The sequence below is a fragment of the Podarcis pityusensis genome (genome assembly GCF_964106645.2).
Source record: "Podarcis pityusensis genome assembly, chromosome: 4".
Lineage (NCBI taxonomy): Eukaryota > Metazoa > Chordata > Lepidosauria > Squamata > Lacertidae > Podarcis > Podarcis pityusensis.
The window spans coordinates 23,178,213-23,250,301 of record NC_138027.1 but is presented as its reverse complement, the minus strand read 5'-3'; the positions used below and the strand labels follow the sequence as shown (position 1 = coordinate 23,250,301).

General features: G+C 43.5%; 1 long non-coding RNA gene across 2 annotated transcripts; it reads right to left on the bottom strand.

The window, feature by feature from the left end:
- Positions 1 to 54,427: 54,427 nt before the first annotated feature.
- Positions 54,428 to 71,341, bottom strand: LOC308475408. 2 transcript variants are annotated; one of them, XR_013985156.1, is made up of 5 exons: positions 70,640 to 71,341; positions 69,672 to 69,749; positions 61,803 to 61,887; positions 60,761 to 60,933; positions 54,428 to 54,632 (listed from the first exon to the last, which is right to left on the bottom strand). It is a non-coding gene; the product is annotated as an uncharacterized lncRNA (long non-coding RNA). The 2 variants fall into 2 exon arrangements; XR_013985157.1 differs by lacking the exon at positions 70,640 to 71,341 and adding an exon at positions 70,340 to 70,586.
- Between the last annotated feature and the right edge of the window lie 748 nt (positions 71,342 to 72,089).

Genomic DNA, 72,089 nt, shown 5'->3' with positions numbered 1-72,089 from the left:
TCAAAACACAGTAAACCATCAACCATTAAAAACTTCCCTATACTGCACAGGGCTGCCTTCAGATGTCTTCTAAAAAGTCAATTACAGTAGTTCTTTATTTCCAGGACATCTGATGAGAGGGTGTTCCATAGGGCGGGCACCACTGCCGAGAAGGCCCTCTGCCTAGTTCCCTGTAACTGTCGCAAGACATAACTACATTCCACCAAGTAAAGAATAATCAAACAACAAATAAAATGAGATAAATCGGTTTGTTCAGTAGTTCCACATTCCTGCTTGGCCACCCTAGCAGATGGAATGTTAGACAGCATAGGCCTTTGGTGCTCTCTTTTAATAGCATAAGAAGAGCTGTTCTGGATCAGGCGGAAGGCCCCGTCTACTCCAGAATCCCTCCTTCACAGTGGCCAGTTTGCTGTGGGGACCCACCAATCAGGATCTGACCCTTAGGACACTTTTTACGTTTGCACCTTTATCTTGCCCCTCCTCACCTTATGATTTCTTAATAAAGGAAACTGCAGCGACACTAACTTGTCTCTCTTCAATCTTGTTTGACAAGCGCAGCCTCTTGATCAATACAAAATGCGTTAAACTGCAAATGCTAATATAGTCTGTGACCTTTGCATAAATGAGAATGCTCTCACCTTCAACACCTCACTAATGAATAGAGATCTGGTGGCGATGCCATTGCTCATACATTGCCAGTTCCCGACACTTTCTCGGATGCATAAATGCAGCACATATTGCAAGGACCATTGTGAGAACTGGTTTCCACGCATGCCCTTCCCTCAAATCCCTTCGTGTGTTCTTTCAACGTGTGGGTGTCTGAAGCCCTTGAAGTATTGGTCCAGGGAAATTTACAGTTGGGCTGTTTCTGACCTGGAGATGTTGCAACTGACACATCAGCCTAAACTGGCGGGAAAGTGCTCTAGTCATTTGAATCTCCAGTGGCAACACTGGATCTCATAGTACAGTGATACCTCGCGTTAAGAACTTAATTCGTTCTGGAGGTCTGTTCTTAACCTGAAACTGTTCTTAACCTGAAGCACCACTTTAGCTAATGGGGCCTCCTGCTGCCGCTGTGCCACCGCTGCACGATTTCTGTTCTCATCCTGAAGCAAAGCTCTTAACCCGAGGTAATATTTCTGGGTTAGCGGAGTTTGTAACCTGAAGCGTAGGTACCACTGTACTTATCGTATGACTCTCTCTTTCTGAACAAAAGGGAGGCGGAATTCTGGGCCGAGCTGAGAATTGGATGTCTAGACTTTCGTGGCTCAGCTGGATTGGATCTTCTGTAAGCAGAAGAGACAGGTCAAGGGGTGAAATCCTTGGCAGTTCCGCAGTTAGTGACACATACCACACTGAAATGGACGGGTTGTGCGCAGCAGCACAACCACACTCCTGCACAAGTTGTGGTTCCCCTTACATATTTCTGTAGCAGCTGAAACTTTGTTCCATTTTATATGTGCAGGTGGCATTCCCAGTAGTTTATCATGTTAGGATTGCTCTAATATTTATATTAATTTAGCATTATCATAATTTATGCATTGTTGCAAATGATAAAAATATATACTAGTACTACTGCTACTACTAGCCGTGGTAAAGACCTGTACTAAAGTTCCCTGACACTTGGATTTCACGATACTCTATCATGAGTTTTATATCTAGTACTTTACTGTACACCTGTATGCAGACATTGGCTTATATGGAATATGGTTGGGCCATAGGTATAGGAGGATTACCTAAAAATATGCTTTTAATAATAAAAAACCCATGGAATCCATTCTAATAACCTTTTGGTTTTAATTGGTATAGAGAGATTGTAAACAAACGAAAGCAAATAAAGAGATGCATTCATAAGCGTATAGCTAAATGTTAATTATTTAAATTGGGAACTGAAGCTTTGCCTTGAGTGCTGGAGTTCAGACTACAGTGGTACCTCAGGTTATAGATGCTTCAGGTTGCAGACTCCACTAACCCAGAAATAGTACCTCGGGTTAAAAACTTTGCTTCAGGATGAGAACAGAAATTGCGCAGCAGCGGCGTGGCAGCAGTGGGAGGCCCCATTAGCTAAAGTGGTACCTCAGGTTAAGAACAGTTTCAGGTTAAGAACGGACCTCCGGAACGAATTAAGTTCTTAACCTGAGGTACTGCTGTACTTACCCTGGCATAACTATTCCACATTTAATCCTTTATTTGCATGGATTAAAGAAGTGGGGAGTGTGCCCTACAGCTGTGCATTCCAGGGAAGACTGGTAGTGGTCAAGACTGGGTGGGTGCGCTCAGTGGCGTAGCGTGGGGGGATGACGACACAGGGACGTTTGCCCCAGGTGCAAAATTGTTAGGGGCACAACATTTCAACAGTGCTGCCTCAATACAGTTGTACACTTCCGTTGCTGGGCTCCATTGAAAATGGCTTCTCCATGCAAACCAGGAAGTGACCTCTCCAGACAACAGAATGACTCTTCTTTTCTTACCTTTGTGGCTGGAATTTCCTGAGTGACGTGGATGACATTAGGTAGTTGAATATGCATGCCTGCTCCATCCATTTCCCTCCCTCCCTCTCACCACTCCACTTGGCCCTGGGCATTAGCAACCCACTCTATACCACTGGATGTGCTCTCTTTCAAAGGCTATCCTGACCATTAGCTGATCCTTATCATCACCCCCCTGGTAAATTATTGCAGCATCCCAGGGTTCACACACACAGTTTGAAAGCAAGAGTTTGAAAGCCTAAGTATGAAAGAGGCAGCTGCATTCTATGCCAAATGTCTTCCATTAATAAGTCTTCTTAGACCCTATATTTGGAAACAGGGAGCAGGTGTTCTCAGTAGAGAGCTCTCTATCCTGTTGTTGTTTTCATTCGCAAGACACCCGGTTTCACAATTTACAGGACAAGGTTTTAATATTCCGCAATATTTGCCCAGATGTTTGATCGGAAAGGTCAGCTGTGAAGCAAAGTCACATTTCAAAGAGTTAATTGGGTTATTGGCTAGGGACGCTGCAGTGACATTCTGGAAATAGCAACTTCTATTTTAGGAAGTGGGTTGAGATGCTGCCAATTTCTTGCAAATATGCTAACGCGCATTGTGTTTTCCCAAAACACAAACGTTGCTGGAATTTGTGCCATTAAATGAGCGATAAAGTAGGTAGGTTAAAAAATGTACCAGTCACAATTCAGCACAAACTGCTCCACAGAAATCTGCTGCTGCAGTGCTGCTTAGGCAGAGTTCCATTTGTGCATTCCTTTTAAAATCATACACCAAGCATCACAAACTGGGGACCCTGTTGCTAAGATCCAGAGGCATTCCAGTCTATCATGGTGGCTTGCCAACTGAAGCAGCTACTGGTTTCCTTCTTAACTGCCACCATTGTGAAGAGAGAGAGGGAGGGAGGGAGAGAGGGAGGGAGGGAGATGGAGAGAGGAGGGATTGGGAAAAAATCATTACGGGGAAGAAATCATTTTTCTTTCTTTCTTGCATTTCAGTGAAAATCTACCCAATCCACACTTCTGGAACGAATACGTTTTGAAATCCATACTTCTCTGAATTTTGTTACCTCGGGTTAAGTACTTAATTCGTTCCGGAGGTCCGTACTTAACCTGAAACTGTTCTTAACCTGAAGCACCACTTTAGCTAATGGGGCCTCCTGCTGCCACTGCACCGCTGGAGCCCAATTTCTGTTCTCATCCTGAAGCAAAGTTCTTAACCTGAAGCACTATTTCTGGGTTAGCGGAGTGTGTAACCTGAAGCATATGTAACCTGAAGCGTATGTAATCCGAGGTACCAATGTATTCGTGAATATAGCATATGGAAATGAATCATATTAGCAAGAAATTGCTTGCAAAAATTGTGTATTAATCAAAACTTCATACAAAATGTGTATGTTAAGAGCAATTTGCCTTAAAATGCTGTTGGTGATTTTTTAAAAAACAAACAAACTGCAAATTGCTGCAGAAATGTGGAGAACTGAATTTAACTTTGGAAAAATGAGAAAACACCCATCTCTGAAAGAGAGATTACATCATCGTTTTTGTTGTGTTAGCAGCACTGAAGTGATGACTCCAGGGTGCAAGAATGGGCAGTTTATATGGAGGTCCTGGGCTGCCCAGATGACAAGACTCAGCCTCACTGGTGTGGTCCAAAGGAAAGCAGAGCAATACATTTGGCACCAGCTTGGCTGCGGAAGTTGCCGGAAGGAGGTGTACAAGATGCCATCCATCCATCTTAGGGACTCCACTCCAGATTTGTGTAGGGTTTACTCCTTAGCCTTTTCTTTTCCTGAAGATGTTCAACAAGGCAGCGGGTTTTCATTTTTCCTTAGGGTTTACTCCCAAAGACTTTCTCATGAATGAGCATAGCAACAAGACAGTGGACATTTAGGATTAGAGTTTTCATTCTCCTTGATGGGCTTCCTTCTTAGGTTGACAAGTCCCATCTGCCCCTCACTTCCCTCTGCAGCATGCACAGAAACCATTGGCTCACCTCACCTGGTTTAGCCAGCCAGTCAAAGCTGTTTTCCCCAGGTGTGGCCACAGGTGAAAGTTGAGTGCAAGGTGAGGACCAAAGAAGAAGAAGAAGAAGAAGAGTTGGATTTGATATCCCACTTTATCACTACTCTAAGGCGTCTCAAAGCGGTTAACATTCTCCTTTCCCTTCCTCCCCCACAGCAAACACTCTGTGAGGTGAGTGGGGCTGAGAGACTTAAGAGAAGTGTGACTAGCCCAAGGTCACCCAACAGCTGCATGTGGAGGAGCGGAGACACGAACCTGGTTCACCAGATTACAAGACTACTGCTCTTAACCACTACACCACACTGGTGGACAAACTACTCCAGAAGGAGCATGGCGTGTCCTCCCACCAGAGATATTAGCCTGCCACCTCCCCAATCCTTTTTCATGTTATGTCTTTTTAGACCATAATGAGAAGGATGTCTGGAGAGGCCCTGTCTCTGGTTTCTTAATAAGAACATAGGAAGAGCCTGGAGGAGCCTGGAGCATCCTGTTCTCAGTGTGCAACCAGATGTGTAAGGGAAACCCACAAGTAGGACATGAGCACAACAGCACTCTCCTCTTCTGCTGTTCTCTTGTATTCAAAAACATACTGCCTCCATGAAGACATTGTGGCCATTGATAGCCTTGTTCTCCATGAATGTATCTAACCCTCTTCTAAAGCCATTCAAGTATAAGGAGTGCCATGAGTACATCCTTATTTTCTTCAGTGAAAAGTTGGAAGTTATGGGACAGAGGGACAGATCTCTCCCTGCTCAGACAAAGTTGTTTCATTCGTATGTAGGTCACCGTCAGACTGCTCAGGGAAAATGAAAACATACCTGCGCTGTGTTATCTTTATTTATTTCCAACATTTATTTCCAACTTTGCGGTCAGTGAATTCAAATGTATTTGCACAGAATGAAAGCAGCCATGCTGGTGTTGATTCAGTCACAATGTTTAGACAGGAGCAATGGAGCCATGTTTGCCTGTATTAACATGGCCAACAGATAATCCAGGAAAGGGCTAGACTTCTGGCCCGCTGCTGTGTTTTGACACTTGAGTAGCTTCTTCCACAACTCCTTTACAGTTCAGGTGTCTTCATTTCAACATTAAACACCTTGCTAAACTTAACTTACAACTGGGGGGGGGTCCTAGGCCAGCCTTTCACTACCTGTTGCTCTCCAGATGTTTTGAACGATGTCTCTCATCAGCCCCAGTCCGCATTGGCTCAGACTCATGGGAGCTGTAGTCTAGAACATCTGGAAGACACCAGGTTGAATAAGCCTGGTTTCACCTATACTGATGGAAGGGCACAAGAGCTACAGTGTTTATTGTATATATTCACTGCTGCTCAATGAAGATCATTCACTCCATCACCAACAATCCATTTACAAGCAAAACTGAATTATAATTATGAGCCAGAGATTAGGATGTCCTCATACAAAATTAGCTGCAAATGCATACAATAGTTTTCTAAGAGGAGATCAGTGGCTGAGGACATGTTTTGTATGCAGAGGGTACAAGGCTCAAACCTTTTCATTCGCAGTTAAAAAAAGATCAGAAGCAGTAAGACATCTTCTGCCTGGACCCTGGAGAGCCATTGCAAGGCAAAGCAGACAGATGAGGCCAATTAGTCCCACTCAGCATAAAGCAGACTTGTACGCTAGAGAGAACTCATTAAAGAAGACAAAGTAGGGCCATGGTTGGCTATGGTGGTCAAAGTCATTTATTTTGTCTTGCACTATTTTTTTAAGCACTACAAAAACCTGAACAGGTCATGTATGGAGACAATCATAGCATGAGTATGCACACTGTGAGCAACAATGCATTTGTTGCATAACTACAGATTCCTACGGGGAAATTATATCTCCAGATTTAGCTGGAAAAAATGTGTCTCAAAGTGCTCCTCTAAGCAAAGGTGGTGGTGGTGATAGGAATGCCCTCAGCGCTCCAGTCCTGTACCTTATTTCATAGGTGGCTTGGTAAGCCCCTTGTTCCTACTTAACTGCAGAATCCTAACCATGTCTTCTTAGTCCTATTGATCTCCAGTCTTGGCTCAAACCACTAGATCCTTCAACACAGAAAAAGTTTCCAGCTGGTTTCCTTCATGGCTCCTGACAACCTTCCTCTGAAAACAGTAGTGCGAGAGAGGTAGCTAGCATCCCTGTTCCTCCATACAAAAGGCCCCAGGTCCAATCCCAGGCATTTCTAGGTGGGGCTGGAAAAGAATCCCTGGGTGAAACCCCTCAAAGCTTCTGCCAGCCAGTGCAGACATTGTTGAGCTAAATGGATCCATAGTCTTATTTGGTATTCCTTTAGTCCGTCTTGGCTGTGAGTCCTGGAAGACCTGCCCCCTGCCTTGCAGGCTTTCCCCCACCTGGCGTGGAACTGACTCCAGCTACAAAAGCTGAGGCTGCTGAACAGACTCTTGGGCTGGGCTATTGTTTAGCAGTTTTTGTAGCTGCTTTAAAAAAATAATATTTATTTTGTATCATGATTTATATGGAAATTATTCAATTTGGTTGAGTACTTTTTGATGTCTTGTTTATTGTTTTTTACTACTTTTGCAATGTTTTTAGTAATGCAATTTTTAATAAGTTGCAAGTTTTGCCTTCAGCATGGTTTGAACTGGGAAAGGTGGCATACAAATAAAATGATTGATTGATTGATTGAGTGCTCTTCCCCTGGCCATATTGTGCCCTTCCCCAAAACTGGCACGGGAAGCGAGAGTGTCCTGAGTAGCCATATGTCACCCAGTGTCACTTCCTGCCTGTCTGTGTTTACATCTGGTCAGGCTGGTTCCGGTGTGCGGAATCTGGCTGCAGCCACTGCTGGCCTCTCACATGCTTTACTCAACTATTTATTGCCATGTTATTTCATGTTGATGGCTCATTATTCTGGTTTTACTGTATCCCACCCAGTCCCCTGGGATCACTTGGCAAGGCAGGAAGTACTAAAAGTATTCTTCAATGTACAGTTATAAATAAATGTAAAAATATATTGTCACATACCTATGAGAGCAACGAGCTACAGCAATATTATTGGCATATAGACCAGAAGCAGATACTTGGTGGTTGCCTAACAACTGAAGACAAATATTAGGGCCACACCCAATGCGAAAAAATGGAGCAAAAATGCCAAGCCAATGGGTGCACCAATGTACTAAGCAAGTTCCCAGTCTATTTTGGCATTACTTTTGTTAGGGGCATAAATGCTACCTTCCTTTTATCCTTTTGGACAAGAGGAACTTAACTTGGCAATACAGCTCCTCTTGCGAAATGGGAGGAAGCAATGATGTGTCTTATTCTTTGTCTCAGTTAGTTTGATTGCAACTTGATGGTACCCTGGGAAGCTGTTGACATTTTTGCATAAATAAAATTAATAAAGAATGAACAGGCCTAAGTAAAGATTGCACAGGAGGATTCCCCATGCACTGGTAAATATGTTGTAATGTTGAGAACAATTTAAAATTACTTCGTGTGTGCGTGCATCTATTGACCTGTTTTGGGTTCGTTTGTTGTCGAACAACTAACTCGTGAAGCCACCATCTCAAGTGCTTCCTGCTATTCTCCCTTGCAAATGGCAAGGTGGCTGCAGGACCGGCCCTATCATTAGGCCAGGTGAAGCAGCCACCTCAAGCAGCAAGTGTTGAGGACAGCAGCAGCAACTCCCAGATTTTCCTCTGTTGCTGCATGATTTCTGCTTGCCTCCTTGTTTTGTCCTACTGCCTCAGATGCTGTGAAGGATGCTATCTCATGGCTGGGATTGAAGTAAGAGCCAGCTGGCTTTTGTAGGTATAATGGGGGCATCATCTTGTCTTTTGCCTCAGGCAGCAAAATGTGTTGGGCCAGCACTGGGTCACTTGGCTGGCTTGAGAATGTTGAGCCCAACTGGTTATGCTTTCCCAGGCACTTCCCCACACTTAGTAGCAAATATGTCTCATTATATGTTCTGGCTGATGCGAAAGCAGGTGGTGGGAGCATAGCTGGTGGAAACAGTCGCCCCCTGATGGCAAACACAGCCACTCTCTCCTCTCCTTGTACCACTTTCCTCCTCCTCCTCCTCCTCCTCCTCCTCCTCCTCCTCCTCTTCTTCTTCTTCTTCTTCTTCTTCTTCTTCTTCTTCGTAAATTCCCTCCTCCAATCACACAGACATGTTTTGTTCATCAACAGCAAACACAGGGTTGGGAATGTCCTGTTTGCTGCCAACCACATAATTCCAGTCTCAGTGGAGGTACCAAGAGGCATTCATGACTTGGGAAGCCATATTTTTTTAAAAATGTCTTTCCCCCCTTGCACTGTGTATCACAATAGGAAGACTTTAATCTATTTAATTGTGGACTGTTGAGATTAAAATCTTTCTTGTACACTTCCACCAAGGAATTCTGATTAGAAGCATACCATGTTTACCTTTTAAACACATTAATTTTCAATTATAGTGGCATTAGGAGTCCTGTTGGATGGAAGATTGAAATGCTGTCAAGGGCCGTGAGGCGCTGCTGGGAAACACATCGTTTACATTCGCTGTGCTTGCAATCCATTTGTACAAATTAAATAACAGTGTCTATAACACAATACAGTCACAGTGTTGGTCATTGGTGGAGGGAGCAAACCCCTCTGCAAATGTTCTCCAGCTCATTTTCTTCAAGAGCTTTCAGAAAAGTTTTGAGAGAGCTAGCATAGCATGGTAATTAAGGTACTGAGCTGCAAAATAGGATACCCCTAGATCAAATATTGGCTTATATGATTCTTTAGGCGGCCTTTGACCAGCTACTTATCTTTTCAGTCTCATCCAACCCTGCCCCAGCTTTAATATAAGGACAATGTCACTGAGCCATTGAGCCATGAACATGGCGGGCCCTACCATTAGGCAGAGTGAGGCAACCACCTCAGGCAGCGGATTTTACAGGGTAGGGAACAGTAAGAAGATGGTAGAGGGCGGAGCGACTTGTGCCACATGACCTACCCTGCCCTGTCTAAGCTAGCCTGTGGTTTTTGGGTGCTCAAGTCTCTGTCCTATTGCCAGTAGGGATGTTGAAGAATTCCAACAAAAACAGAAAAAGGAAGCAGAAATTGCTGCTGCATGTTACTATCTGGTGTGTGAAAGGAGAAGGGAATTTGCAAAGATGGGGGCTCTCATGTTTCAACAGTGACTGCATTCCACTGCACTAGGGTTACCCATGAAAAAGGCAGCTTCTGTGTTATCACATGCCAGCAGTCATTAATTAGGTTGTGACAACTTCCATTTGTTTAGACCCTCTTATTCCTCTCACAATTCCATTCTCTTTTCTCTGCTACCTTAATTTCAGTTTATGATGCTAGGCCCCTACGTGTGGTTTGAATATACACTGAGCAGAGTTTAAAGCCCTGTCCTTAACAGAAAAATGGAAAGCATATAGAAATAGGCTGTGAAGCTTTCTTTTAATCAAATCCAGCTGTGAAGCAAGCTGGCTCCTCCTCTTCTTATCCCACTTAGCAAAGACAACAGACTGAGAAGTAAGTTTAAGGTATTATTTACTTACTTGTAGTCTTGCCTTCATTCTCAACAACAACAGCAGTAAAGTAAATGCAAGCAAAAGTTACATTTACAATATAAGCAGCCTCAGGCATGTGCCTAAGACTGGAGCAGTTGGATATACCTCTGCTCCCATCACTTGTCAAAGAGAAAGAGGGGCAGGGAAGGAACAGGAGCTGCTTCCTTGATTATTCCCGGTCATGAGAGGAGGGGAAATGACATCACATAGAACCCTCTCTACCACTTATATTTCTATGGCCTGAGTCTCTGCCTATCAGCAATAAAATGCTGTTGTCTTAACCCATGGGTAGGCAAACTATGGCCTGGGGGCCGGATCCGGCCCAATCGCCTTCTAAATCCAGCCCATGGACGGTCCAGGAATCAGTGTGTTTTCACATGAGTAGAATGTGTCCTTTTATTTAAAATGCACCTCTGGGTTATTTGTGGGGCATAGGGATTCATTCATTTCCCCTCCAAAAAATATAGTCCACCCCCCCAAGGTCTGCGGGGCAGTGGACTGGCCCCCTGTTGAAAAAGTTTGCTGACCCCTGTTAACCCTTTAGATTTGGCTACTAATTTCCCACACTACCATTCCTCAAAATCTATTTCCTGCACTTCCCTACAAATTGTTCCTTTATCAGCTTCCCAGTCAACAGGCAAGTGTTGAACAGAGGCTCTCCATCACTCCATTAGAGTTTGTCTCTACTTGATAGTAGTATAGGGAGCGGACTTAAAAGAGACAAATTAATTGCTGTTTATTCACCAAAGCAAATCCATGGGTCAACTCCGCATTGCATGCTCCACTAACTTGCTTGATCTGCTCTGCATTGCAGGCCAAGTTCCTGGTTGGAAGCACAATTGGCCCCCACATGTTCTTGCACTAATGGTATCCACATCTGTGTCGTATCAGATGTGTTCCTGGCACTGGGTTGTCCTTTTGTCCATTGTTCCTCTCTAAACAGGTATACTGTGCAAAAGAGTAACTGTGCTGTAATCTAAACACACTTGCACTGAACACAGTGGGCCTTACCAATGAATAAGCATGCATAGAATTGCACAGTTACTCTAGTAGCACTGCCAATGTAGCAGTAAGTGAATGCTGTATCATCATCATTATTATTATATTATCATCATTATTTTATTTTTTATATATTGTGCCCCCTTCACCAGAAGTTCCCATGGCAGGTTGGATAATTAATAATAATAATAATAATAATAATAATAATAATAATTTATTATTTATACCCCGCCCATCTTGCTGAGTTTCCCCAGCCACTCTGAGCGGCTTCCAATCAAGTGTTAAAAACAATACAGCATTAATGTAAAATGCAGCCTTGAAAACAGTTTAAAACAAATTACAACCACAACTAGATTGCATCCCAAAGATCTCTCTCTCAAGTGTTAAAAGCCAGAGTAAAGAGGTCCACCTTCAGCATATAATGAGAAGCTATATAGGGTAGGCACCAAATGCACCTCTCTGTGGAGGGAATTCCACAACTCAGGAGCTGCCACAGAGAGGGGGTCCCCCTTGGTCACCCCTGCAAATGTCTGTGGCCAAAGGAAGTACAAAGAGGGCCCCCACTGCTGGTTGCAACACCCAAGAGAGTCTGTAGGGAAGGAGGAGAGGCTTTCAGATATTTGGAGCCTAAATCACTTATAGCTTTAAGCACAAGCCTGAAAACCTTGAACTGGACTCAGAAATGAGCTGGCAAATGATGTGCCCAACACACACATACACACATCAAATAATGGAATTTCTCCTATATGTACAGGTACAGACAGACATAGAGAAAGAAAGGGAATCTAATAATGGGGTGTTTCTTGGGGCTGGTTCATATGTTATCCTGCCCTGATTGTACCAAATGGGGGCAAGAGATTAAACTAGGCAAATTCACATTAGAGCTATGTAGTCTAACTTGCGGAATGCGAACAATAAATACTTGAATTTATGAAGGATAGCGAGCGACTTTCTGGTTCATCTGAAGAGATTATTTGGCTTGATGCAGGAATTAGTGAGCAAAATTTTATGGCCTGCATTTTTCACAAATTCAGACCAGATGATTGCCATTTGGCTTTCTATGGTTTCAAAGTATGACAGCTCCATGTTTCTTTCCTAGCCTCTTATTTAGACAATATATCAGCTTTGCCTTTGCTCTGGAATTTCCACCCGTTGTTCACTCACATTTTGTGAAGCATTGGACGACGTTATTGTCAAATCACCACAGCCTAGCATTTTTCGTGCTTTTCTCCCATGTTTTTTCAGACCTGGTTTTTGTGGTGCAGAATAAAAGGCAATTTCAGCACCAGCCTGTCCAATATGGACAGGCAAAATGCTGCCTCTTTAAGAGTTTCTGCTGCTCATCTTCCAGGCTGCTTGTGGTCTCTGCCTACTCCACAATAGGACACACATGATTTTCATCGTTTTATGTGCCATCTTAAAACTCACAGCACATTGTCATATCCTGGGCTCTGACTCCCTATGTTTATGGACTCAAAGGACGGATCTGAGTTGGAGACAGAATTGCCTTCAGTGTGAGCCTCTGGCAACCCCCTCTTGCAAAAAGCCCCTCTCACTCCCTAGCCTAAGAACGTTATACTACTGTCTCCCGCCAAAAAGAGCAATGGTTTTCTGCAGGTGGTTTCTTTAATTGGAAGGGGCTAAGCACTCAAAATATGCTGAAGTTCTATGTACATCTAAGGGTTTATCCATTTTTACCTTTCCAGGGAGGGACGCAGGTGGCGCTGTGGGTTAAACCACAGAACCTAGGACTTGCCGATCAGAAGGTCGGCGGTTCAAATCCCCACGATGGGGTGAACTCCTGTTGCTTGGTCCCTGCTCCTGCCAACCTAGCAGTTCAAAAGCATGTCAAAGTGCAAGTAGATAAATAGGTACCGCTCCAGCGGGAAGGTAAATGGCATTTCCGTGCACTGCTCTGGTTCGCCAGAAGCGGCTTAGTCATGCTGGCCACATGACCCAGAAGCTGTACACCGGCTCCCTCGGCCAGTAAAGTGAGATGCGCGCCGCAACCCCAGAGTCATCCGCGACTGGACCTAATGGTCAGGGGTCCCTTTACCTTTACCTACCTTTCCAGGGATAGTCTATGCTTTAAAGTTCTATGCCCAAGCGCTCTCTCTTTCTCTCGCTCTCTCTCACTCTCGCTCTCTTGCTCTTTACAGCTGAATTGGAGCAAATGGCAATCCACAGAAAATTTGTTGCGCTGCAGCTTTAAAAAGCAGGTTTTAGTGGGAAAAGGTGCGGGGGGGGGGGGAGAGCACTAGGACATGGAACTTTAAAGCACAGACCTTTGCTTGGAAAGTGCAGGATAAGTCCTTAGTTTGGGATTGTTTGCTGCCGACGCAATGTTTGAGCCTGCTTGTATGAATCTCTATCTGGGGTCCACATGGAGCTATCCAGGGAGCTTTGTGGAACCTGAACTTTGCCATGCCTTACTAGAAACTAATGGAGGCAGTGAGAGATTTTACATTCTTCGGCTCCATGATCACTGCAGATGGTGACAGCAGCCATGAAATTAAAAGACGCTTGCTTCTTGGGAGAAAAGCATCTTAAAAAGCAGAGACATCACCTTGCCAACAAAGGTCCGTATAGTTAAAGCTATGGTTTCCCCAGTAGTGATGTATGGAAGTGAGAGCTGGACCATAAAGAAGGCTGATCGCCGAAGAATTGATGCTTTTGAATTATGGTGCTGGAGGAGACTCTTGAGAGTCCCATGGGCTGCAAGAAGATCAAACGTATCCATTCTTAAGGAAATCAGCCCTGAGTGCTCACTGGAAGGACAGATCCTGAAGCTGAGGCTCCAATACTTTGGCCATCTCATGAGAAGAGAAAAGACCCTGATGTTGGGAAAGATTGAGGGCACAAGGAGAAGGGGACAACAGAGGACAAGATGGTTGGATAGTGTTCTCAAAGCTACCAGCATGAGTTTGACCAAACTGCGGGAGGCAGTGGAAGACAGGAATGCCTGGAGTGCTCTGGTCCATGGGGTCACGAAGAGTCGGACACAACTAAACGACTAAACAACAACAACACTGGAAACTAAGCTTTGCCTTGCTTTGTTTTGCCTTACTGGAAACAGCCAATTGCCTTGTTTTGCTTGCCTAACTTGTTTTGCTGCAACTTGCCAAGAAGCCCCCACTTTGACTGAGGACACCACCTGGGATGGAACACATAGAGACAACTTCCATATCACCTAATAACATGCTTTTCAATTTACACATTCACCTGCAAGTTATCAAGCACTGAGAGATCAAGTAAAGGTACAAACACAAGAATTAACCCTCTGCTTGCTGGGTCCATGAGCTGAGAGGAAACCTGAGGGCAGCGGCACCTGTTGCTCACTTCAGAGTGATGTCACTGATAAAGCACAAAGGGCAATTCCTATCACTAATTCAATAGCCAACTCCACTTATTAAATATATAAACAACCAAGGCTGCAATTATCTAGAAAAATGTAGAAAGCATTACATTACTGTAATTCAAGCTAGGTTTCTTCCAATGAGACATAGTTAAGTTTACATCATTCAAACCAAATAAGAAATTCCTCACAGCTGATGTCAGCAAGAGACTTAGCAGTAATTCTAGGAAACAGACATTCATGAGTTGTGCAAATATATCTTTTATTAAGCTTATGATTAGGACTAAGATAAGGAGACAGTGACTTAAAGGAAGGATAACATTTCAGATATCTGGAATGCAATCCAAACGCTGATCTAAATAAACACATTTGATGAAAAACTCTCTCTGGTTGGAACACTTAATGCGTTTATAAAAATAGGGCTACAGTGACATTGCTGTTGCTGCCTCTGTTTTGAAGAATGTGGATAGTAGTGAAACAGGGACAAATGTTTTTACACTTTGGCTTTGCCATCTCTTGAAACGGAAGGCCATCTTAGTTTGAGTGTTAGACTAGGACATAGACAGCCAGCGTCCACATCCCTACTCAGGCATTAAGCTCACTGTGTGACCTTGGGCCAGGCACAGTCTTTTAGCCAAACTTAACTCACAGGTTGTTGTGAAGGTAAAATGGTGAGGGGGGGAACCACCTAGAGCTCCTTGGAGGAAAGGTGGATAGTGCAGAAAGAAGAAACACCATAGTATACCTGCATCAGCACAACCGAACCCATTTATCTGCCCCAGCTGCAACAAAACATGTCTCTCCCATATCGGTTGCTACAGCCACAGCAGGCGCTGTAACCTTCCAACAGTTCAACTTTGCTCCAAAAGGTGCATTTCTCCATTGTCTCCCAAGGCAGATGGATGCCAACCAAATGAATGTTAATAAATTTAGAGACAAGTGAAGTCAGCATAAGTAATCTTCTTTATATATTTCTCCCCCTACCTTTCCACAACTAGTAAGTGAGGGCAGTGCCGCATGTTTCAGATGCTGCAGGAAAGGTAACTGTTACACTAGTGCTGTTTGCAGCAAATGGATAGTGCGTGGAAATAAATTAGGTGTACATGTGCATCTTTAAACAGCCATGCACATGTGTCTGGGTGCTTAAAGATATGTGCATGCGCACACATTTTACTTTCACACTGCACACTTTTGCTGCAGTGAAGCACCCGCATCTTCTGCAACAATTGCAATGTGGTCAGTTGCCATCTTTGCAAGTCTCCCAGTTCCAGCTTTCTTTGTGAGGCTCATTCCAAACTAGAATCCCCAGTGTTTTTTTTCTGGGAGGTGGGGACGCATACCCCTAAACATTTTAGGAATCTAAGTTTGGCCTTATTGAGGGGCAGCATTTCAATATGAGTAGGAAAATGAGAGTACCCCTAAACCATTTTTTAAAGAAAAAAAAGCACTGAGAATCCCACAAGAGTTGCTGTGATACCACAGTGGTGTGGGGCTCGCCTATGCCGTTTTGCAAAGGACCTCTTCTGGCACGTGAAACAGTCAAGTTCAATCTCAGTCAAACGTTAGCGTCATGACTTAAGGTGAATGTCATAACCATGATAAATTGTTAATCAAAGCTGGGGGGGGGGGCTTTCTTTTTGTTGATAACGAACAATAATTCTCTGTCAGGAAGGAAACTGCGGATGAGTGATCACATTTATTTTATTTTATTTTTCATTTATTACATTGCAAATTGACCATTTGGCATTTCCAGCAGAGAGAGCTCATTCCTTATGCCAGAAAAAAATATCTCCAGAAACAGCCATTATATGCTTCATGCATCTACCAAAAGATGGTTAACTACAGTACTGAATAAAATAGGTCAGAACTTGATTTTGGCTGCTTCCACAGTGGGAATTTATTGTGGAATAGGGTTTGATCATTATTTTGGGGGTGTCTGCACCACATTCTGAACAAATTGCCCTCCATCTTCAGAGCCAGTGCCCTCATGAGAGCCAGTGTGGTGTAGTGGTTAAGAGCGGTAGTCTCGTAATCTGGGGAACCGGGTTCGCGTCTCCGCTCCTCCACATGCAGCTGCTGGGTGACCTTGGGCCAGTCACACTTCTCTGAAGTCTCTCAGCCCCACTCACCTCACAGAATGTTTGTTGTGGGGACTTCCGGTCGGCGCCATCGGTTAATGGCGGATTTCCCTCCGAGCTCCGGAGGGGGTCTGCTTTACAAGTTCGGGTCCTGTCGCTACGGCGAAGCGGGGACCCTCAAAAATTACAGGCGCGGAAGCCTGTGAACAAGGAGGCTCGGTGGGCACCATCGCGCCCCCCCGAAATCGCAAGGGAGCCTTTTTAAAGGCTCCGGAACGGCAGCGGGGGGAGAAGCGGTGCTGAGAGCCGCTACCCAGCTTGTAAAGCGAAGCCGCATCGCCATAGCCGGAGAGCGCCGATTCCTTCCTGAAAATTGGATTACAAAGTAAAACCAGTGAGTAAGACTGACTTAATTGGGATTTACAATTATCTTTTTGAAATTTGGCTGAAAACGGGACTGGTTAAAGTAAGGAAGTCAGCCTTTCCCGGACTGCATAAGGATAAAGCAAAGAAGGATTAAAAGCTGCAACCATTGAGAGATCGCAAAGAGTGAAGAGAACCAGACATAAACTGTGAATTTTCCCCCCTTTGGTAGGCAGGAGCAAAAGGGGGAGGAATTTGGAATTAGAACCTGCCAGAAAAAGATTTTAAAACTTTTTATCGCTGTGTCAAATACCCCTGAAACGGACTGCCGGGGCAAAGGAACCTGGAGAGAGAGAACTGTCAGTGAGCTGTCATTTAGATTATTACATTGTTTCAAACTACTCAGCTCAGGAGAGACATTAAATTACTGGTTTGTTGAACTCTGAAAATATAAGAACTGTTACAATTGACTATTGGGAAACCTCAGGGGAATTTTGGACTGTAAGACATTTTGTGTAGCTTTGGAAACTTTGTTCCCCTAGAGGACACTTTGATAACTGTTGCAAATTGGGCTGTAACTATTAAGGCAGTGGAAATTTCCCTTGAAAAACAACTAACAGCTGCGAGAGTGACCTTGGCTAGGCATGAGTGGTGCATCAGAAGAGACAACAACCAGGTCTGGGAGACAATACAAAACAAAATCTTCACAGCGAAGAATTTCAGTCCCAGGCATCCCAGTGGCACCAGCTGCAACTGGTCAGACAAGAACAACAATGTCATCAGATCCTGTAACACAAGCTTTGGTTAAAATAAATGAGTCTTTAGAATCTTTGACAAAGCAGGGGGCGGAAAATAGTAGAAAATTGACAGAACTCTCAATCAAACTTGATCAGAATACACAAAGTGTGAATGAATTAGGGAAAAGGGTGACATCTAATACAGAATCTATTAATAAAATATTAGAGGACTCTGCTAATATACGTAAAATCGCAGAAGAAGCCAAAGTCTCTGCTGATGAGGCTAAAGTCTCGGCGGATGCTACACAGGAAAAAATTGTACCAGTTTGCAAAAAGCTAGAAGATCATACATTGGCCCTGTCTATGCTTGAATTGGAGAGGAGAAGTAGAAACTTAAGACTACGAGCGGTGCCTGAAAGTGAAGGAGACAACTTGGCGAACTTCCTTTCTAAAGAATTTTCGGATTTTTGGCAACAGGAGTTAGAGAAGGAAGAAATTAAAATAGTCACTGCTTTTAGACTGGGAAGAGCACAAGGCAGGAAGAAGCCAAGGGATTGCCTAATAACATTAAGATCAAGAGAGGAAAGAGAAAAAATATTGAGCCTGCATTTTCAAAGAACACTCGAGATTGAAAAGTCTTTTGTGGAGATCTTTAAAGATATCCCAAAGGAAATTCTAGACGCAAGAACATACTATAAAGAATTGGTCGGATTGCTGAAGAAGAACGAAGTACCTTTCAGGTGGGAATTCCCGCAAGGCCTATCTTTCAAATTCAAAGGTAGGAAAATAAGGATAAGATCAGTAGAAGATCGAGATCAATTTTTAAATCACTACAGGGAAGACCTTCTGAAAGGAACAGTCGGAGAGGAAATAACATCAGAAACGAAAGACGCAACAGACATTTTAAACCTGACGTTTGGACTGAAATCACCGACAGAAGAAGAACAACTACTCGGAGCGACAGGAGGTAAATAGCTTCAGGATGGCCCTGCAACTTCTAAGCTGGAATTGTAATGGACTCAATCTTCCGCGAAGGAGGAAAAACATATTCCATTTATTGAAAAAAGAGCAGTTGGACATAATTTGTTTACAGGAAACTCATATAACAAGATTGCATAGGAAATTACTCGTCAATAAGAGATTAGGCCAAGAATTTATTTCATCGGATAAAGTTAAGAAAAGAGGAGTGGTAATCTATGCAAAAGAAAAATTTTCCCCAAAGTTTATATTTAAAGATGAACAAGGAAGATATTTGGCAATTGAAGTGCAAATTCAAGGTGAAAAATTTTTGATACTAGGGATCTATGCACCTAATGAAGGGAAGTCAGAATTTTTTAAGAAGCTGCATGAGACATTGTTGGACTATTTGGATTACAAATTAATTATGATGGGAGATATGAACGGAGTGGTATCTACAAATATGGATAAAGCACAAAGACAGGTAATTACCAGAGATGGGAGACTACCAAAGACTTTCTTTGAAATGACTGAAAATATGGACTTGATTGATATATGGAGAACAAGGAACCCTCTCGAGAGAGAGGGAACCTTCTTCTCTGAAGCAATGATGACCTGGACCAGAATCGATCAAATTTGGATTACTAGTGGGTTGGCTCCAAAGATTAAGAAAGTGGAAATCTGTCCAAAGACTTGCTCCGACCATAACGCCGTGAAGATGGAGATGAAATTTACAGTAACTGGTCAATTTAGATGGAGGATGAATGACAACCTATTTCGAGACGAGGAGATCCATAGAAAGGCCCAAAAAACTTTAAAGGACTATTTTGAAATAAATCTAAAAACTGATGTAGAAAAAAGAGTGATATGGGACGCAAGCAAAGCAGTGATGCGAGGATTTTTAATTCAACAAAATTCAGTAAAAAAGAGAAAGCAAAATGAGAAGAAGGATAAGATCTTGGAAAAGATAAAAGAAGGAGAGAAGAAATTGAGATCAAAACCAAAGTCCCAGGAGATTTTGAGAGAGATTAAGTTATACCAGACACAATATATGGAATTGATGAATCAAGAGATTGAATGGAAGATAAAACAAATGAGACAAAAGACTTTTGAATCAGCAGATAAATGTGGTAAGCTTCTGGCTTGGCAACTGAAGAAAAGACAGAAACTAAATACAGTTACAAGTCTAGAAGTCGATGGAAAGAATATTTCTAAACCTAACGAGATAAGAAACTGTTTTTTGAGTTATTTTAAAAAGCTATATTCACAAGGACCGCAGAAGGAAGAAGATATAGACGAATTCCTTAAAAAGTATGGACTACAAAAAATCTCCTACCAAAGTAAGGTGGATCTAAACCAGAGAATAACAGATCAAGAGATAGAGAGTGCCATTCAAAATATGCAACTGGGCAAATCTCCAGGACCAGATGGACTGACTTCCAGATACTATAAAGCTTTGAAGGAGTGGTTAGTACAACCATTAAAGGAAGTCTGTAATGAGATTTTGGAGGGGAAAAGGGCACCAGAATCGTGGAAAGAAGCGTATATTACACTCATACCAAAGACAGAGACTGAAAAAACTCAACTTAAGAACTACCGCCCAATATCATTACTTAATGTGGATTATAAAATTTTTGCAGACATTCTGGCAAAAAGATTGAAAAGAGTGTTGATGGAGAAGATTCATAAGGACCAAGCAGGCTTTCTCCCAAAAAGGCATTTATCAGATAATGTGAGGAACATAATAGACATTCTGGAATTATTAGAGGTGAATATAAACACTAAAGCAGTTCTGATCTTTGTGGACGCGGAGAAAGCCTTTGACAATATTTCTTGGAGTTTTATGAAAAAGAATCTTCATGGGATGGGGGTAGGCCAAGGATTTGAGAATGGTATGGGTGCCATATACGCTGAACAAAAGGCTAAGTTGATTGTAAATAATGTGATAACTGAAGAATTTAAAATAGAAAAAGGGACACGACAGGGGTGCCCAATTTCCCCTTTACTTTTTATTTCTGTTCTGGAGGTGTTGCTTAATATGATTAGAGATGACCAGCAGGTTAAAGGTGTACAGGTCGGAGCCAAACATTACAAGTTAAGGGCCTTTGCAGATGATTTAGTACTTACTTTACAAGAGCCAGACACTAGTACAAAAAGGGTGTTGGAGCTAATTCAAGAATTTGGTCAGGTGGCCGGATTTAAATTGAATAAACAAAAGACTAAAGTTTTGGAAAAAAATTTGACAGTCATGGAAAGGGAGAAGTTCCAGAATGAAACAGGTTTGACAGTGGTAAAGAAGGTGAAATACCTAGGGGTCTATTTGACATCTAAGAATTCGAACTTGTATAAAGACAATTATGAAAAATGTTGGTCGGAAATTAAAAAAGATCTAGAAATATGGTCAAATTTGAGATTGTCAATGTTAGGCCGAATTGCAGCTATTAAGATGAATGTATTGCCTAGAATGTTATTTTTGTTCCAAACATTACAAATTCTGGACAAGATAGATTGTTTCAAGAGGTGGCAGAAGGATATCTCGAAATTTGTCTGGCAGGGCAAAAAGCCCAGAATAAAATTTAAAATACTGACGGATGCAAAAGAAAGAGGGGGGTTTGCCCTGCCGGACTTAAAACTGTATTATGAAGCAGCAGCATTTTGCTGGCTGAAAGAATGGATGCTCCTCGAGAATACAGATATCTTGGACTTAGAAGGTTTTAATAATACATTTGGTTGGCATGCATATCTATGGTATGATAAAATTAAGGTGCATAGGGCCTTTAAAAACCATATTGTCAGGAAAGCATTATATAACGTTTGGATAAGATATAAAGATTTGTTGGAAAGTAAAACCCCTAGATGGTTGTCACCTTTAGAGGCTACAGCGCTGAAAAAGCTTAATATGGAAGCTGAATGGCTAAAGTATTGGGAAATTTTGGAACAAGATGGAGATAAATTGAAGTTACAGAGCTATGAGAAATTGAAACCCAAGGTTCGAGATTGGCTCCATTATTATCAAATAATGGAGGTACATAAACAAGACAGGAAAATTGGATTCCAGGTGGAGAAATCAAAATTAGAAATTGAACTGTTAGAATCCAATACTAAGAATTTGTCAAAAATGTATAATCTGCTGCTGAAATGGAATACACAAGATGAAATAGTTAAATCAGCTATGATTAAGTGGGCACAGGACATTGGTCATAACATTATGTTTGCTGACTGGGAATGGTTGTGGAACACTGGTATAAAATTTACGGCATGTAATGCCCTAAAGGAAAATATTATGAAAATGATCTATAGGTGGTACATGACCCCAGTCAAGCTAGCAAAAATTTATCATTTGCCTGATAATAAGTGTTGGAAGTGTAAAGAAACGGAAGGTACTTTTTATCATCTTTGGTGGACGTGCCCGAAGATTAAGGCTTTCTGGGAAATGATATATAATGAAATGAAAAAGGTACTTAAATGTACTTTTCCTAAGAAACCAGAGGCCTTTCTCTTGGGCATTGTCGGCCAATTGGTGTCAAAGAAAGATAGAAATTTCTTTATGTATGCTACGACAGCAGCAAGAATACTCATCGCAAAGTATTGGAAGACAGAAGAATTACCCACCTTGGAAGAGTGGCAGATGAAGGTAATAGACTATATGACACTGGCTGAGATGACTGGCAGAATCCGTGAGCAGGGGAAAGAGACGGCGGAAGAAGATTGGAAGAAATTTAAAATTTACCTTAAGAACTATTATAAAATTGAGGAATGTTAAAATGTCGAGGTTTAGAGAAAGAAAAGGAGATTACAGTGACATAAGATTAAGTTGAAGAAAAGAATAAGAAAAAATATATTTGATAAAATTAATTAGAATTTGCTGAAATAAATTTTGGAAATTGGGATGTAGGAAGGGGAGGTTTGGGGGAGTCCGAGAAGAGAGGGACATGAAAAAAAGGTTATGAAATTTTATATGTTTGTATGTCTTTTTTTATTTGTTTGTATTGTTTAAAATTATTCTGTAAAACCAATAAAATTCTTACAAAAAAAAAAAAAAAAACAGAATGTTTGTTGTGGGGGAGGAAGGGAGAGGAGAATGTTAGCCGCTTTGAGACTCCTGAAGGGGAGTGAAAGGCGGGATATCAAATCCAAACTCTTCTTCTTCTTCATCTGTGTTTCCTCATGTATTTTCAGACCTCAAAAAATAAAGGGCTGATCCACACTCCCTCTTGTTCTGCTGCTTTCCTCCAGGGAAAACCGCTCTTTAGCACTCAGTTGGAGCAAACAGCAATTTGGCTTTTCTCCAGATTGAGGTTTGTTCCAATTTAGCACTAAAGAGCGGGTTTTCTCTGGGAAAGGAGTGTGGGAGAAGCAGAGGTGTGGACGAACTCGAAATTAGCTTATTTACAGCTACTTTAATAATAAAGATGGAACAATTGTTCAATCTCCCCAACAGTCCTGCAACTTTGCACAGAGTCTGGAGTGGATAGTTTTCTCTCTATAGGCCTCTTCAGCCATTTCTCGTCTCTATGTTCTCCCCCACCCATTTTAGGAATTAATCCTTCTCTTTCAACATGGTACCGCCTTGCCAGCTTCACGGCTCCTCACTCAGGACTGGGATGGGGCTGGAGTCAATACCTGGCATCCTTGGGTACAAACCTGGGCCTCAGCACCCTGGGACTAATGCTTGCTCTGCACTGCCCTTAAAAAACATTCTGACCAAAGCACTCCAAAGCCAGCCAGCCAGCCAGGTTTTTAATTTCTCAAAATGTCCCTGACATACAATGACCCTGTAAGCCTTTGAGGGTCACTGCAAAGGGGAAAAAGATGGCTGCCTCCATAGGAACATTATAATTTCAGTTGTACCTCGGGTTAAATATGCTTCAGGTTGAGTGTTTTCAGGTTACGCTCCACGGCGACCCGGAAGTAACAGAACACGTTACTTCCGGGTTTCGCTGCTTGCGCATGTGCAGACGCTCAAAATGATGTCACGCGCATGCGCAGAAGCAGCGAATTGCAACCCGCAGAAGTTCAGACGCGGGTTGTGTTCACTTCAGGATGCGAACAGGGCTCTGGAACGGATCCCGTTCACATCCAGAGGTACCACTGCACTGCCACTTTCAACATGATGAAGCCAAAACAAGAAGTTATGTAAAGAGAAGGAATACTACGTACACTGTTGGCAGGTCCATGTTGTTCATAAACACCAGTAGTGCTATTTTTCTAGAAAAAGAGGTGCTGAACTCATGGTGTTCTTTTATAACGGCAAGGGCGCCCACCTGAGAGGTGCCAGAACTAAATTGTGGCAAGTTCTGGCTGAAAAAAAAGTCCTGAACCCCAGAAAAAGGGGCTTTAGCAGCATCCAGTAATTGCCAACTCCAAACTCAATAGCAACTCTGCTTGCATACATGTAGCCAGCTGGGTAATTCTTAGGGGATGTTATTTTTGTTGGGGGAGATACACACACACACACACACACACACACAATATATATATATATACAGTGTGTGTGTGTGTGTGTGTGTGTGTGGGCAAACCGTGCTCAGAAAGGATTGTATCCATGCACAATCCAAGCACGATCTAGGATGTTGACTGGTAAGGTTCATCCCAAATTGTGGCTCAAAATGAAATCGTCCCGCATTCCTATGCCTACCCTCTGTTCTGCCAAAAGGTTTAGCTTCTTCAGTTTCCTGAAGCTGTTCCTTGAAACAGGCCTCTGATTTGATCTGATGAGAGTCTGTTGGTTCCACTCCCGGTCTCCTAAATCAAACAAGACTTTCCCCCCTACCTTTCCTCCCTAGTTCAGACGAAGCCAACTGTCTGTTGGAACAATAGAACAAGGAGAGTCGTGTAATGACTGAGGAAAAGAGTTAACCTCTGCCTGAGCCAGAAACCATCTTTCTCTCAAGATACTTAGTACTGGCAAAAAGGATGGACTCCACCCGAACAGCGTTCCTTAGACGAGCTGTTGGACGTTGTTCAAGACGGCATATACTATTTCACTTGGAAAGAAAAGGAATTGAGATCAATCCATCAACATCCATCATTTATAGATTTTCAGCCAGGAAGATCAGTTAGATAAGTAAAATAAAACTATTAAACCAAGGGACATGGCTTTAAGAAAAAATGAAGATGAAAACATGCCAAGGAAGATAATCACACAGAGAAACCTCATGTTTTCCTTGTTTATGAATGCAAACAAAAGGCCTGCTTCAAATTAAGAAATGAAGCCTCCTCTTATATCGCCAAATTAGAATTGATGAGGCTAGGCCTCTATGTGGAGGGCAAAGCTCCTTTTGAACATATTTTTCAACTCACTAAGGCCACAGGATATGAAATATGTTGCCATTTTTGTTATTCACCTTTTCCCACTAACTGGAAACATACCCAGACAGACCCTGTATTTTGATAGCATTGCAAGTCTCAGTGCTTTCAAAAATTGCCCATGCTTAGCATCAACAATGACAACTCCTTGTGAAAAACGTAGTAAGCAAGTAGGTAATGATGAACCATGGGCAACTTCCAGCGTCAAAATACATTTTGCTAACAGCAAAAAAACCTTCCAGGCTATTTTCTTTTATTTCCCTTTCAGGAAAAAGGAGCTGCTGAGGGCTGCGACTGGGGTGCATGGCATGTCGGCATGGGGGAGTTAACTCTTTTGTCTCCATGCTGGTTTCCATCTAAAACTCCTCCCTGGCTGCTATTTGCCTCTGCCACTTCCCATTCTTAGGGAAGAGCTGTAGCTCAATGGCAGAACATCTGTTCTGCATGCAGAAAGTCCCAGATTCAGTTCTCAGTATCTTTAGGCAAGCCTGGGAGAGAACCTTGTCTGAAATCGTGGAGACGCCCTGATAGTCAGTGTAGCCAGCGTGCAGCAGGAATCCACTTCTCCTCTCAGATGTTTTCTGGCCCATGTAGGACCAGTCTGGAAAGTTAGCCTTGCTGAAGAGTTGACATTTTCGTCCCCAAAAAAGTTTTTGATTTGAGTTTCCATTGAAATGAGGCTGCATTTTAATGTTTTAATGTTGTATTTTAATCTTGTTTTTAAGTTGTATTTCAATCAATTTGTTTTTATATCGGGTGTTAGCCGCCCTGAGCCCGGTCTTGGCTGGGGAGGGTGGGGTATAAATAAAATTTATTCTTATTCTTATTATTACAAATGTGGGGTCCTAAATGGCATGGTGGGCCTTCCACAACCACAGCTAGCTTCCCACTTCAGAAACAATGCCAGGTTTTGGGCAGTGTGGGCAGTCCCCCCCCCCCACAGGGTGCCAAACAGAGGAGGTGCAAAATTGAGAAGATCCATAATGGGGAAGATCTATTTGGGGGTGCCAAATGTTGGCCTTGCACAGGGCGCCATATTACACAAGCCCACTCCTGTCAGAAGTTCAGACCAAACATGGGCTGCATCTAGACACATCAAAGAAGCATTTCAGTTAAAAGCATTGCAAACTTTGCATGAGAAATTGTGTTGGCAAAAAATGGAACTCCACAGCGCCATCTGGTGCCACAGTGTCATAATGCATAAAGAATGGATATACAACGTTTTTTCTTTGCCAATGTAGCTGAGTCCAGAGTGGGGGATGGTCATTGGAAACACAATGGAGGGGGCAGGGCTTTAGCATAGGCTCAATTGCCTGAGAAAGGGGATCCATTTTAGCTTTACCATTGAGATATCCAACCATAGCCCCCTTTTCGGTGTTTAAATAATCTCCTTAGGCGCTTAAACCATTTGAAACATAATGATAGCTGGCGCTGTCTCTGATGTTATATTAAAATTTGCATTGTTAATGTAGCAATCTGTTTAATTAAAAGCACTAACGGAGACGAAGAAGAAATCCCACAGGAGATAATGCCTCCAGGAAATTAAAACTGCACTCTGTAACATTGCTTCTTCTTTGTCCGCCTCCAATCGGGCATAGGAATAGGAAACAAGCAAAATGCAAAGTACACCAGTAAGCTTGACCTAATAAGCAGATTTGTGCATTAAGAAGAGAAAACTGACAACATGATGGAAAGAGAACTTCGTTAGGAAGCTGCCATGCTTCCATAGACCAATATAAAACACGTCTTTCAAACACAACCTGAACCTCCTCCTCCTCAGCCATCCATGGAGTGAATTAGAATATTCTGTGATCCTAATTCATTTTTATATATAAAACCTATTTTAGAATGTCAAGCAGCAGCTCAATGTACTGTGGAATGCATGTGATTATGTGCATTTTTCAGAGAAGATGCTCCACAGCTTTCATCAGATTCTCAAAGGGGTCTGTCACCCTTTTGCATACCCTTCAACATTTCTCTGATTAAAATAGGGACATCCCATTCCATAAGGATAATTTTACTAATTATACCCCACACATCTTACTGGGTTGCCCCAGCCACTCTGGGCAGCTTCCAACATATATAAAAACACAATAAAACATTAAACATGCCCTATACAGGACTGCCTCAGACAGCTCAGGGGTCAGATAACTCCATACCCTTCAACATTTCTCCAATGAACATAGGGACATCCTAAGGAAAAGTGGGACATTCTGGGATCAGATCAGAAACCGGGACGGCTTCTCTAAATCAGCGAAATCCCTGGAAAATAGGGAGACTTGGAGAGTTTGCTTTTGTTCTGTTCTAGTCAATGGAGTTTCAAGTTGTAAGGACTTTTTTTTGGCTGTGGAGGGAAGCTCCTGATGTTTCCTGAAGGAGCGTCTCCACCCCCATCGTTCAGCCTGGACACTGAGGTCCAGCTCTGAGAGCCTTCTGGTGGTTCCCTCACTGTGAAAAAAGAGGTTACAGGGAACCAGGCAGAGGGCCTACTTGGTAGTGGAACGCACTCTCATTAGATGTCAAGGAAATAAACAATGATTTGACTTTGAGAAGACATCTGAAGGCAGGCCTGTATAGGGAAGTTGCAACCCAGTCAGACGGATGGCATAACAACAACACAACAACAACAACAACAACAACAACATTTTCCAAGGAGGAACCTGGTGGCAGAAGTGTTACCTTGAGATTCAGGGGACAAGATTCTGGCTCTGTTTTTTCTTTCTTCCTTCTTTAAATTTTAAGATTTCATTCAATTATAAAAGAAAAAGAAGGTAACCAATACAGTTAAAGCGCAACTAGGGGATATACATCAAAGAGTAACTGCTTTTCATTGTCACATTACAGACACACTCATCTGGTGTTAGCAGTTGAGTGAGATCAACAGAGGACCTCAATTTTCATAAATCACAGTCATGAAGTGCAAATTTCACGCACCGGTGCAGGGAAAGATCATCTGCAGTAACGTAAGTGATAAATCCCCCACCAAATGGTTCCACATCTTTGGATCCTTCCGAGACTTTTAAACCATGTGTCCCTTCCTCAAATGTTGCCAAATTCCAGATATTATCACACCACAAAGACCATTGTAAATCATGCAACATCTTCCATTTTTGAGCAACGGAAATTCAAGCAGCTGCCAAGACGCAGGCTCTGGGGCCTGTGGATCGGCACGTGGAGGACTCATCTTCACCTCAGGAGAACCGTTGTAGGACTTTCTAAATCTGTGGATTCCTAGTATGCCAGGAACCAACACCACTGCCTGCCAGCTTGACTGCCTTTTTTATCTTGCTGCTGCTGCTGCTGCCTACTTCTAGGTAAGAGGAATGAAGGCGAGCAACCACAGCCTCTGTATTGGGAAGGGGGATTCACCAGCAGCAATTCAACAGCCTCTATCCTCCAAGGTGTGGAGTGGGCTCCACATGCTCTACAATTCAGAGAGAGACTTGAGGGGGCGGACTGCTGAATTGGTGTTGAAGGGAGGTGTGCGTTTGTGTGTCAGAAGAGCTCTGTTGGATCAGACGAAGAGTCCTTCTAGCCTAGGCTCCTACACAACACAACAGCCAGCCAGATCCTTCTGGGGAAACCACAAGCAATGTTAGGAGTCCAGGTTCCCGGCTTGATAACACAGTAAGCGTACGTAATTAAAAAAGGGGATTTATTGCAAAAAACCAAGCAATTATCTCCGGACGACTCTAGCAAGACTCCGCCCCCCCATCACTCAGTTGACCCTTCTGAGGAGTTCTTCCTGTGTCGACAGAAGAGATTGAACCTTCGACCTGTTCCTGACTGCATTCTGCAGCCGGCTGTGAGATTACACTTGGAGCTGGTGTGTTCATGACAAGCAACAACTTGTTGGCAACAACTCTCCCCCACTGCTTGCCCCCAGCAGCTGGTATTCAGCAGCATATTATTACTATCTCCATCACCCTCATAATTGTATTGTTTTGCGGGGGGAAGGGGAGCCATGGCTATTTAAAGTGGGGTAAAATGTATGGTGCAGGTGGGCCACACTATCTTGTTCTGGTAGTAAAACTGTGTCTGGGCTGCATCACTTTAGAGACTATAGCTGGGGGTTCCTTCTCTAAAGATATTCCTTTGTACACAGAAAAATAAATGTTTGGGAAATTGTTTGTAAAGGTGCATGTTCAGTCACATGATTCTGCACCTAAAGTCTGAAATCATACAGCCCAGATACAGGTGAAAACTAGGCCAGAGAGGGATATTTCTGGTATCCGAAGATGCACATAGACAAGCACATCTATTCTAAATAGCCCATTTTATTCCAGTCATGGGACGCGGGTGGCGCTGTGGGTTAAACCACAGAGCCTAGGACTTCCCTATCAGAAGGCTGGCGGTTCGAATCCCCGCGACGGGGTGAGCTCCCGTTGCTTGGTCCCTGCTCCTGCCAACCTAGCAGTTTGAAAGCACGTCAAAGTGCAAGTAGATAAATAGGTACCGCTCCAACGGGAAGGTAAACGGCATTTCCGTGCGCTGATGTGGTTCGCTAGAAGTGGCTTAGTCATGCTGCCACATGATCCGGAAGCTGTACGCCGGCTCCCTCGGCCAATAAAGCGAGATGAGCGCCGCAACCCCAGAGTCATTCGCGACTGGACCTAATGGTCAGGGGTACCTTTACCTTTACCTATTCCAGTCATATTCTGGAAGTGCTTAGTGTTAAGCCACCAATTTGTACTACGTTTTTGGCTATTTCTGGCATTTGACAGGTTACATTTTTTAGTGCCAGTATTGCCTACCTTTGAGTACCCCCAGAAAAGAAACACACTTGTTAAAAATATGACTTGGAGTGATAGTAAAATATATCCAGGCACTGCCTCAAGGTATGCTCAAAGATTTTTCTAGTTTCCCGCCTCCCTTCTGGATTTGTCAGGCTTCTGGAGTCACCCCTACCCATACTGAAAAGAGAAGTGAGTTTCCTTGTCTTTTAAGATATTTGTTTTTTTTAAAGGAAAACAGCAACAACAATGATCTCACAGTTGCCCTGTAACTAAGCACCTGATAAAATGACTCAGTCAATACTAGGAAGCAATGTTCTATGCGGCGCAACTTTCAGGTTCCTCAAATAGAAACAATATGTTCCAGCACATGCTGCTGTTTGCAATGTATGTACTGTGAACTAAGAAACACACCCCTCCTTTCGCACGTGTCTCTGTCTGAACTGCTCTCTAGGGATTAGCTTTTATACTGGGCTCATCACTGTTGCTTCTGAACACATATCCAATTTCTCCCCGCTCTATAAGTGCACAGATTGTATTTCTTCTTACTCTTCAAAATACTCGTCTCTTTATCTTCAATCCCCCCCCCCCGGCTCATTTTCAACTCTTTGTCATCCTACAGTAGCTATGATATTTCGCCAATGGCTTTTAATTGCTGGAAGTGTAATGCTGTCACTGCCGGACTGGATTGGGGCCGCAGTGCTTGGGCAAGCGGATGAACCCTTTCTCCCCATAGAAGTTCCCTTGACCCAATTCCTCCCCCACTGGACAAAACTCACAAGTACCGTACAGAGCTTCTACTTTCATGTGTCCTTCATGGGGAAAAGAATATTTTCCATCTTAGCTATTAGCCAGCTTTTGGAGTCTCTAGCCTATAGCACCTGGGGTGTGAAGCAGGGTCACTGAGTGAGTGTGGCTTGGAGTTAGGGGAGCAGATTGAGAGGTTCCCCAATCCTGGCTCATGGGAAGCCAACAGCTCAGGTGCAGCAGGAAAGAAAAGGTTGGAGGAGAACTTTCCTCCCATCTTGGGATCCAAGTCAGTATTATCAAAATATTGATGACACTTTTGATTAATTATTACAACTGAGGAAAGAAGCAACGTTGTTGTTGCTGTTGTTTAGTCGTGTCCAACTCTTCGTGACCCCCTGGACCAGAGCACGCCAGGCACTCCTGTCTTCCACTGCCTCCTGCAGTTTGGTCAAGCTCATGCTGGTAGCTTTGAGAACACTGTCCAACCATCTCGTCCTCTGTCGTCCCCTTCGCCTTGTGCCCTCAATCTTTCCCAACATCAGGGTCTTTTCCAGGGAGTCTTCTCTTCTCATGAGGTGGCCAAAGTATTGGAGCCTCAGCTTCAGGATCTGTCCCTCCAGTGAGCACTCAGGGCTGATTTCCTTCAGAATGGATAGGTTTGATCTTCTTGCAGTCCATGGGACTCTCAAAGAAACAATAGAACCCCTTAACTTGGATTGCAAGTTTATTCACTCCATGAATGGAGGGAGAGTTGCACTCATGGAAGGACCACTTTTGTGATTCCCCATTTCCTTCTGTGAAGCTCCATTCCTTCACAAAGTGAAAACTTTCAGATCCAAGCCATTCAAAACAGCAACAGAACCAGCTCCTTGATCTCTATATGTTAGTCAATTCATTCTGATATCTTTGATGCAAAGCTTCCGCTAAGCAGTATTCATCCTCTTTAGACCCCCCCCTTTTTTGCTTACCACTTCAGACCTTTATTCAGCAAAAATATACTGTGAACACAATCCCCAAGCTCTCCCCTACTACAGTGGTTGTTTTTAAAGGATCTTTTGCATTCTTAATCTTAGTTGCATGGTTCTTTTTAATTTGCACTCTTATTCTTCAGAGTATTCGACTAAAAAGAACAGTTTCATAACTGGAGGAAAGTACTCAGAGTATAACTTTTAGGGCTTCTTATATTTGCTGTTATCACATAATAAAATGGCTTATAAATTCTTTTACAGCGCTTCACAAAGCCGTCTTTAAAATGAAAAGGCTCAGTGGCACTTTGTTTGTTAGCACCGCACACTTTCCTTTTATGGTACTCAGTGATGTAGGTGGATTCTTTACATTTGTGAAAGCTTTTGATTTTGCTGAGCAACACTATGGACAAAAGCAGGCTCAGTATCCAGCAGCTGAGATAAATAAACTCACACAGATGGTCCTATTCAGCTAGCCAATAAAGACCGCAAATGTGTGGATTGATTTATTGTGATCCCCCCCCCCCCACTATGGAAATACTTATTTCATAGTGTAGTTCTATCTCACAATTCTCTTTTGAATTGAACACTGAATCTGAAAAATTAACCGAGCCACATATTTTAAATTTACACTGGATAATGTGTTCATGCTTAATGGCGGGGAGCTGGGGGAGGGGGGATCATAAGGAAGGAAGTGTCTTCAGTTCTCTTGAAGAAGAAGAAGAAGAAGAAGAAGAAGAGGAGGAGCAGTTTGGATTTGATATCCTGCTTTATCACTACCTGAAGGAGTCTCAAAGTGGCTAACATTCTCCTTTCCCTTCCTCCCCCACAACAAAATAAAAAAAATCCTTCCAGTAGCACCTTTAAGACCAACTAAGTTAGTTCTTGGTATGAGCTTTCGTGTGCAAGCACACTTCTTCAGATACACTGAAACAGAAGTTGCCAGATCCTTCTATATAGTGAGAAGGTGGGGAGGGGTATTACTCAGAAGGGTGGTGGGAATGGGAGATTGGCAGATAGCTGGGATGAGCCTGCTGACGACTCTTAACGACTGTAATAGGTCTTACAGGAAAAGGCAAGGGGTGAGAAGGTGAGAAATGGCTTAGTCATGTATAATGGGATAAGAATCCAATGTCTTTGTTCAAACCAGGTCTCTCCATGGTTTTAACACGAAAGCTCATACCAAGAACTAACTTAGTTGGTCTTAAAGGTGCTACTGGAAGGATTTTTTTTATTTTGACTATGGCAGACCAACACGGCTACCTATCTGTAACTCCCCCACAACAAACACTCTGTGAGGTGAGTGGGGCTGAGAGACTTCAGAGAAGTGTTGTGGGATGTGAAACACAGGAGCAGTAAATTACAACATTCCTAGAGTGTACATGTTTAGACATGGGGAGGGATGTTTGTCCAGCCAGCAGGTAAACTTCCTGTTTCCCTCTGGGCTGGGACAGACTTCCTCCGCATGTGACTAGAGGTGGGTGTGGCCTCACCTGTACAGGTAATGATAAAAGCACAGGGCAGGGGCAGCCATCTCTCTCTTCCATCGAACAAGCAACATCTACTAAGCTAAAGATGCCCTCTTGGCTCCCAGCCAAGAGAGGAAAAAGGGACTATCTTCTTATAAGATAGAATCCAAATGTATATTACTTCATTAAGCCTAAGTCTGCCTTCTGGGATCTGATGTGAACAGAATGTGAGTAAACTCTTTTTATACTTTTGTAAAGGACTGTGTCATGTCTTCTATTTTAAGATGGAATAAGGGGAAATTACCAGAGTGATTATTATAGAGGCTTAAGCAAGCCTGAGCAAACGCTGCCGTTGCAAACTTAAAAATAAAGGGGAATGTTTTACTCTGCTGATGTTGGGAACTTGTTAACACAAGTTGGATAAGGATATAATAGTCAATATATCCTCTCCTGCATCCCTGAACATTCCCACAAGTGTGACTAGCCCAAGGTCACCCAGCAGCTGCATGTGGAGGCGTGGAGATGCGAACCCGGTTCACCAGATTACGAGTCTACCGCTCTTAACCACTACACCACACTGGCTCTTGAACCCCTGCCTTTCACCTCTGGGAGAAAAGAACCTTACAGCCAGCCTCTTCACCCTCTTATCCTGTTAAAATGCAGGAATCCTGCCCACAGCTGGGTCATCTAGTCCAACCCCCTGCAATGCAGGAATCTCAGCTAAAGCACCCATGACAGATGGCCATCCAACCTCTGCTTTAAAGCCTCCCAGGCAGGAGAGTCCACAACCTTCCGAGGGAGTCTGTTCCACTGTTGAACATCTCTTACTGTCAGAAAGTTCTTTCTGATGTTTAGTCGGAATCTCCTACCTTGTAACTTGATTGGTTCGAGTCCTACCCTCCAGAGCAGGAGAAAACAAGTTTGCTCCATCTTCCATGTGACAGCCCTTGATATATTTGAAGATGACTATCATATCTCCTCTCAGTCTTCTCTTTTCCAGGCTAAACATACCCAGCTCCTTCAACTGTTCCTAATAAGGCTTGGTTTCCAGACCCTTGATCATCTTGGTTGCCCTCCACAGTACATGTTCCAGCTTGTCAACTTCCTTCTTAAATTGTGGTACCCAGGATTGAACACAGTATTCCAGGTTTGGTCTGACCAAGGCAGAATAGAGTGGTACTATTACTTGCTCTGGACACAATACTTCTGTTGACGCAGCCTAGAATAGCATTAGCTTTTTTTGCTGCTGTGTCATGTGGTTGGACTCATGTTCAGCTTATGCCCTACTAAGACCCCTAGATCCTTTTCACCGGTACTGTCAGGTGTCCCCCATCTTATATTTGAGAAAGACTCAAAGCTTCAAAATGGTGTTTTACAACTGAATCACCCTCTCTCATGATCTAAAGTTAAACACCATGTGAGAGAGAAGAGGACCTGAACAGTGAATTATCAACCCATTTAGGTGCTCAGAGAGCTCTACCTTGCCCAATGAATTTTTACAGTGTTAAACATGCAGCAATACAGATTCAAACACATACAGAGTTATTTTCCATTTCAATGTCAATTAATCAATTATACTTAACAAAGACTCTGAGCTACAAACCTGGAAAGCCACTGTCAAAAGTACTTGGCTAAATGGACCAATGTTCTAACCCACTATAAGGCAGCTTATTATGTTCAACTCAGTTCATCCTTCCATTTATTTTACAATATGAGATAAGTGCCCAGTTTGCTGTTTTACTATATTTCAATAGTTTAAACAAGCTGCCAACAATCTCTCTCTCTCTCTGGAGTCTGGCTATTAGACCTACCTAAATGGGTAACCTAAGGGAGAGTCATTTCCAGTTCAGCTGCTAGCATATGACTTAGCAATTAAAAAAAGAGAATCACGTTCAAGTGTGAAGCATCCATTATGAGGATAATGTCCCCAGCACTGTCCCTGATGTGGATATGTTTTGACTTGAGATAAAGGGATTATATCGTCATGTAATGAAACGAAGGATTAGGAAAGGATACAGAATTTCTGGACAAACATTCAGACTGAACCACCAACTTGAATAATACTGTATTGTAAAAAAACAAAAATTAAAAATACTATATATATAAAATTCCAGTTTGCTAATTTACTTTGGGAAGTGCGGCTGCAATCCTATACACACTGACCTGGGTGTAAGCCTACCTGAATTAAATGGAGTTTACTTCTGGGTAGACATTGACAGGATCACACTGTTAGTCAACATACACAGTATTGAATCCAGTGAATATTTAGTCACAGTGATATAAAGGCTGAATTTGTACTTAACTCAGTTTCTGATAGCAAAATTTTATCTGCGATGGTCTTGTATGCTTGGGGAGACCAGATTTCGACTGATTACAATAACCCCCCCAAGTCCCTTTTTAATTACTGAAAAGCCAAAACTGCCAACTGAGATCAAATGCATTGAAAGCACGCTATTTACATTTCATTAAATGAGACCAAACCTCTGTTGTTTGGGAGTGTATTCCAAACATCTGCTTCTACAAGGTATTGTGTAGTATTATTCCTACAGATCTACGAACAGGCTGACAGATGCAATGCAAACTGACATGAACACAAGGACCTTGTTTCATTACCTGAAAGCCAAATAATACACCCATAGTTCGTTTGGGAATTAAGATGAACAGGGAGGAAAAATACATTTGAACTGAGAATCTGAACATGAATCTTGTTAGTTCTATGCAGGGGTGCCAACTTGAACAAAATATTGTGGGGAGCCCAGTAAGCCCCGCCCCACATAATCAACCACATGGTGCGGTGCACAAACACCATTTGAATGGCAATATCCATCAACTTGGAGGGTCAGCCCCCTCAAATCTTTTATTGGAGGGGCCAAAGTCCCCTCGGCCCCTAGGAGTTGGCTCCTATGGTGCTATGATGCATTGAGATGATTTGCTTTATTTCTACTCCTCATCATACAGATACCAGGGCAGTTTATGATAGAATACTGAACATCAACCAGAAAATGATGTAAACTTGAAAAAGAGTCAATTAAAACAATTGATAGTACAGTGGTACCTCAGGTTATGTACTTAATTCATTCCGGAGGTCCGTACTTAACCTGAAACTGTTCTTAACCTGAAGCACCACTTTATCTAATGGGGCCTCCTGCTGCTGCTGCACCGCTGGAGCACGATTTCTGTTCTCATCCTGAAGCAAAGTTCTTGACCCGAGGTAATATTTCTGGGTTAGCGGAGTCTGTAACCTGAAGTGTATGTAACCCGAGGTACCACTGTATTATATTCAACATTAATGCAACAGCCTGCATGAAAATATACAATACACCAGGCATAGGCAAACTCGGCCCTCCAGATGTTTTTGGCCTACAACTCCCATGATCCCTAGCTAACAGGACCAGTGGTCAGGGATGATGGGAACTGTAGTCCCCAAACATCTGGAGGGCTGAGTTTGCCTATGCCTGCAATACACAGTATTAATACTTTCTGGATAAAAAGAGATGTTTTCAAGTAGTGCCGAAACGGAAGGTCAGTGGCAGAAGCATTTCCATGGGGAGCTCATTCCAGAGGTGCCACCACTCTTGTGCCACCATGTACTTCCCCTGATGGTTGGAACCACAATAACAGTCTCCCATACCATAATAATGCACGGGTAGGTTGGTTGAGAGAAATATTTGAGCTTTGGAAGAGAGGGCATTTGTGGAGTTATGCAGCCCAACTTCTAAAAGTCAGCTAATGGCTGTGGGACCTCACTGAAACACATGTCAAGGTATTAGAGAGAATGGAATCCAACCCAAGTCATAACTTATAAACTATGATTGATGCCACCAATATTCCAGACAACTGGCATTATGTGTGCATGTGGTTCCTGATGTACAGCTGGCAAGGACATGAATGCATGTAAATGGATGTTAAGAAAGAGAGACGTGTACAGATTGCATTCCTGTGTGCAATGCATCTGTTTGTTATATTAAAAATGGGAAAATTAAAACCCAGCTGATTGCCCTTGAAAAAAACAGGGCTCAGTCTAGAAGGCTGTGGCAGAAGCACAGAGTTGGTGGCTCAGGAGGAATGGCGGCAGAGCCTGGCCACACTACTCCCGTGGCTTTAGAGTCACCTCTGATTCTTTGGGTAAGGGAAAATTGAGTCCTTGTACTCTATGTGCAACTACAGGGCTTTCTCACTGGCTATTTCCTGGAAGTTGACGCTGGAAAGACATCTACACCATGACACAGATGCATAGCAGTCAAGTGTGAAGAATAAAAAGAAAGACTGAATCTTTAATTTTAATCAATTGGTCTGGTTGTAAGTGAGACAGGCAGGTGGGGTTGACTAAGGAGAAAGACCTACTGCTTCCTTAAGACGGTTCTTATACATGCATGAAGGCAGCAGGAGCATGCTCTATGCCCGGGTTTCCCAAACTTGGGTCTCCAGCTATTTTTGGACTACAATTCCCATCTTCCCTGATGGGATCCTGCAAGCTAGGGATGATGGGAGTTGTAGTCCAGTAGCTTTATGCCAAGGGTGAGGAACCTGTGGCCTTCCAAATCTTGTTAGACTCCACTCCCATCAGCCCCAACCAGTGATCAGGGATAGCCAGTGGTCAGGGATGATGGGAACTGTGGTCCAACAACACTCTGGAGGGCAATATGTTCACCATCTCTGCTGTATGTGCATCCTGAGGAAGGATATGTACATGTGCGTCTATGGTGCTGGGTTGACTGGGTGTGGCAGAAGCTAGAATAATAATAATAATAATAATAATAATAATAATAATAATAATAATTTATTTGTACCCTGCCCATCTGGCTGGGTTTCCCCAGCCACTCTGGGCGGCTTCCACAAAGACCAAAAATACACCAAGATGTCACACATTAAAAACTTCCCTGAACAGGTCTGCCTTAAGATGTCTTCTGAATGTCAGGTAGTTGTTTATCACTTTGACATCTGCTGGAAGGGCGTTCCACAGGGCGGGCGCCACTACCGAGAAGGCCCTCTGCCTGGTTCCCTGTAGCTTTGCTTCTCGCAATGAGGGAACTGCCAGAAGGCCCTTGGCGCTGGACCTCAGCGTCCGGGTATAACGATGGGGGTGGAGACGCTCCTTCAGGTATACTGGACCGAGGCCGTTTAGGGCTTTAAAGGTCAGCACCAACACTTTGAATTGTGCTCGGAAACGTACTGGGAGCCAATGTAGGTCTTTCAAGACCGGTGTTATATGGTCTCGGCGGCCGCCCCCAGTTACCAGTCTAGCTGCCGCATTCTGGATTAGTTGTAGTTTCTGGGTCACCTTCAAAGGTAGCCCCACGTAGAGTGCATTGCAGTAGTCCAAGCGGGAGACAACTAGAGCATGCACCACTCTGGCAATTAAGGTAAAAATGCTTGACTGACACCGCTGCAAAAAGTCCTGGTTCATTTTATTCTGTTACAAGTTTTCTTGTCATTCCGATACCTGTCAGCTTAACTAAAAGAAGCTTGACAACGTTCCCTGAAGCATCAGCCTTAGAGAGTACATACAGCAGCTCTTGAAAATGCAAGCAGAGAACAGAGGGTGACTAGGGCTTTGAGATACAAAATGAACGTTTAGCGCTAGAAGAGCGGATCACCCTTGAATTTCTCCTTGAAGAAGGCTGGATTTTAAGCTGTGCTGCCAGTGTGTCATTCAGCGCAATTCATCTGTAAAGCATCTCAGGCGATACAAAACCAAACTCAATTTATTCAGCCTTTCCCATCTTAAACATTCAGAGTTATTTGATCACAAGGCCACAGTAAGCACCTTGGGAAGCCATGTAACGTCACATAATTTTGGTTTTTCTATTGGGCAATTGTTGTTTGCCATCTGGACATATTGATACTGAGGGCTTTATGCAAAAGTGAGGAGAACAGATTCATTCCTATATCACTAAAGTTCCTTTTGAGCTGCTAATGTGCTGAGTGAGTTTCATTTGTTGACATCCATCCAGCTTCACATATGGCCTCTAGCTCACAAAGAAAAATACTTTCCAGCCGCTGAATTATTTTCATGCATTGTAATTATATGTCCAACTGATTTGAATATGGTGCTCACAAATCATATGGATCAAAATCTTCTGTGGCTGCAGGGATCTTTATTTAAAAAACAAACACACACAAAAACCAGAACTGTTTAATTAAAAAAAATTTTTTTTGCTTGCCCAGTGGTAAAAGGAGTCTATAGTACAAGGCATCAAACTTCCGTCCTTATTTGAAGATTGAATCTGCTCAGCCGATACCAGTAGACTATTCAACTCATACCAGCTTACAGCGAAAGTGGAAGGCACAGAACAAACATACTTTGATTTATTTCGATCTGAAGACTGTTCTCTGGGAAACAGAATGCATAATATCTTACAGCTGAATCTCAATGTCATACATAACTTCCCTTGACATGTGTTTCCTCCTAAGCCTGTAGCTGGTGTTCTAAGACTGTGTAAGGCTTGCTTGTGTCACCACCAGGTGCCACTACAGCACGGGAGCCAGGCTCAGCGTTTGAACTTTAGCCATCATGGAAGAACAGCCCTTGAAAGGGACAAATTATTCCAGTGGTGGCAGATCCAAAATATCTGGCACAAACGCGGACTCATAAGTGAGAAGATGGGAGAAAGGAAGATAGAAATGAGAACTTTCAGGGAGAGAAAAAGTATTTCAAGCCATGATAAACTGGTCTAATCTAATCCATGTAGGCCTTTAATCATGTGTACATCTTTAGGTGATGGTTCCTACTCAGGCGTTCCAAGTCCCTCACTTGAGGACAGAGATGGTGAGCGTGCCACCTCTATGACAATCACCCCAGCCCCGTGACCCTCCATGAATAGACAAGAGGGTCCTATGAATCAACCTGCATATGGCAGCATGACATAAGTGAGACAAGAAATGTAAGTGAGACAAAAGAACTGTAGAGTTGGGAAAGCTCCAGAAAAAAATCCAGATGTTGTTATGACTGCATAACAACATCTCCCACCATCCCTGACCATCCCTAGTGCTGTCTAGGCCTGATGAGAGATGTAGTCTGGCAACATCTGGAGGTCTACAGGTCCCCCCCCACCTGATGAGAAACTTTTCAGTGGAAAATGAGCTAGCAGGTAAAGGGTTAAATATCCTCTCCCTGCTGCTTCTGTGGTTTGACATGTCCCCTTACATGCAGTAGGTGCTCTGCAAGAGAGAATGAATTGTTGGGACTGTAATGTAATGTGTAGTTTGCCCTGAGCCTAAAAAAGCCCTAGTACATAGCTGTGAAAGGTGCACAGAGCAGTGTGAGCCAAAATAGATAGTTATGGGGCATCCTCTATATAATACATCATGGTAAGGTTGTCTTGATATACTGTGCATCAATCAACTAGCATCTACTGATGCATTGTGAGCTATCAAACACTTTACTACCAAGTTGTAGGCATGCGGATTTGCACCCAAGTAGATTCCTCATAGATCCGTATAGTTAAAGCTATGGTTTTCTCCCAGTAGTGATGTATGGAAGTGAGAGCTGGACCATAAAGAAGGCTGATCGCCGAAGAATTGATGCTTTTGAATTATGGTGTTGGAGGAGACTCTTGAGAGTCCCATGGACTGCAAGAAGATCAAACCTCTCCATTCTGAAGGAAATCAGCCCTGAGTGCTCACTGGAAGGACAGATCCTGAAGCTAAGGCTCCAGTACTTTGGCCACCTGATGAGAAGAGAAGACTCCCTGGAAAAGACCCTGATGTTGGGAAAGATGGAGGGCACAAGGAGAAGGGGACGACAGAGGACGAGATGGTTGGACAGTGTTCTCAAAGCTACCAGCATGAGTTTGACCAAACTGTGGAAGGCAGTGGAAGACAGGAGTGCCTGGTGTGCTCTGGTCCATGGGGTCATGAAGAGTCGGTCACGACTAAACAACAAAGATTCCTCATTGGTGGCTAAAAAGTCCTGCATTGCTGGCCCATTGCTGTGCATCACATAGCAAATGTAGCATCATGCCACAATACCTGACTAGGTAATGTTGGCAGACACTACTGTTTGCAGTGATTTTCCTGGGTCTGATACCATTGGTGTAGACATTATGCTGGTGCAGTTGTCAGCTGGCCTCCATCTTGAGTCACTTATTTGCTGCCCAATCCCAGAGGATCAGTTTGTCACTCACCTTTACTGAAAGGTGCCTTTATGGCATCTCTTAGCATTTATTTATTTTTTTGACATTAAAGTGAACTGAGGCATCGAGAGAGTAATTTTCCTTGGAACAATGGATTTTTCTGAAATTCCTGCTTGCGCATGATTTGAGTGAATAAGTGCACTGCAGCTGAGAGAGCAATTACTTTTGACACACTGCTGTGTGAATAACGCACCCATTGGAATATGCATATTGTCTCTTTCTGGAAACATGCCCAAAGCGGTACCCATTAAAATGAGAGTTCCGTTCATGTGAAGGTTAATGTTTAGTGAAATAGTACTTTTCGCAGAGAAACAGAGAACAAGATTTAAAAGCAGCTGAACCCCAAACTGTGGATGTCTTCAGAACACATATCGAAAGCGCAGAAGAACTCAGGATTTGTTCAGTGTTGGAGGAGGGGAGCCCTTAGGAATATAAAATGGCAGCTATTGGAAGATGGCATCTGGTAAGATGGCGTCCTGAATTTGGGCTTCAAAGTGTTGGAGAGTATGCCATATGCACTGGGCCGCTCTCTCTAACTGCAATTACCTGAAGAAGCATCTCCACCCCCATCGTTCTGCCTGGACACTGAGGTCCAGCTCCGAAGGCCTTCTGGCAGCTCCCTCACTGCGAGAAGTGAGGTTACGGGGAACCAGGCAGAGGGCCTTTTCGGTAGTGGCGCCCGCCCTGTGGAACACCCTCCCTTCAGATGTGAAGTAAATAAACAACTATCTGTGTTTTAGAAGACATCTGAAGGCAGCCTTGTTTAATGAAGTTTTTAATGTTTGATGTTTTATTGTGTTTTTAATATTCTGTTGAGAGCCGCCCAGAGTGGCTAGAGAGGCCTGGACAGATGGGCGGGGTATAAATAAATAAATGGTAATAATAAAAATAATAATAATTATTATTATTTTACAACTGCATAATGCTGGCATTTCCATGGTACAGCAACTGTTTGTGCAGAGGGCTAGCAGTTGCCTGCAGATATAGCAGTTGCCTGCAACTACTAAATGCTTGTCTAGCTTTTAGTGACTTTGTGGTCTTGCATAAAGTGTGTTTCAAATTAACAAATAGAATGGATAAGGTGTAACCTTTGGTATAACTTTGCAATTTGCTGAAACCCGCACCATATGAAAACCGATTTAGGTTGAGGCTGTCACAAACGTGACATATTCTGACTTATCAAATTTATAAGCTAATTAAAGCAAATATTCAAATTGTGTTTATGCCTCCAGGTAAATATTTAATATTTGGCTTTGCTGTGAAACGGCAGTCGTTTATGGTGATTTGCTATAGATGAGTGGAATGGCTTCCCCGTTAATCTTGATTTCCTGGCATTGCAGGCGTCGTGTGGCATGCTGGGATCTCAATAACGCACTTTGGTGTTTTAATGCTATAGAGGGATTTATGGGCATAATTCTCTCTGATGCTGATGGGAGATAATATTCAAGTATTAAATCCTGCCTGCATCCAGATGGGGCATGTCTGCTGACAGACACCCATTTTAACAACTGTGAAGAGGCACATCAAGAGAGGGTCCTGCAGGTTTAGATCCCTAAAGCAGAGGACAGAAAGTGCTCAGTTCAGCACTGCAAAAGGGTGGAAGAAAAAGGCATATTGAGAACAACAAGAACATGCAAAACCAGGAATAAATATTGAATTCCATATCCTGCTGTCTTGACATCCCAGAGCTGGTAAATCTCATGTCTGTATATGATTTGTTACGTGTATACTAGCCTTTTTCCAAGAATCTTAAGGCAGTATACATAGGCTTGTCCCATCTCACTCCCCCCAAAATACTCATGATCACCCAGCAAGCTTTCTGACTGAGTGTGGCTGAGCAAACTGAAGCCTCCCCAACACAACACACTAACAACCATAGTACATTGGCAGAACATTGCTTTCCCTAACTTGAATTACAGAGGTACTTCGGGTTAAGAACTTAATTCGTTCTGGAGGTCTGTTCTTAACCTGAAACTGTTCTTAACCTGAAACACCACTTTAGCTAATGGGGCCTCCTGCTGCCGCTGCACCACTGCAGCACGATTTTTGTTCTTATCCTGAAGCAAAGTTCTTAACCCGAGGTAATTATTCTGGTATAGCAGTCTGTAACCTGAAGCATATGTAACCTGAAGCGTGTGTAACCTGAGTACCACTGTATGGCGTTTTGTGCCATTTGCTTGGGAAGGTTTGCAGCCTAGAGACTACAGTGGTACCTTGGGTTACATACGCTTCAGGTTACATATGCTTCAGGTTACACACTCCGCTAACCCAGAAATAGTGTTTCAGGTTAAGAACTTTGCTTCAGGATAAGAACAGAAATCGGTCTTGGGCGGCGTGGCGGCAGCAGGAGGCCCCATTAGCTAAAGTGGTGCTTCAGGTTAAGAACAGTTTCAGATTAAGAACAGACCTCCGGAACGAATTAAGTACTTAAACCAAGGTACCACTCTACTGACTAAATTTCATACCTGTTTATTTGTTGTCACTTATTTCCCTCATGATGGAACCTGCAAATCTCCTGTCAAGGAAGGACAGCACAGGATTTTACCAGATGTTTGCTACATTTCCAATTCCAAAGCCAATAAAAGCAAACAGTAAAAGCAAGTTGGCACATTAAAAAAAAGCAAGTTAAAAGCAACAAAAAAGGCTTTTATGGGTATGTTCGTAGCAAAAGGAAGAACAAAGAAACAGTGGGGTCACTCAGAGGAGAAGATGGTGAAATGCAAACAGGGGACACAGAAAGGGCTGAACTCCTCAATGCCTTCTTTGCCTCAGTCTTCTCCGATAAAGAAAACAATGCCCGACCTGAAGAATTTGAAGCAAATGATTCAGCAAAGGAAACACAGCCCAGAATAACTAAGGAGATAGTACAAGAATACTTGGCTAGTTTAGATGTATTCAAGTCTCCAGGGCCAGATGAACTGCATCCAAGAGTATTAAAAGAACTGGCAGATGTGATCTCAGAACCACCGGCAGTCATCTTTGAGAATTCCTGGAGAACAGGCGAAGTCCCGGCAGACTGGAGGAGGGCAAATGTTGTCCCTATTTTCAAAAAGGGGGAAAGAGAGGACCCAAATAATTACCGCCCAGTCAGTCTGACATCAATACCAGGGAAGATTCTGGAGCAGATCATTAAGCAAACAGTCTGTGAGCACCTAGAAAGGAATGCTGTGATCACCAATAGTCAGCATGGATTTCTGAAAAATAAGTCATGTCAGACTAACCTGATCTCGTTTTTTGACAGAATTACAAGCCTGGTAGATGAAGGGAACGCAGTAGATGTAGCCTACCTTGATTTCAGCAAGGCATTTGACAAGGTGCCCCATGATATTCTTGTAAAGAAGCTGGTAAAATGCGGTCTTGACTATGCTACCACTCAGTGGATTTGTAACTGGCTGACTGACCGAACCCAAAGGGTGCTCATCAATGGTTCCTCTTCATCCTGGAGAAGAGTGACTAGTGGGGTGCCACAGGGTTCTGTCTTGGGCCCGGTCTTATTCAACATCTTTATCAATGACTTGGATGATGGACTCAAGGGCATCCTGATCAAATTTGCAGATGACACCAAACTGGGAGGGGTGGCTAACACCCCAGAGGACAGGAGCACACTTCAAAACGACCTTGACAGATTAGAGAACTGGGCAAAAACAAACAAGATGAATTTTAACAGGGAGAAATGTAAAGTATTACACTTGGGCAAAAAAAATGAGAGGCACAAATACAAGATGGGGGACACCTGGCTTGAGAGCAGTACATGTGAAAAGGATCTAGGAGTCTTGGTTGACCACAAACTTGACATGAGCCAACAGTGTGACGTGGCAGCTAAAAAAGCCCAATACAATTCTGGGCTGCATCAATAGGAGTATAGCATCTAGATCAAGGGAAGTAATAGTGCCACTGTATTCTGCTCTGGTCAGACCTCACCTGGAGTACTGTGTCCAGTTCTAGGCACCACAGTTCAAGGAGGACACTGACAAACTGGAACGTGTCCAGAGGAGGGCAACCAAAATGGTCAAAGGCCTGGAAACGATGCCTTATGAGGAACGGCTAAGGGAGCTGGGCATGTTTAGCCTGGAGAAGAGGCGGTTAAGGGGTGATATGATAGCCATGTTCAAATATATAAAAGGATGTCACATAGAGGAGGGAGAAAGGTTGTTTTCTGCTGCTCCAGAGAAGCGGACACGGAGCAATGGATCCAAACTACAAGAAAGAAGATTCCACCTAAACATTAGGAAGAACTTCCTGACAGTAAGAGCTGTTCGACAGTGGAATTTGCTGCCAAGGAGTGTGATGGAGTCTCCTTCTTTGGAGGTCTTTAAGCAGAGGCTTGACAACCATATGTCAGGAGTGCTCTGATGGTGTTTCCTGCTTGGCAGGGGGTTGGACTTGATGGCCCTTGTGGTCTCTTCCAACTCTATGATTCTATGAAAAATAAATATATATAATAAAATCACGTTAACATTGCCTTTGCTTTAAAGGTGTTTGGAGCCCTTAACCCTGCAGCTTCTGGCTGTGGTATTAGTCCAAGCTCTCTATTTCCTGATAGCTTTCTCAGAACGGTAAGGCCTATAAAGGTGCAAGTCTGTGATTGGCTTTACATTGGATGCCTCGCCATATTGTCGATTGGGTACGTTGGAGGTGTAGCGAAGAGTAATTGAGCAAGTTAATCCACAGTGCAGCAGAACATGACTGCTGGCAAAGGCCATCTGAAACAGATGAGTTCTGTGACCCCTCTGGAATGACGGCAGGGACACATTATTTCCGAACTCAATTTCTGAGGTACAAACTGTATCTCAGTCATTCCCCACGTTTCCTGTCTTCCCATCTTCTTCAGAGCTGCCACCTCCTGATGGTAACGAGTCAGCATCAAGAAACCACGCCAGGGACTCTTGACTGCTGTTTCTGTCAGGAAAAAGCACCAAGGCAAAAGCCAGCTCCAGATGGCTGGAATGCAAAACAGGATGTTATGGTTTTGCAGATGTACTGTTGGAGAAAAGGTGGAGCCTATTCTCTGTACTGAGCACCGGATGTTAGCTCAGTGTGTCATATGACCTGTGCTGGAAGTACAGGGGAGGAGTGTGAGACTCTTCTGATGGAGTCTGAAGGGAACAGTCACATTTCTATGTACTGTTGAGTGACAGGAATAAAACATGTAGAAAGACTCCTGTCTGTCTCTTCTTCCCCTCCCTGGGAAGGAATGCAGGGAGGGAGGAAGGAGGAGGGTGTGTCCTGCTCACGTTTGAGGAGGATCGCCGGTTTGTTTACCTAGCCTGCCGGAGGTCGCAGACGGACGGTAAACACACAGTATCTCGCTCAATTGCCTCGGGGGAGGCCAGGTACCTCTGCCTGTGGGCTGAAGATACTGACAGTTTCCTCATTTTTCCTGGCTGTGCACAAACACCCCAAGGTTTTGCTCCCTTAGCTGACTAGTATGACTATTTTAAAAGTCGCTGCATGAGTGTCAGGCTATTACCACAATCCAGTAAGGAAGATTCCTATGTGGAAGCCCACCTTCACATCTGCAGCCAACAAGCATCTGCTACACCCATAAAGTGCAAAACTTAAGCAGAGTACAGTTGAAGTGGCATCTTTTCAGACTCATTTACCTTTTTTCTTGTGTGAATGTAGTGTTGAGAGTTGGGCTGGGGCTAGGCTGTATGCCCGAGTATCTCCAAATTCCTAGATCCATCAAGAATTCAATTGTTGGAATAGCCAGGACAACTTCTTGGTAATGGCCTAAGTATGGTTCATGGCTTGTACTGCAGTTTGAAGGACAACAAGAAGAAGAGGAGTTTGGATTTATCACTACCCGAAGGAGTCTCAAAGCGGCTAACATTCTCCTTTCCCTTCCTCCCCCACAACAAACACTCTGTGAGGTGAGTGGGGCTGAGAGACTTCAGAGAAGTGTGACTAGCCCAAGGTCACCCAGCAGCTGCATGTGGAGGAGCGGAGACACGAACCCGGTTCCCCAGATGACGAATCTACCACTCTTAACCACTACACCACACAAAAGCCAGAGTTGTGTGTGTCTTTGTGAGCTGGGCTAAAAGCAGGCTGCAGGCAGAAGCCAGAAAGAGAAAGCTGGCCTAGAAGCAGGTGGAAGCCAGAGTGAGCGGGCGCCATGCTTGATTTCTGCTTTAATCCAAGGCAGTGGCTGTGGGAAAAGCAAGACCTACCGTATTTGGGGTGCTAATGCTCCATCGTAGGCTCAGATTCTATATATGTGTAAATAAGCCATATATCATAAGGACAGCACAGTCTCTGCTTGTGCCTCATTCTGAGGAAATCAAATCCTAGGTAAGCACCTGGAATTCCTGGAATCTTGAACCTCTTGGAGATTGGGGTGGCTTCATTCAGGATGAGACAGCAACCCATTCGCATTGCACTGGCGGAAATATTCCACTCAAAAATTAATAAATGCAAGTTTATGATGTTCCTACCTGATGGGGGTAGGAGCCAAGCAGGAAAAATTACCACTGCGGGTTGTGAATGTGTGTGCGTGTGGGTGTACACATACATACACATATACAGTCACTTCCAGATGGCCTTTAATATTTAAAACAAAAAACAGAGCCAAACACTCTTCGTTGACAACTGATATGGCTAAAAATGCAGCCATAAAGATGTGACCTGAAGACATTAAGACCTATGTTTATAAGACATTTGCCAAATAATAATTTATTAGACAGGCCCATTGGTCAAATACGCCTGATAATGTTTTGTTTATACCATTCAGCATTCCCTCACTTACTGTAGTGATATATCACTGATCCCCCCCTCCTAAGCCATTCCTGTTCTAGCAAATAAGAAGGCCATATTAAGTACTTGTGGGATCTTGGACCCACAAAACACTAAAAATACTTGGAATGCTTTCTCTTTCAACCCATGAAATAAATCATGATCTAATCAGATGTTTTATCCAGATTCAATACATGTTGTGGAATTCATTTGTTCAGAGCATATTCCTTATTAGACCATCTTCCCTTCGTTGTTTTTTTGGTAGGCTCCTCTAAATGTAGAAGCACGGCTGTGGATTAATCACAACAATTATTTCCAAAATGAAATAACAAGTATTGCTCGTCTATTATTAAAATAAACACGCATCTCCAAACACGTATTTTATTACTTGCTGAAACCTCCAATGGGCATAGCTATTTAAATAAGATATATTAATATATATCTTAAAAAGCCAGAACTATTGGTTGCACATCTGGAAAACTGATTATTCTCTGGCTAGTGATCTCATCACAATGTCTAAGAGCCAAGGAGTAAAATCATAATTAATATTGGGTCCTTCTTAGTAAGGCTTGTAGTTGGTTTCTCCTCCTCCTCCCTGTTTAAAGTTAGCAGGCATATTTTCAGAAGGAAAAACAATGAAATCCCTTTACGGAGTTTTGCTGTTCTGAGGTTGGACAACGCATTCCAAAGATTCCTTTCATCCCTCCCCTCACTGAGATATCATGACAGACCACACCAGTGACATCAGCTTATTGATAGGCAGGACTGTATGTGTGTGTTGTGCAAGGTGCAATAGTTGGTGATCAGATATGGGGATAACAAGGAGTGGGATTCAAGCATTCAGTTGTTGACATCTATAGGATGCCATGTTCTCTGTGGAAGGATAAAGCACCAGCTGAGGATTGGAATGGAATCCACCATTGAGGATCATCATTCTTTGGTGGGGGGAAACAGGAAGTGCATGTTACAGCATCACTGTGTGCATACAGCATTCTATATATTCTTTATACATCAAGTTTGAATCAAGAAATGTTCTCTGTAGTGGTGAAAGGGGCAGATAACACAAATAAGACATTTAGATCCTAGTGGCATAGCTGTCAAGCATCCCTTATTTGGCGGGACAGTCCCTTATCCCAGCGCCATGTCCCGCTGCTGTCCCCTATTGATGATGTTCCTTAAATAAGCTACTGGAGGTAATGGGGCCCTTTCTATGTCCAGCTGTCCTTTGTCAACAACAAATTGTTGCCGTTTTTGTGTGTTGAATATATGCTATATGGTAATTTATGAACCTAATAAGTATCTAAAGCCATTTACACACAACAAAATATGTATTTTATCAAAGTAATTGTTGATGCCTTATTTTGGCTGCTGATCCCTTATTTTCGAGGCTGCTGGTCCCTTATTTTCAAATCTGTAAATTGACAGCTATGCCTAGTGGGCAGATGATAGGAACACAGTGGTTAGAGTGCTTTGTGCTTCATACAGTTAATTCATATCCCTAGATCTGATTTTGAACCTCTCATTTTGTTTTCCTGAATATTTAGGATAAATATAGTTCCACTCTTGTGCCTTAGAGTATTAATGTATTGTTTACAGATGTCTGAAGAAAAAAATCTCTCAAGCTATGCACATTGCAGAACTCGGCTGATGACATTGGATATGGATGTTCATTTTTTAAAACTTCCTTCTAAGGAATTGCATATTGGACATTACCACAGGCAGAGCTACCAATAGAAGTGATCCATTCTGGCAAGCCTGATTCATGGCTAAAGGGAAGGTGAAAAACTACATTTCTGTCTCGTCCCCCGGCGCCCCTATTTTCTTCTTGGTAGCATTTTTCCATTTATGAATCACTTCCTATAAGACATCTCCAAGTGATTTTACAGTAAAAGATCAGACATATATGAAACAATTTAATAAAGACAATTCTAAAAATCCATAATACAAACTATTTCAAATCAAATACAGTGGTACCTCAGGTTAAGTACTTAATTCGTTCCGGAGGTCCGTTCTTAACCTGAAACTGTTCTTAACCTGAAGCAACCTGGGGCCTCCTGCTGCTGCCACGCTGCCGGAGCACCATTTCTGTTCTCATCCTGAAGCAAAGTTCTTAACATGAGGTAATATTTCTGGGTTAGCGGAGGCTGTAACCTGAAGCGTATGTAACCTGAAGCGTATGTAACCCGAGGTACCACTGTACAGATACAAATGGTGGTTAAAAAAACAACCTATCCACTTAAAAGGTTGGCTGAAAAAGGAAGCTGAAATGACAACAGAGAAGGTGCTTTCCTGAAATGTAATGGAACAAAGATATGAAGGGTAGGTACGGGGGTAGAGGAAGGGGTGTGTGGTGGGGGTGGACTGCCTCGGGTATCTTTGCTGGGGGGGGTGACATTTGGCAGTCGCAGGTGGTCGGCGCGCCAAATGTCCACCATTGATGGCTCGCTCTGCTCCCGTGGGCAGCTTGCTCCATCCCGGCTGAAGAGCACGCCGCTCCATGCACCCAAGCGGCTATTCCGTGCTTGGGAGGGCACCCTCTGTACCCCGCACCCCTTGTGAGCCAGCCCACCCTGGGCAGCACTGGCATATGCTCCACCGCTGGGTAGGTGCTGACCTTTAAAGCCCTAAATGGCCTTGGCCCAGTATACCTGAAGGAGCATCTCCACCCCCATCATTCAGCCCGGACACTGAGGTACAGTGCCAAGGGCATTCTGCTGGTTCCCTCACTGCAAGAAGTGAAGTAACAGGGAATCACACAGAATGCCTTCTTGGTAGTGGCACCCGCCTTGTGGAACGCCCTCCCATCAGTTGTCAAGGAAATAAACAACTATCTGACTTTTAGAAGACATCTGAAGGCAGCCCTGTTTATGGATGTTTTTAATGTCTGAAGTTTTATTCTGCTTTTAGTGTTCTGTTGGGGGCCGCCCAGAGTGGCTGGGGAAACCCAGCCTGATGGGGGGGGGGTATAAATAATAGAATTATTATTATTACTATATCATACAGAAAGGAGCTCCTGACGAGATGGTATCTCCAGCAATGCAGAGTGCATTGCTCAGTTGGGTTTATAATGGGTGAGACAATATATAGGCATCCTGGTCCTAAGCTGTATAGGACATTATTTTTATTAATTACCTGTCGTTCATTCTAAGGTACCAGGGGCAGATTATAGCATTAAAACACAATATTAAAAACTTTTAAAAACATCTTGCAATCACAAAATAAGGTGGGTCCTAAAAATATACACCCCAAGTGTCAAAAGCCACAGTAAAGAGGTGCGTCTTCAGAATTCACCGGGAGCTGTATAATAATGATGAGCCCATGCCTAAAACAGAAAAGGGCAGGAGAGGAGTGACTTGGGGAGGAACAACAACAATAACAAAATCTCTCAGGAAGGATACATGCAGCCAAACTTAGTCCACTGGTATGGATAACAAGTGGCAGAACAGCAATTAATATCCATGCTAAGAAAACAGGATTGTGTAGAAGTTAACATGCCAGGCATGCACACCAAAAATATCAGATCTGAATGACATATTTGCAGCATATAGTCTGGAATCGTTCAATCAAAAATGTAAGTACTTCAATATTACTCTGACCACACAAAATAATTACAGGTACCAATACCTTGAACTTAGTCTCGTAGCTAATTGGCAGCTAGTTCCATTATTTCAGCAGCCGCGTTACATGACGGTGATAGTCTGCCCCAGTGAACAGTGGAAGCCAGGGCATTTTGTACTGCAGCTTCTAGGCCAACCTATGGGGCAGCCCCATGTAGACTAAATTGCAGTAGTCCAACCTGGAAGTAACCAGGTCCAGAATGGCAGAAGCTGTATTACCAGCCAAAGTTGGTAAAAGACACTCGTAGACATTGAGATCACATGGTCCTCTTGTGACAGAGATGGAACCAGGAGCACTCCTAGACCATGGCTGTACCAGCTATGCAGGGATTGCCCTTTTTCATTAGAAAATATCCTGCCAATTTTCTTCATATGCAAAAACTACACATTCAATGCCATTGGGACATATCGCATGAATGGAAAACAGCAAATGTCACAACAGTGAATTAGGAATTCCTTACACCATGTTAAAATGTGAATTGTTCAAGTAATATGCATTGCTGAACACATAACACTTAAGACTTGAATCTAATTGAAAAGGTGGAAAAACAATGGCCATTAGTAAAATGTCTCCTTATTATAATAACACAAGATAAAAACCGTGTAAAATAACCCCTCGAACCAAACTGTATCCAAATTAACGCACGCAAGATCCAACCTAAGATGACAGCTACAGATCAAAACATTTTCCCCCTTCAGATAAACATCCTGCCATGAAGTCTGATCACCATCTCATGGAAGAAACACTATATTCCCTCGGAAGGGATTTTGAGGCAGACATCAGCAGAAAAGATGTGATGTTGAAAGCCAACAATAAGAAAACAATTAGAAACAGACCATCTCTGCCTTCTCAAGGACTCCACCAAGATTGGGAAGGAGTTTTATTAGCAAAGAGGTCCAAGAATAACACAAAAAGGGGATAATGCTTTTTTTTTTCAGTGCTAGAAAAAATGTGCCAGAGTGGCTCTTCTGACATTTTCCACCCAAATGGTTAATGGAGACAGCGATGCAGTTAAGTGTCGTTTTGAAAACTTGCACTTAATGGGAGCTGTAATGTTAGACATCTGTTTGGGTTATAAAGAAAGGGAGATGTGGCGTGAGCATAGAATTTTGATCCTTCACAGTACTTAGTAGGTTGTTGGAGTACCTAATAAAAGGAAGGCCTTTCAAATTGGGGGTTATGCTCTGATACCTGCTTAAGACAGTGGTGGTGTGTGTGTCCTCTTTGACATGAAAATAATTGTTCTCTAATAAATACATAGATTTGTGCAAGGGCTTTTTTTGTGACAGTACTCACTGGTACAGAGTATCATCCAGGGCCGGCCCACCCACGTGGCAAGGGAAGGCAACTGCAACTGCCTTGGGCGGCAGGATCCGCAGTGGCAGTAGATCCAGCCTCCAAGGAATTGTTGCCTGCTGCTGCTGTAGCAGCAATGGCTGCGGCATGCTCCGTGGAGGCTGGATCTGATGCCTCCTAAGCACCCCCCCCCCATGCAGCCTCTACAGCAGCCTTTTGGCGAACAGGGTCTCCTTCCACCCAGGGCCATCTTAACCATTGGCGCTAGGGGTGCACGGCACCCGGGCGCCGGGCTCTCAGGGGCGCCAGGCTCAGAGTCTGGGGCCAAGCGTTGGAGTCCGGGGAAGAGCACCGAGTGGAGCGGAGTCCTCTGGAGTGCCACAGGCTCTTCTGCTATGGGTGGCTCTTCCCTGGACTCCAGCGTTTGCCCCTGGACTTGCGCCGAGCCGCCTGCAGCAGAAGAGCCTGTGGCGCTCCAACGGGCTCCACTCCGCTCGGCTGTCAGCTCTTGCCCCAGCTGCATGGGGCTAACTGTTTCAGCACTGCACCCAGAGCACCATGTAACGTTGTGGGTGCTGCGCGGCACATCCTGTTGCATGCTCCGAGCTGCGGGTTCCTTTGCTGGCTTTTCCGCTGTTGGCGCACGCTCTCAGCGCTGCCCAACGTGGGGTGCCAGCGCAGAACGACGGGGAATGCAAGCAGCAGCAGCAGAGGAAACATCTCCGGACAGGATCCACCGCGCACAGACAGCTGGTAGCAGGCGGCCAGCACGGCGACTGTGCCACCCAACATTTTGCCCCCCCCAGCATGGAACCTGCACCCACATTTGTATGCCCCTGTGCATGGGGAGCTGTGAGTCCCTGCATTGCATCCCCCAACTGTTCTAAAGGTAAACTGTTCCCTTAAAAAAAGGTCAACAACTTAGGGGGTTCTCTCCCTAAAAAAGGTTGACAACTCTGGGCAATCTAGGGGCGCTGGTCGGATCTTTGCACCCCGGCGCCACATATGCTTAAGATGGCCTTGCTCCCACCCCTAGGAGGAAATGGGGAGGGCTGACCTCTGTGGTCTCCTGGGCTCTGCACCTGCCCGGCATGGTTCTGTGAGCCCCTCCCCACCCACTGCCTTTGATTCACACTTCAATCATTCAGTAAGGTTGATTTGGCCAACCCCTTCCCCACATTGTTCCCAAAGCAAATCTTTCCTCACCCGTTTTCCTATGGTGCGGGGGCATCATTTTGTGGTTCACCTCTTGTGCCAAAATGCCTTGGGTGCTAGCATCTCTTTTTGCTGCTTGTGGCACCCATTTTGTGTTGGCACCCACACCACATTTATCAAGATATGAGTACCAGCACTTCATTTTATATAGGAAGGAAGGAAGGAAAAGAGATTGAGTGGAAGGAAGACGCAAAAGAAGAGACTGGAAAGAGGTGACCTTGTAGCGTGCTGCTACCTGTCTATTTTTGACTCTGGCCCTGTTTTGTCTTCCGCCATTCATGTAGGAACTCACTTCAAACTGAGTTAATGATATGAAAAACTTTATTCTTGATGAGGCCTTGGAGCCTGCACAGAGTAACTAACCAAATTAGTGCAAGTTTCATGGTTTAACTATGTGCTGCGTTGAGAAGTAATTTATTTTACCTGTCCTGAATCTTCCAACTTTCAGCTTCACTGGTTCTAGTGTTGGTTGGGGGGGGGGGTCTCGATCCACTTTCTCCACACAATGCATAATTTTACAAATTTGTATCATGTCACATCTTACTTGCCTTTCCTCTAAACTAAAAACTCCTCCCACCTTTTCCTCACAGGGGAGTTGCTATGAAGGAGTTATGGAATCAAATACCTTTGCACACAGTCAGTTTTTCCTGGTTCATTCGCTGAAATTTCTACAATGCATAAGAATCAAAACCAATTTTGTGACTAGGTTTATTAAAAACAAACAATGATTAATGTTTCGAAGAACGTGCTCTGAATTGTGATGATTTCCAGACCTGGAGCTGAGCAGCAAGTGGTTGACAAGGACCTTTCTAGGAACTGTGTATGGTAAAATAACCCTAGAGATTATCTGCAGATTTAGAGCTGTTAGCATTAATTCATCCTGGCTGGTCTCTCTGGGGCTGCAAGATAAATAGGGCCTTGAATAATGGAGAAAGAGATTACATTTAATGATGACAGTGTTTGTGCGGAGTTTATATGGTGTCAAGAGGGCCATGAGGTGAACAACAAATTGAAACATGAGCTGGAGAAAACATGCACTTTAGAAAGCTAACTAAAATCAATTGGACAGAATGACTGGGCCAGACATCCTCATGGGTTTTGTGCTGTAACTGAAGGATTTAGAAACTTTACCAATATATTCAAAAGGATGACCTTTAGGAGTTTTGAGACCTGAAACTGTCCTAAGTGTTCATTTTCTCTCTCTTTTCTAATTGCAAAAAGGAATGAGCACTTAGCCAATATCTGAGCTAGAGATGCTGCAAAATTCTGCCAAGCCAGACTCAGATATGAACACTGAAGACTCATAAAGCCTGCCTCAAAACAAGAGGTAAGTTTTATGAGCCCCCAAAGTTCTCTTCTGGTTTGGATTTCAGTCTGAGCCAGAGAAGGATTTGCAGCTCCCCTCCCACATCCCCAAACCCCCAAATAGCAACCCCTTCAAATACACTCGCTCGTCACTCTCTTTCCTTTTCAACAAATAGGTGGTAGCAGGAGCAGTCGAAAGGCATGTTGGGAGAACACTGGTTAACAGTGTGCCATGGTGCAGAGGACTATGGAAGATGTGGTTCTAGCAAGAGCTTTAGGTAGAAAAGCATGGTGGAAGACATGGTTGTGGTACTAGGTGCATATCAACTGGGAGTGACTATAACTTGAAGTACAGTTAAAAGGTCTGTAGGTGAGAGGAAAGACTTTTGTCTGAGACCCTAGAGAGTTGTTACCAGTAAGAGAGCCAGTATGGTACAATGATTAGGACCAGGGAGTAAAGATAAAGGTAAAGGGACCCCTGACCATTAGGTCCAGTCTCTAGGGTTGCGGCGCTCATCTCCCTTTATTGGCCGAGGGAGCCGGCGTACAGCTTCCGGATCATGTGGCGAGCATGACTAAGTCGCATCTGGCGAACCAGAGCAGCACACGGAAACGCCGTTTACCCTCCCACCAGAGTGGTACCTATTTATCTACTTGCATTTTGATGTGCTTTCGAACTGCTAGGTGGGCAGGAGCTGGGACCGAGCAACGGGAGCTCACCCCGTTGCAGGGATTCAAACCACTGACCTTCTGATCAGCAAGTCCTAGGCTCTGTGGTTTAACCCACAGCGCCACCAGGGAGACCAGGGCTCAAATACCAACTTGGCCCCATTGGGTGACCTTGGGCCAGTCACTGCCTCTCAGGTTAACCTACTTCACAGAGTTGTTGTGAGGATTAAATGGGGGGGCATGTATACCACCTTGAGCTCCTTGGATCAAAAGGTGTGATATAAATGCAATAAATAAATAAGAAGAGAGCACTGGGAGAGTGCAAGGCAGCTCTACATTACCACACACATGATTAATGGTAATTAACATAACAAAAGTCATGTAGCAATTGATCCATGCCAACAAAACCTGAGGCAACTCAAGGAAATGAAGATGCAAAATCCTGGATTGGAGATAGAAAACTTATTTTCCCTCCAAGGGGAATCTAATAAGTTGGCTCATCCTTATAGATGCTATTTTTATAATTTTCACTGTTGGTTTTTTTATTTAAAAAATCAGGCCCAGTAATCACACTGCAGCCTGAGGTGAGGACAGCGTCCATAACATTCAGTTAGAAAAGTTAATTCACAGCTTGTAAATTTGTCCCCCACTTCCCCCACCACGGAAAAAAAGCAATTCTATTTGTAGATGACTCAGACCGTATTTTGCCAAATGGCTCTGAAGAGCGGAGAATTGCAAAGTTCACTCCTGAGTGATACCTAGTTCTTTCCTTGCAGTGCACTTTAGTTCCTTGTGAGCTTTCAATTTTAGTTAAAGAGATGGGGAAATTAAACTCCCACTACCAAGGAATGATGTGTGTGATATTTACCGCTGCAAAGTGTAATTGTGTATCAGATTATGAGCAGATGACTTGTACCGGGTGAGGCAAAAACAGTTCCATAAAGTAAAAAAGCATAATTATTTATTGGTGCTCACATGCATCAGTGAATCATTATTTCTCTCTTGTTTTTCATATGGAGTTAGTCTGTCTACTGGTCACCACATAATTTGGGACCGCAAAATCCAGTTTGCATCCCCTGTGGCAGAATGGTCTAAGAATGGTCCTGGTCACTCAGAGATCCAATACAGTGGTGCCTCGCAAGACGAAATTAATTCGTTCCGCGAGTTTTGTCGTCTTGCGATTTTTTTCGTCTTGCGAAGCACGGTGTCGGGAAAGTTTTGGAAAAGCTTCAAAAATCACCAAAGTCTTTAAAAACCACAAAAAAGGCTACCACACCGCGTTCTATGAGTTGCTCCTCGAAGTCAAGTCGCAACTGTATTAACAGTGTTAAGAAAAAGGAAACAAACTTGCTAGACGTTTCCGTCTTGCGAAGCAAGCCCATAGGGAAAATCGTCTTGCGAAGCAGCTCAAAAAACAAAAAACCCTTTCGTCTAGCGAGTTTTTTTGTCTTGCGAGGCATTCGTCTTGCGAGGTACCACTGTACTTGTATCAGAACATTCCTCAGTCAATTCTAACACTCTCTGCAAAGCATCACTCCTCCAGTCTTCAGGTAGTCTTGGAGCAGTTCAAAGAGATCCAGTTATATATTATTGGGGGGAGATTCAGGGTGTGGGGAGGAGAGGGTACCCCGCTCCCAGTATCCATTGCTGTTGTGGTTCTGGTTTTCCCCTATGCAGTAGCAGCCTGGAGAGAATCAGCACCTGATCAGCCCAAAAGGCTCAGTCTGGTTACAGCCTCTCTAGGAGCAAGTTGATTACTCAGAGCCATAGTCCTGCAATGTCAGCCCTGCCTTGGACTCTAGTAAGGTGGCTAGAGGGCAGTGGTGTTAACCCTTTGCCCCTTGCTGTGATCCTGATTCAATGACCTTTCCTCCTGTGGGGTGGGGGGAACATCCACCTTGGACCACCAGTGTCAGGTGTGTGTACAGGAGCCAGGCTCTGTGACCAATAGGACTTTGCAGGACTGGGGCTGTTATGTACTGAAGTTCTCACCCTGGGCTAGCAGGGGGATACTGTAGATAATTATGCAAATAAGGGATCGAAAGTGACGTTCAGTGATTGGATAGTTTTAGAAAATTGTTATAGTTACGTTGTACTGGAGCTCTATATAAGCAGGCTGACTGAACCCTTCAGTTCAGTTCTGGCCTGTGAATAAACAAGAGCTGTTTGAAGAATCGCTGTGTTGTCTGATATGTTCACCCACAGCTTAACAGGGGCCTTCCTAAGTTTGTTCTGAAGAGGCAAGGTGTGGCCGCACAGGTGAGGCCGATTGGTAACTCACTGGTGGCTAGAGCTGGGAAGGGATATAAGGTCAGCATTTCCCTTCAGCTCTTTGCCACAGCAACACGCTTCCTGCCTTGCTGCGTTTGGCCTCTTGCTTCCTGATCCTTGAACCTCAGCTTTGTGACTCCTTGCTTCTTGATTCTTGGACCCTTGACTTTGTGACTCCTTGCTTCTTGATCCTTGGACCCTTGACTTTGTGACTCCTTGCTTCCTGACCCTCGGACCCTCAGACTCTTGGCTTCCTGGCTTCTGGACCCCCGTTCCTGCTCCTTCCCCGCCATCTTGCCCCCGGTCCTGACGTCCCCTGCCGAGACTTCGATCACCCGTGAACCAGACCGTGACAACCAGGGTGTGTGCGTAACAGGTTAAAGCCCACTACCCCCAATTGTCAGGCCCCTCACACTGACAAAAAAAACAAAAACCCACCCCTGACTCAAAGGCAGAACTAAACAGTTAACAACACATATTTTGGTCGTTAGATGGAGAACTGGCTTTTTGGTTCTGGGCGATTCACAACTCTGCTACCATGCAGATATAAAGCTTAGCTGTCCAAGTGGGATCCCCAAAAGTAATAAACTACATGCTAAGCCTATAAAGAACCAGTAAATCACAATTTGAACACTTCGAGTTTCCCAGCAGCTGGTTTTAAAAGACGAATTCTGGGGGTTGTAGAAACTTTTGTTGAACCTTCTGTGAAGATACGAAACATGTCTGCCACTCACAGTCAGTCGCAAAGTGGGAGATGCACCAACAGCACAGAAGTCCATTAACACAAGCTACTACGTCCTAAAGCGTGAAGGCTATTTATTGTGACAAAGCACTGCGCATTTGAAAAGCGATTCAAAATGTATATACCGTATTTTTCGCCCTATAGGATGCACTTTTTCCCCTCCAAAAATGAAGGGGAAATGTGTGTGCGTCCTATGGGGCGAATACAGGCTTTCGCTGAAGCCTGGAGAGCGAGAGGGGTCGGTGCGCAAAGCCACGGCGGGCTCCTGAAGGTTGCGCAGAGCTGCCTGCGCTCCCGGGCTCCGCGTAGCTCCGTGCAACCCTCCAGCGCAGCTCCCTAGGCTTGCGGATATCAGGCTGTTCTGGGGGCTGGGGTCGGGGGAAGCTTGGGCTTCCCCCACGCCAGCCCCATGCCTGGGGGGGGGGAAAATAAATTTTGTTTTCTTTATTCCCCCCCCCCAAAAAAACTAGGTACGTCCTATGGGGCGAAAAAAATGGTATGTATTTTTCATGTGAAAAAATAACAATTAGCTAATTCATCTCATGCTATTTATTTCAGAGAAAATGCCAAATAATAGAGGCTGGCAGTTTCATCTTGTAGAACAAAAATGATATAAGCAGCAAGCATAATTAGAACTAATTTCCATTCCCTTTCTCTCTCTAAGAGTGAGTGACTGGAGGCATAATTAAACCATACATCAAATAAGAAGAGCCTCGTGGATGAATAAAATAGGATGTTTACATTAAAGGTGGGGTGTTCAGGCGGGGTGGAAAAGGAAAGACATTTCTTACAACAGGCCTTAATTAAAAGACAAAGATTGGTTTTAAAATGCAAAGCAGTGGCCTTGTAGCTGCCAATCATTTGATTGCAAAAGGTTTTGCAGAATGAAGGATGAGCATATTAGGAGAGGGGAGGCGGGTAAAAGCTTTTTTAAAAAATGTGTTTGCTTATCCATTGTCTTCTGCCTAAATGGGAACTTTGGAAGAAATACCTAATCAAGTACCTAGTCCTTATCAGTGATTTAAGCAAATGCTTTTAGAAGCAGGAGAAGCAGGTGTGTAAGAAAGGCAATGGAAGGCCTTGGGAAAGAATGACTGGAGGAGGTAGAGAGCCTGTGGCCCATGGACCAAATCCAGCCTAAGGTTAAAGAAAGTGAATCTTTCCAAGCCCTTTCCATGCCTGAGATATTTTGAACTGGAAATCATCACCATCATTTATTTGTATGCTGCTTTTCCAAGCTCAAGGGACACGGGTGGCGCTGTGGGTTAAACCACAGAGCCTAGGACTTGCCGATCAGAAGGCTGGCGGTTCGAATCCCTGTGATGCGGTGAGCTCCCGTTGCCTGGTTCCTGCTCCTGCCAACCTAGCAGTTCGAAAGCATGTCAAAGTGCAAGTAGATAAATAGGTACCGCTCCGGCGGGAAGGTAAACGGCATATCCGTGCGCTGCTCTGGTTTGCCAGAAACAGCTTAGTCATGCTAGCCACATGACCCGGAAGCTGTATGCCAGCTCCCTCGGCCAATAAAGCGAGATGAGTGCCGCAACCCCAGAGTCGGTCACGACTGGACCTAATAGTCAGGGGTCCCTTTACCTTTACCTTTCCAAGCTCAAACCATGTTCAAAGTGGCTCACAACATCAAAATATTTATGGATTATAACTCCCTATGAACTACAAACCTTAACAAAATTTAAATAGTCATATAAACAATTCCCTAAAAGAATGTCTCACATTCATGGGACCTTAGGGTGAAGGGTGGGTAATTAATAGTAGTAGCAGTGTAGTAGTAGCAGTGTTTTTCCCCTAGAAAAATAGGTGCCAGTATTCACCATGAAGTTGTTACAGTAAGTGCCACACATTTTAACAAAAAAAGGTGCCCTTGAGTACGCCCTGAAAAAAAGCCCCGAGTATTAGTGATACAATAATACCATAAAATTAAATAATCCACTGATTATAGTAAATTCTAATCATGAAAACCCAATAATATAGTCCAGCTAGCAGCAAAAATAATCATCTCCAAACCAAATCTCTCTGGCCTCTCACCTTGAGCCGCAGAAGCAACCTTTGCAGCTGGAGTCAGTCAGGGTGCCACCCTCCAAGGCTGTGTGGGAAGGAGCCAAACAGAGGGCAGGGGCCAAATCGTTCAGGATCTATAGCAAGATGGTTTCTGGCATCTTCAGCAGCAGCCTTCATAACTGGAGTCAGTCATGGCCTCACTGGGGGTACAAAAAACCAGTAGCAATTGTCTCTCTACCCTCCATCCAAACAAGCAAAAGTCATTACCAGAGTTCAGCCAGGCAAAAACTAGCAAAGAAAATGCAAAGCAGGGCTGGTAGGGGGTGTGGCTAAGGATGGGGTGTGGCCTGGGTAGAGTCCAAGCAATCACATTTGGCCCATGGGCTGGAAACAACTTTGGTGAATAGGTGGAATAAAATTCCTGACACCCGCAACATGCTTTTTTAAAGAAAACCCACCAAAACTGTGATTTTAAGCTTCTTGAGCTATTTCCACTGCTTTTTCCATCGCGTAGCCATCCATCCGGATGCCATTTTTACACCCACAAACTAGGTCATGTCAGGATTTTTTCTGACGTATGGCAAGCATAGTAAAAGGAAAATAATGAGATGGGTGGGCGTTGATTAGAAACACTGCAACTACATTATTTGGAAGCACAACATGCACATGAAGCTAAATTATATGGTTATTATATCTTATTTGAAGGAAATGCCTAAATATCTCAATGCTGAATATCATGGTTCTATTTTTAGATTTTTCTGGTTTGTCAGGTATCCATTTCTTAAAAACGAATGTACTAAATTTAATCCAACTATTTCCAGTACATAGTGCTGTTTTTGCCCAAAATATTTTTGATCACAATCTTAAGAATTCTCCCCCCCCCCCCCCCCGGTCCCAGATTATTTATTTTATGTATTTGAAAACTCTCAGCCATAGGAAAATCTTTAGCTACTTATTTGTAAGCATCTCTCAAACTGTCACTAAATAAAGACATTGTTGGAATATTCTAAGAGGAGCGAGACAAGTGGGTGAGCGTGTTGTTTACACTTCACCTGTTTCCATTACGCACTTTGGGAGGAATCTGCAGAGGCTTCCCAGGAGCTGTGTTTGTTTTTTGAAAAATCCTCTACTGGCACAAAGCAGAAGTGAAGACCCTGTGTTGCAAAAAAAAAGAAAGAAAGAAAAGAAAAAGAAAGGACAGAGCAAAAATAGATTTAAACACAGCCAAAACCAATACATTATTGGAACATGAGCCAGGTACCGACCCAAATTTGGAAAAACTGAAATATGTGCTGCATAGGATAGTGTTCTTGTTTTAAGATAAACAAAGGCTGTCATCCTATGCATTCCTATTACTTGGGACATTCCTCCAAGTATACATGCATATAATTAGGGTGAACATCTTTTATTTTAAAAAATCTCTTTTTGTAGTTAGCGGTGCTAGGTGGAAAAGGTTTCAGATAGCTACTATATGGCAAAGCAGAGAGCTTTGCAGTAATCATATACTGGAAAATAGATGTTTCCTTCTCCCATCTGAAGAAGTCTATCATCTCAGCAGCAGCTAGGGATACTGGAGAATTTTGTTCAAAAGGGTACTGGAAACTGTGTCAGTCAGATGCCTGTCCATCTGGCAGACAGATCCTGCAAAAGGATGGCAAACTGAGTAGCACTGCCCCTAGATTATTTTTTTCTGCCTAGGGAATTAGGGAATGTCTAACAACATGTGCACATGATCACATGAAACCCTACAGATCAGGCTGCTATCTTTCTTTCCCCCTTTGCAATTACACTTGAGCTTGAGAGTCTGTACAGCTTGAATTTGTAGAGAACAGTCACAGACAGAACCTCATGTTAAGCCATGAAGGCACCTGAACACCCTTAGCTCCTGGCAGGCTAGGATTTCCACAGATCTTAAAAGGAGCCAAGGAAATACTCATTAAAACCCACAAAGTCTCTCACAGGAATGCCTTGTCCTCCCCAACCAATATCCCTGAGTGTGAGCAGCCAAAAGTGCCCACCCTTTAGGATTTGGGGGATTGAGTGCGAAAACCCAGTGTTTTCATTATTGTTACATATCAGTCTCATTATAGAAGGATTTGGAAAGGTTCAGAAATGGCTTTTTGCAGAGCGCAAAACAAAACAGAGCGTTTCATATCTTTCCTTTTTAATGTTCTGCATATCTTCTCTGTGCAATGAGTTCGTTTTCCCTGTTGCCCATGCAACACGTGGCGAAGTAATGCCGCTGTGAGCCTTGTCTGAGCTCATTTCCTTTCCTACCTTCAAGAATCCGAGCAAACATTTGATGAACTCATAGCAAAATTAAAGAGAGAGGGGAGACCTAAGGTTAGAAAAATTCCAGGGAATGTAAAGTGAAATGGAAGATTCAGCATATTTGGATGCTCAGTTGCATTGTGAATGATGAGGCATTCAGCAATAACAGATGGTTCTGACAGCGGCTGCCCGTCTATGGACCCTTTCCAAAGGCATGCTGTGATCTGGTTTGGATACCGCAAACTTTAGATTTATATCCACATCACGCACAGGAATTTCCCTTCTACTTCTAAGTGGTATTATTTCAGAAATACCTTTGTTCCTGCACCCTGTTTCTCTGCTATTCAGTTGCCTTTCCCAAATTGTTTCCTGGACTTCAGCACCCTCAGACATTGCCCTGCAGTCTAGACTAGAATGTCGCTAGGAGGCCCCAGTGAATTGTCAGGGACCAAATCCTGTCCTGTCATGGTTGACATTAATCAGCCGCTAGATGGGAGATCTATTTAAGAGGCTGTGCATTGGGGTAGTGCTTATTATTTATATGTAAGGCTGAAATCTTGGAGTAAGTCCTGCTGAATTCAGTCAGACTTACTTCTGATTTGACATTCTCAGGGTTCACAGCAAATCCTGTAATGACCAGTGTGGTGGGGGAGAAGCATGGAGCTGACCTGCTGTCCAGAGGTGGAGTCAGACAAAGGTCAGAAGTAAAATACCTTATGTTAGTGTCGTCAACTCATTACTCAAGGAAACAAAACAGCTCAGTCCTAGTGGCCACAGCAGCAGGTCTTGCCCCAATGAAGCAGTCGCAAGGACTGAAGGTCCCTGTTTTCCCACCACAGAAAGTATTTCAAAAAAAACCCAGAGCATTTGTGGTTTGGAAAGTTACAGGATTTCAGCAGAGTGCTATAGGGCAGGGGTAGGCAAACTAAGGCCCAGGGGCCAGATGAGGCCCAATCGCCTTCTCAGTCTGGCCCGCGGACGGTCCGGGAATCAGTGTGTTTTTACATGAATAGAATGTGTCCTTTTATTTAAAATGCATCTCTGGGTTATTTGTGGGGCATAGGAATTCGTTCATTTTTTTTTTTTCAAAATATAGTCTGGCCCACCACATGGTCTGAGGGACAGTGGACCGGCCCATGGCTGAAAAAGGTTGCTGACCCCTGCTATGGGATATGCACTGATTGGAAATGAAGCAATTTGACCACCCCAAAAAATTTGAAGGCACAAACTGTATTGAAAACTGGGTCACATGTGACCACTCCGAAAGCATCATGAGAACAAATCATCGCAAATGTGCAATAAAAATGGTGCCTGGGGGTGCCTATGCCGCTATTAGGCCTTTCCTCGTGTTTTCACACATTGCTTTATGGACTCCACGAAATAAGGAACGGGAAAACCGTGGCTCTCCAAACGAAGCTGAACTCCAGCTCCCATCTTCCCTGATCTTTGGACAGGCTGCCCTGGGCCTGATGGGAGCAGGATACCAACAATATCCAACAGTTTCCCCCATCCCTGTGTCAAATGGTCATTTCTATCCTACGCTAAGAACCATCGCTAGGTTTCATTTGCTCCATTCTCATAAACCACAGTGTAATGCAGACCCCAAAAGAAATCTGCAGACGCTGCTGAGTTGCCTCCCTATAGGCTACTCAGAACGGACTGCATACATGCATTATTTAAAAGCCTCCAAGAAAGGAATCTCCCTCCGCCCTGCTCCCAGTCCCTGGAGAGCCCTGTTGGCCAGCCATGCACTTTACATTTCTTTTGCCCCACCAGCTTGAATATTTATGAGGTGGCATATGATTTGATGGTGTCTGGTTCCATGTGTAATGCTGATGTCATCTGTTTTAAATTTGAAATGCCAGTTCTGTTTTGTAGTGCATAGTAATTTGTTTCTTCTGCAGACTATATATATGTATATATATTAAAAAAATCACACCGAAACTTGGCATTTCTAGCAAGGAAACTATGGTGATATGGAGAGCTCTCTCTCTCTCTCTCTCTGTGTGTGTGTGTGTAAGTAAGCAAGCAAGCAAGCAAGTAAGTAAGCAAGTAAGTAAGTAAGTAAGTAAGAGGGAGACATGGGGGAGACTCTCTCCAAATAAATTATATTACATAATTGAAGGGCTACAACTTCTCACAACAGTTTGGACAATTGTTCAAGGCTTCACCGCATTCAAGCCAAACATTCCTCCCTTGCCTCTCCTACCACACACTTGCTTTGGTGTAAAGATCCTGGCCTTGCAAGGGGTTGGATATGGCTGGTGCCAACCTCTATACAGAGGTGGTGCCATCTCAGAACAACAGAGAATCCTTCACTTCTTTCTATTTTTAGTCAAAAATTCTTTCCCTGGCAGCAGAATTACTCTGCAGCGGAAAAGGAAGCTTGGGCTATGAATCTGGACATCCGTGCCCTGCAGTGCTCTTCATAGCATTCACTTTTATTTCAGATCACGCAGATTTGCTAGGTGGCTGTGAACAATGGGCTGGCTTGAATGCTAAGAGTACACTGTTGGGAGATTTACCTTCAACCTTTTACTGCACCGCATCAAGCACAGCATCCTCACTAAAATGCAGACTTTTTGTCCTGTCGGGTGGCAGGAGAATTAGAAATGTCGGAGGGTGGTAGATTTTTTTGATAATTCTGAAATGCATTATTAAGAAGATTCTCTCTTGTGAATTGGAGCAAAAGAAGTGAAAACTATTCCTAACTCTGAAAGTCTTGTGCAATGGTTTTTAAATTGACCCCCACACACCTTGTACCCGTAACTACCACCTACAGTTTACACCAGTATCCTGAGCATCCCATGTTTCACTGTGATCTGACCGGTGGGATGCTTTTACTGTATTTCTCTTTCCTCTTGCTTTCAATGTATTTACGTGGGGTTTATTGTCTGTTTGTTGGGTTGCAAGTTGCTTTGTGTTGCCCTGGGCAAGGTAAAGTGACTGACAAATTTAATGAACTAACTAACTAACTGACATAGCCACCAACATTTCTGATTTAAAATAGACATACTTGTTTTGTGTTGTGCAAGAAAGCAGCTAGTTGGCATATCAAACATGTGAGCAATCAATGTGAGTGAGCCACTGAGGGTAGGGAGCAACTCATATGCATAAAGGAATTTGGAAATAGTTACTTACAAAAAGTCGTTTCCTAGGAAACATGATTTTAAATGTGGGATTCTATCAAGGTTTCTGCATTTCAGCGTGCTGTATGAATCTAGCTACCTTATCGTGTGAGTTTAATAATTTCAAAACTTATTATGCTAAATAAATGGAAAGGAAAGAAGCTGGAAAACTGCCAGCCAAAGAAATACATTTTGGGGGACAAAATCTGGTATATTATTTAGCTAAAACAAATATGGTATACATCACCAACACAAAAACATACAGAGTAAACGGACATTGCATCAATGAAATGGCTAAAGCCCGAGTGTTTTATTAGGCTAATTGGCTAAACACTACATTTTCATAGTCTCAAAGGGCATATCTTAAGCTGGCTTGATATTATTGCTCCTCCACATGGAATCTTGGGAACTGCAGGTCTGTGAGGAGGGGGATAATGATCTCTAATAGACCCAGCACCTTCACCAAACTAAGATAAAGGGACCCCTGACCATTAGGTCCAGTCGTGGCCGACTCTGGGGTTGCGGCGCTCATCTCGCTTTATTGGCCGAGGGAGCCAACGTACAGCTTCTGGGTCATGTGGCCAGCATGACTAAGCCGCTTCTGGCGAACCAGAACAGCACACGGAAACGCCATTTACCTTCCCGCCGGAGCGGTACCTATTTATCTACTTGCACTTTGGCATGCTTTCGAACTGCTAGGTTGGCAGGAGCTGGGACTGAGTAACGGGAGCTCACCCCGTAGCCGCCGACCTTCTGATCGGCAAGCCCTAGGCTCTGTGGTTTAACCCACAGCACCACCCGCGTCCCTTTCACCAAACTACAATAGCCCAATTTCTTTGTGGGAGAGAAATAAAGGCCACGGCAAACAAACTGAAGTACTACCACTATAGTGTAGTGTAGTGTAGTGTAGTGTAGTGTAGTGTAGTGTAGTGTAGTGTAGTGTAGTGTAGATATGGCATTAGAGTCATTCACTCTCCACACGCAGGCACTGCAGTCAAATGGTGCTGCGCAAGATACAGCTGCCACTTGAGGTCACTTAAAATTGTCTTCATAGGGATGTCTTACATGTATCGGCTTGGTGTACAAATTCGATAAGAACGCACAGTTTCTTTCTATGCTACTATCGCAAGCCAACACATCAGGGCAAGCTGGCTATGAAAGGATAGATCATGCCGTGCTGGCAAAGGAGGTATTTTTTTCTACCCAGTACAGCAGCCTTCTGCATACTTTCAAAAGGACAGGCCAACAGACCTGTAGACCTCAGTGGCAGAACATTTGTTTTGTACTCAGTCTCTGGTTCAATCCCTGGTGTTTCCAGGTTGAGCAGGGGAAAGCTCCTGCTATTGCAGGAAAATTTATTCTGAAGTCAATGTGAAAGAGAAAGAGGGGGAGCGAAACAAGTTTTCATAGCAGTTAGTAAGGAACAAGTTGTGTGGGAAGCAAAGCTGAACTTTGAGAAAGAGCAGTAAATTAAACTGGGAGAGCAAAATAGTATTTCAGAGAGCTGAAGAGAGTATGTTCATTGTTAGTGATGTATCCATTAATTTACTTTGCCCCCGCTATCATATCTGATCAAACAGGTTAGGTAGGCTTTTGTAATGCTTCTTAAACCTGCAAAAGCTATTTGACCAGCAGGCCATGATGGGGCAAAAGAAATGAACGTGAACACCACAGGCAATGATGGGTTTGTTGTACTGTTTCCCATACCCGTATCTGTTTTAAGATGAACCGTACTAGTTTGCTCTAGTTTATTATCGCTGTTGCTGAATATTCATGAAACAATTGCATGACTATTCATAAGTCATGAGTTTGGCCTACATAAGCAATGAACACGATGACCCCTCTAATGAGGTCCAATGCTAAAGTGGCCTTGCTTCATTTTGCAAAGTATTCTACGTTTAACCATAGCTTGCCTTCTTGGCCTTATTTGTTTGAAACCTGTAGACAAGTAAAAAAATGAACAGCTGTTAATAGTTTACACAGTGGGGGTTTCTAACCCCTTGCCCTGTTAGTATATCATAAAATCCAAGTTAAAATGGAGTGTAATATCTCATCTCATCAAAGAAAATAAATTTGTTATAAAAGGGAAAAAAATTATCCATCAAGATCTTTCATACAACAACTGGGAAACACTGTTGATATATTTATGGATCAGTTCCTTCATGCAATAAATGCAGCAAACTTGTAACCCTATCTCCATCTAGGTACTTTTGAATCATACAGTCAAAGAACTAAATATGTTATCATAAATGTTGAAGCTACATGTACATTAAAAAAAATATTTATTATAGGGCTATTCCGCACTGCCACACGGCAAATAACAACAGGTAGCAGTAGCTTGAAACAACTTGAGTGTATACAGTGCTTGAAAACATGTAAACATGAGATAGCTCTGCTTCACTCATCCTCAATGAAAACTCAAGGGGCACCACAGGTTTGGGTTTTCTCTACTTTTCTCTTTGTTCTCTTCAGTCAGTTCTTAAGTACAAGAGACACATCAAGCCAAGGAAAGATGGGCGGAGGTGGGAGGGAGAGATCAAGACACTATTCACCACCCCTTGTTTTCGGAAGACCTATGTCAGAACACCAGCCACAGTGGGCTAGCATTGACATTCCTGATTATCCTAAGAGTACAGAGTAATGTGCTGGTAGGCTGAGAATGCTTTTAGAAGTAGCATCACATTCATAATGTCTAGGGGCATACTATTTAATTTGCATCTCAAACTATTTAGAAGACCCACATAAGCACTAAATTGGTTTGCTACCTTTACCTCTGACTTCCATATGTTACGACTCACATTTCTGTGCACAATAGGCTGAACTCTCACACGTTTAACTATGCCAAATGAGAGCTAGGTGCCCATTCTATGCACATGCAGATCAAAAGTCCCTGAAGATCAGGAGTTCCCAAGATCTTCAAGAAAGTCCCTGAAGATCAGGAGACCACCAGTGAACCACAAGTTTCATTCAGGTGGTCTGCAGCATGCCTGAATATTCATGTTGATATTTTTATTTTATTTTATTGCATCTTTTCTTTCTTAAATCATATTCTATTGTGTTACAATATGAAATCTATGAGGTGCAAATTATAATACAATAAAACACAATGTAAGAAATAAAATAAGCCAAAAAAAGGACAACTACAAATCAAACAGCATGCAGCACGGGCAGAATAATCATTAGGTAGTCTGCAAAGCCCATTAGCAATTTTCAAGTGATCCATGCAAGCGGGTAGGTTTTTGGGAACCACTGACTTAGATATTCATTTAGGCTGCCTCCAGACTGTTGGCATTTTGCAGAAGAAATTTAAGCACATACCAGAAATGTAGGTTTGCATGATTAAAGTGCTATGTTGCAACAAAGCCGCTTTAAAAAATAGACTTTTTGCAGTTCGGGAATACATTGAAAAGAGTGGGAAGATCAAATGATTAAGGGGGAAGGCATATAAAACTGCTGTAAGCAAATCAGGATGAATCCTCAGCGTTGTATAACCTCACTGCAAACAAATGACAACAAATAAAGACCGGACATTGTCTAACCTTCTCATAAACTTTGGAGCAAGCAAATCAGGATGAATAAACAGGTCACCTGGTGCAGAACTTTGACACTTATATGTCCTGGTCAGAGATAGAGAGAGGGAAAGGGAGAGATTTATGGTGTTCTTGTACATTATAATGGTGTTTATGCACAGAAATAATGAATTGCTAACTTCCAGTGAGAGTGTGCAGGCATCCATGACTTGTATTGTACATTTACCTAGCAACGATCATACATACAAGCAGACATATTCTTAGTGCCATTCAGTTTTCACTACTTATTATTAAGGCGGAGGGGAATGTTGTTGGCTACCCTGAGGTTGCATTTTAAAAGGAACCAAGTTCAAGGTCACTAGGGGTTCAGAGGCAGGGGTGGTTTCTGTCATTTTGCCACAAGCTCTAGGCTGGAAGCTGCCAGCCCAGGACGATTTAAAGCCTCACAACATGAGAGTGAACTGCATGGGTTTCCAGCTGTAACTTCAGCCAGCCCAAGACATTTTGCTGCCTGAGGCACAGGTGGCAGCCTCCTCCGTTCAATATACAAAAGCTCACTGGACCAGCAGTTCAATTTACTTCAACACTGCTAACAGGACAGCAGCCTTCACTGCATCAAACAGCAGCAAGCTAGCTTGGGGGTGCAGGGGGTGCGCACAGCTTTCCCCCTCCATCACCTCACGCTGCCTAATGGTAGGGCCAGCACCGTAGGGCAAGCCATTCACCTCTTTCAAAACCTCACACCCATTTAAATGGGTTTGAGGTTATTAGGACTTGCATGTGTTTTCTTGCCCGTATCACTGATGAACCAAATTTTACCCACACATACAGAATGAAACGGACCCTGTCTTTATGAGCTGGTGAGGTTTAGTGCAAGCTGGAAAGTGTAAGCTGGAAAACAATGCGTTTAAATCTCAGCAGCAAATTTGCTTGGCGGCCCGAAACACCCCATTATTCTTTCAGCCTCAGCCTTCTACCTGCAATGGAGGGGTAATAAAATTGGTCCTCATGAGCCTGTTGTAAGGATTTCAGATATAATTATGTGAAGCTTTATTTTTTACCACTTGAAATATGTTTTTTAAGCACTAAGGACCAGGCCTGGCACAGGCACAGTGTCAGTCAGGTGTGCTGTGGGGAAAACAAAATGGCAGTCGTCAGGTGGCTACCTCTCAGGGGTTTTGCTGCTTTTTATTTGTGTGAATGGGGAGAGAGAGAGAGAGACTGCTGCTCAGCTGTCCAAGAATCTCAGGTGTGGGGTGTTAGCATCCAAAATGCATATGTAAAGGGTTAGTTGCAAGAGCTGTAAAACTCTAAGATGCCATTCACTCTGTGGCAGTTGTGGCAGTTACCGGTAGTTCAACAGTTCTAACAGTTAGAGCAGCAGGTATAAATTGTTGTGCTGCTGTCTGCCTCAGAGTCAGAGAGTTAAGTTTGTCTGTAAAAGTTTAATCTGTGTAAGATGTTTGAGCGACTTAAGTATCGCCTACCCACATTGTATATTTTAACGTGCAAATGCGCTAAGTAAAAGTTATATGTTATTTAAACTTTAAAAGAGAGTGCCTTGCGTAGTTTTTCTAGGAGGGAAAAAGAGAACTAATTAAAGGGTCAAAGGACCCTGGGCTGTCTTCTCTGCAAACAGAAATTGTAGCTAAATTCCCACAGAAGGAAGGGTACAGTAGTACCTCGGATTACAGATGCTTCAGGTTACAGACACGTCAGGTTATAGTACCTCGGGTTAAGAACTTTGCTTCAGGATGAGAACAGAAATCATGCGGTGGTGGCATGGTGGCAGCGGGAGGCCCCATTAGCTAAAGTGGTACCTCAGGTTAAGAACGGACCTCCAGAACGAATTAAATTCTTAACCCGAGGTGCCACTGTATTCTGCTGAGCGCCTCCACAAACCAGGAGTCAGTTCTATTTTTTAAAAAAACACTGAAAAGTTCCAAGACTTCCACAGTTGAGGTGCATCGCCAGGTGTCCTCCGTCGGAAACCCTGCACAGCTGGTACAATTCAAAGTCAACAGTTCTGAAGTAGATGGGTCAACTGCATCAACTCCAGCCGAAGACCACCAAAAATAAGGTTACCAGATTTTTTCTCCAATGAATCCGGGGATACTTTTCAACTTCCTACTTAAATAGATGGATTTTGTCAGGGGGCTGATTTGTAAATCTGGGGATGTCCCCGGGAAATGGGGATGTCTGGTAACCTTACCCAAAAAACCTCCATTAGAAGGCAAACTGGGGCTGCCTACACACTATAGATTTAAAGCCCCACCCAAAGCCTGGAAACCGTAGTTTTCCCCTCACAGAGCTGTAATTCTCAGCACACTTGGCAAACTACAGGTCCCAGGATTCTTTTGGGTGGGTGTGATTTAAATGTATGGTGCGTATACAGACTGAGAAAGGGGGTGGGGGGACTTTTTGTGT